The sequence below is a fragment of the Phytophthora sojae genome (genome assembly GCF_000149755.1).
Source record: "Phytophthora sojae unplaced genomic scaffold PHYSOscaffold_4, whole genome shotgun sequence".
Lineage (NCBI taxonomy): Eukaryota > Oomycota > Peronosporomycetes > Peronosporales > Peronosporaceae > Phytophthora > Phytophthora sojae.
In genome coordinates this window covers 6,986,155-7,047,102 of record NW_009258118.1, presented here as the reverse complement: position 1 = coordinate 7,047,102, position 60,948 = coordinate 6,986,155, and the positions used below count along the sequence as shown (strand labels likewise).

Here is a 60,948-nt window from a genome sequence, read left to right as displayed (position 1 = left end):
GAGTTTCAGGTGAAAATGCACCGCGACTTTCAGTGTTAACGGATGAGATGACTGTTTTTCAGCGTAACACCCCGGCTCCCTCTCAGATGGGCCCTGTCCTGGGTCGAAGCTCGTATATCGACGACATCGCCCACGGTGCGCCTACTTGGGAGCAGCTGTGCCAGGATCTGAACGCGCTGCTCTTCCGACTACGTTACTGGAATATCTCTGTGAGTCTTCCCAAGAGCGAATTCGGGAAGTTGTCCATTCCGTACCTCTCTCACGAGATTAGTGCTGAGGGCATCCGAGCGACCCCTAAAATCGCGAAGGGGGTCCAAGACTTGCCGTTCCCGACGACACTGAAAGGCGTCCAGAGTTTCATGGGGAGTCTGAATTACTACAACAAGTTCATTGAAGATCTACCCGTGATCGCGGCCGTCCTGTACGAGCTGACTGAGGAACAAGTGAAATCCAGGAGAGACCTGTCGAGAGCCCAGGAAGCCTTTGAAATTCTGAAGCACAAGATTATTTCGACTCCGTTACTCAGACATTTTGATCGTTCAAGGCCCTTCGTGATTATTCCCCACGCGAACCCGTGGGCAGCATCCGCTGTGTTGGGTCAGGGGTACGACGGGATTGTGCACCCGGTTCGATTCACAGGTCGCGTCCTGAATGACGCTGAGCTGCGGTATCACATTGCGGAAAAGGAGGTGATTGCTATCCTGAGAGTCCTGGAGGTGTTTCGCACTTTGGTTGAAGGCAGCCCTAAGATTGTCGTCTATACGCGATATTCTGTGTTGAAGTGGTTGCTGACCTCGCAGTCGGCAGACGGTCGAACGGTGAAGTGGGGTCTGAAGTTGTCCCACTGGAACCTGGAGATACGCAGAGTTCAACGGGATGAAGACGGCTTGGCTGCAATTCTAGGTGCGGGTATTACCCCCAGAGTACACTTGGATGAGATCGCTGAAAACCTGATCCCAGCCAAGGGGCGCGTTAAACCTCCAGTGCCTATCAGTACGGAAATGCTGGAAGCGGACTATGAGGGGTGTATTCTGAGTTTCGATGGCACCGCTAAGACCTCCACGCGACAAGGGAGCTGTGGCTGCATTCTGTGGCATGTCCCTGGTTGGGAAATCCTGGATGCCCAGGGATTCATCCTGGAGGACGTGACTGTGAATGACGCTGAGTATCATGGACTTCTGAAGGGCCTCACTCTGGCGATTGAGCGTGGAATTCAGGACATCGTTGTGGTTGGGGACTCCAGGATTGCCATCCAGCAAGCCCAGGGTCTCATCAACTGCAATCAGCCAAATCTCCAGAGGAAGCTGGCCGAGTATGAAGTGCTGAAGACGAAGTTCAAGTCTGTGCGGCTGGTGCATGTCAAGCGAGAGTTTAACCAGGCCGCAGACTACCTGACGTCTAAGACCCTCGCGCTTGGTGAATCCTGGAAGGTGGAGGATGCTGACGAACGAACACATCTGCAGTTGGTGTCCAAGATTCACGAGAAGTTGGTAAGACCGAAGGTGTTATTGAACGTCGGAATTCAGGGGAGTGATTCTCAGGGTGTCGAAACTCTGGGTATCCCTGGACCTGAGTGCGCTCCGTTGCCTGTGGCGGCCAAAGTGTTTGCAGTAATGACTCGGGCGCGAACTCAGGAGATCGAAGCCCAAAGCGAACCCATGGGACCTCTGGAGTACCAGGCGGAACGCTGGCGACGCATCAAAGTGCACCAGGACAAAGATGATCACCTGCTGCAACTCAAGGATTTCCTGAAAGGAGACACGACGAAGCTGTCGCACGCTCAAGCCAGGAAACTCGCGAAGGTCGCAGATGATTTCGTGTTGGATTCCAGAGAAGTCCTGTACCGCTTGAGTCGGTCTACCAGAGATCGACCCCGAGACATGGTTGACGAACTCAGACTCGTGGTGCCGAAAGCTCTGCGACCGGCTATCCTGCACTACGCTCACGAAGATTTTCAGGGTGGGCACCAGGGGATCACGAGGACGTACGAGAAGCTGCGCTCTGAGTTCTACTGGCACGGCATGTACGCTGATGTGGAAGTTTTCGTCAAAGAGTGTGTGGATTGCGCCAGCGGCAAGGGGCGCCCTCAGAATCCAGGGCCTTCCCTTGGAAACATCGAACCGAGGCGCCCTTTTGAAGTTGTGTCTATGAATTTCGCGACACACTTGCCTAAGTCGGACCGTGGGAACACGTTCCTGCTGCTTTTTCAGGATGCGTTCTCAGGATTCGTCATGTGTAAACCCATGAGTCCCACCACGGCGCAAGATGTCGCTGAAGTGTACGAAGAGCAGGCCTTCAGGAGATTCGGCGCGAGCTCGATGCTGAGGCACGACCAAGACCCAAGGTTCATGAGTGAGGTGTTCACGCGCTTCCGTGAACTTTTGGGTAGCAAGCAGCGAGCCATTCTAGCGTATCGCCCCCAGGCGAACGGACAACAGGAGCGGTCGGTGAGTCTGTCGTGCGCAGCATTCGAGCGTACATTGCTGAGGCGGACCAGAGTGACTGGGACGACCATGCTGAGCGCCTGATGTTTGCCCTGAATACATCGTGCGATGCCACTCGCCTGGACACTCCGTTTTTTCTGGTGCACGGCTGGTACGCACACGGCACGGTGTCTGCAATGTTAGGACCCAGGCCCTCGAGGATCCAGGAGCGCACTGCGTACGAGTGGCGCAGGAAGCTACAGCGTGACTATTGTTATGCACAAGCTTGCGCTGAGGATCTTCAGAAGAAGGCCAAGCGCGCGCGCTCTGCCGAACAAACCAGGAAGTGGAGAGAGCTGTCCGAACGACTGAAGGCAGGATTCGCAGTCGGTGATGCTGTGTGGCTGTATATACCCAAAGTGCAGCCCGGGCTGAGCCGCAAACTGGCTCACATGTGGCATGGCCCCTTCAGAATTCAGGAAATCCATGACAACTTCCGCGTGAAACTCAGGGTCGAGAACACAGGATATCGCGTGAATCCCTGGGTACACGTGAGCCGTTTGAAACCCAGAGCACTATTCCCGAAGCGGTCCACTGTGGAGATCGACGTGGACGAGAATGATGACTTTGATGCGGCGCTGTTGCCTGAAGACAGTTGGGAGCCCAACGCTGCGAACGATGAGTACGAAGTTGAGCGAATCCTGGATTTGTGATGGACTAAACGGACTCGGACAGCGAGACGAATTCGTGAGTACCTTGTGAAGTGGAAGGGGTATGATGAGACCGAGTGGCTGCCTGTGTCGAAGCTCAACTGTGGTGCCCTGCTCTACGAATTCAATCAAGGCGCAAGAGCACGGGCCCGTTTCCAGGCCATGCAGACTGGAGATGATCACCCAGGAGTCTAGCACTCTGGGGTGACAATGACCCAGAGTTACACGTGATATTCAGGGGAAACTCTGGGTGACACTGTGAAACTCTGGGAAAATCGACGGAATGTGTGAATATTGGAGACGGAAAACGTGAATGTGATTTGACTTGATTTGATTATGGAGAAGGTGATACTGCTGAGGCTTTGGCAGTGTGTGAGAAGGAATATGAAGGCGGCGAGCTTTACAAGGACATGGAGACAGTAAACGAAGTTGGATGACCCAGAGAACAAGTCAGAAAATGATGAATTTCTGGGGAAGACATTGAAATCGAGATGAAATCCTGGGTATTATGGAGAGTTACGCTACGACATTTGAAATTCAGGTGGTTCTCGGGATTTGGAGGTGACCTTGACTCTCACGAGTGCTTGAGAGACAGCGGGTTGAGCTTGCGGATGGCCAGGGGCTTGATGTGGTGCTTGATGTTGTTCGGCACGTATTGTAGCCACTGATCGTCGTCAGCCGCCGTGTTCCATTGGACTCGAGCAGGCTCGCGAATGTCCAACGCCGCTAGCTGGACGTCTAAGTCCTTGCACTTAGCTCCCCCGAGTTTCTTGGCCCTGGGATCCTCCCAAATCCAGTAGCAGCACTTGTCCGGGAACTTCCAGAGACCCGGTTCGTGCCACAACGACGGGATGAACCCAGGGGTGTTGCGCGAGCGCTCGACGAGCGTCTTGTTCGCTCTGCGTAGCGCGTTTCGACGCGACTTCCGCTGAGATTCCATGGTGGCGTCTGCTTGTTCTTCAGTCGGAATAGGCACCCAGTGCCCGCGCTCCCAGATTGCCTGTGCGTGCTTGTGCATGATGTCCACGACGTCCTCCATCAGCTTGAGCGCTTTCGCGGAGAGTAGTTCTCGCTCATGGAAGTAGAACACTCGGAAGCGACCCTGAAGCATAGTCTCCCAGGGTTCAGAATCCAGGACTTATTGGTATGCCTCACGGTCCCAACGCTCGTGAGCACCGTCGTACGAATACTTGTGGATCTCGTACTATGGGAACCCGGGAGTCTGGCAAGACGCACTCTTGGTCGAACTTGGATATTGAACAAGAACCCCATAGATGCGCCAGGAGGTCTCGTTGTCCTCACGGTCTTCGGCCGTCATCAACTCACTTCAAGTGAGCTCCGAGTACGATTTCCGCGCGAGCGTCGACGGATGCTTGGAGCGTGATGTAGCCTTGGACCCCTGAGTACCACTAGAACCCTGAGTGGCAGAAGTGTCTGTCTTGTTTCCCGTGCGACGTTTCTTCTTCGACTTCGAGTTGGAACCCTGAGCTTTCTTGCTTGACTCAGAACGGGAGCGCTTAGCAGGAGGCTTGACTTCCAGGGGTTCTCCTACTCCATTGTCGTCCTCAGCGTCGTCGTCGTCCTCTGCATCCTCGATGTCCTCCAGAGTTTCAGGGGCGACCTCCTCCTCTTCAGAGCTATTACTAGAGGCGCTCTCCTCAGGTTCCTGGGCGGGAGGCTGGTAGTCCGGGTCGTTCTCGATGTCGTCCACCGTGGAATCGGCGTCCTCATCAGGGTACACCATGTGGTCATCGAGGTTCCCCCAGGGTGGTGGCACATCACTGCGTCGAAGGCACCTGTCCAGACGCTCGTCTGCCGTTTCGTAGTAGGCTTCAGGGACGTACTTGCTCCAGGGAGTCAGGTCAAGACGACGCCAGTACATCATGCTCACGAGCATCTTGATCAGCTGCGGCTGCCTGAAGTGCCCGTGAGCCGCCCGGTCGCTGCCAATCCACTCCATGGCTGTGTCGTACTTGAGCCCAGCAAGAATGGCCTGACGTGCGTCGGGCCGAACTTCCTTCCAGACGACACCACCCGGGAGCATCGTGTGTGCGGCCTCCTTGGACACCACAGTCTTCTCGCTGGCGCGACGCACAGAGTCGCGGCCTGGTTGGTGATCCTTGGGGCGACGCTGAACTTTGTGAGGCTTAGGGTGCGCCGACTGCCGTGGCGACTCGCCCGGCGCCTTGGAATCCCGTGATTTTCTGGGGTCTTGACTTTCTTGGAACCCTGACATTTCTTGGAATCCTGAGTTTTGCCCCCGGTCTTCGAACCGCTGCGAGGCTTGCTGCCAGGATCCGTGAGAACCAGAATTTCAGGACGACCGGACGATCCAGACCCCGAAGACAGAGGCATACGTGTGCTTTTCTCTGGGTACGGGGCCACCGCAGCCTTGCGCTTGTCCATGGCCGTGACGTTGATGACAGTGTCCCAGGATGCTTCGAGCCCTTGATGCAGAGCTTGAAGAGGTCGTGGAGGCGCTCCCAATTACCCGTGAAGTCTGTGTGCTCTTGAAGGAAATCGGAGAACTTCCAGGGGTCCACGGTGGCTGACTCAAGACGCGATTTCAGGATTCGCGCTTGTGCCTCAGAGTCGGCAAGGCGCGCCTTGAGTTGCGCCTTTTCGGACTCCAGAGAATCAATCTCGTCTTGATACCGCGTCTTCTGCTCGCCCAGCGCGACTTTGTACTTGGACTCAGCGTCATCCACCTTGCCCAGGGCCTCTTGGACCTCCAGGAACCAGTAGTCGCACGTGAATTTCCAGGCGCGCTTCAGTTCCTTGTACTTGCGTCGCGTGTCGAATACTTCCTGAGTGGCGGTGAAACCCTGCTGAGAGTCAGCCACAGAACGCATGTTTCGGTAGGCCCCGAGGACTCGACGCAGGTAACCGGTCATCTTGAACACGCGCTCAGCGAGCCTTGTGCTGTTGAAGTGACGCAGGAGTGAGGCGATCTCGCGTCGAATACCGATGGAATTCAGGGTATTGTCCAGTTCGAACGCTGAAAGAGCCGAACGACGTGGACATAGGACATCGATCCCAGCGTCGGCGCCACAGACTTCCTTCAACCCCTGAAGATCCTCGTCGGAGAGCTCCTCGAAGCCGATCAACGTGGTCGCGCCGCCGTAGCCTTTCATGGCGAACGCGCCCGCGCGAATGTCGTTCACGATCCCTGGGACCCCACGAGATACGCGTTGGTCTTGAGATTCGGCGGAGCCGGCAGTTTCCAGTGCGGGGGGCGTTCAGGGACCAGGAAGTCAGGGGATCGACCACCTCCTGCCGAAGCATGCCTGCGAAGATGAGTCCCCTGACGTCCTCTAGCGTCGCGTGTCGTGGTAACTTGAACTCAGGGGCGCCCTCCATGCCCACGTCCGGAGCCACGCCGCCTGCGTCTGGAGCCTTGGACTCTGAGTTCGCGTCACCAGTTTCCTGGGTTGCAGCGTCAGTCGAGGCGTTGCCATCGGCCTCGCGCATGTCCGCGTCGGAGGTCTTGCCGGTGGCGCTGGAGAAGGAGATGCGCTTGGTCACGTCCGTCTTGGTGCTGCCCGTTGAAGTGTCTCGGGACGCTGAGTTACCCGCCTGGCCGCTGCCGGCGCCTGTTGGTGCGGTGCTCGCAGGGGCGCCGCCGGTGCGCTGCTGTGTCTGAGGTGGCGCGCTCCCGGGGGGCGCCGTGCCTTGAGCTGGCGCCGTCGCTTGCTTGCCGTCCGAAGTCGCGCTCTCCACCATGTTGACGATCTGCGAAATGGCGATGTGACCGCGCATTGCCCGTTGGTGTTTTTGCGTTTGAGAGGAGAACCTTGAAGATAGGTCCTGACCAACCGTTGGGGAGACAGGGTGCCGCCAAAGTGAGTGAAACCCTGGGAGGCGACAGAGTGCAACGGCCGTGTCGAAGTCGACGGTGGATGGACCTGTATGTTTTTGAGGCTTGGCCATGGTTCACCAGTTCGGAGCGATTTCCTCTTTGATGGACCCGGACCAGGAGGGGCGGTTGACACGAGGCGGTCCCCAGAAAATTGCCGACGATGTGCCGTCACCTCTGTGACCTGGAGTTTGTATCGGATGCTGATTGGTGGATGACTTGGATACGGCGCGGCTGTACCCGTGTGACATGGATGGCGACTGTGGGAGAGAAGTGATTTCTCGGGATGAATCCAGCGTCTGACCGCAGATGGGCCCAACTGACTGGAAGTGTGAATCCTGGGAGTGCACGCCCAGAATTTCAGAGAACACTCAGCCCAGCCGCGGACTTTCCCTTACGATGAGTGCCTAAAGTCTGGCGGAAAGTGTCTCTGGAGAATGTATCCCAGAGTACACCTCATCTTGCTGTGGCTCAGAGTGCCCCAGAGGATCAAATTACCCTGGGAATCAACCCACTACCACTGTGACCATGCGCAGGAGGCCACTAAACCCACTAAAAGTGTGGCTTTGAGGAGATACACACGAGTCTGCACTGCAGCAGACTTGTTACCCAGAGTGCCGCACGGAAAACCTAGAGTGCCGCACGATGACCCAGAGTTTACCTCCCTGAGTGCAGGTGACCCAGAGTTCCAAAGATGATTCCCTGGGTTTGGACCATAAATCCAGACTCTCTATACTGAACTTAAGTGTTTCCCGAGCCAACACCCAAGAATCCCCACAGTTCCCCAAGATTCCTCAGAATTCCCAGGATTTCAGAAGATGACCCTGAGTGTCACCTGGTTTTCAGGGATTCGAGTCAGTTCGAAGCCAGTCTGCAATCAAAGTGATGCGTGACCTTGAAGAACCGTCATGGATGCACAGACTGGATACTTTCGAGGAGTCGAGAGGGAGTCCTGTACCATACTAAACCAAGTCTAAGGACCCACAATTGGCAGAGTGCCGCACGATGACCCAGAGTTTACCTCCCTGAGTGCAGGTGACCCAGAGTTCCAAAGATGATTCCCTGGGTTTGGACCATAAATCCAGACTCTCTATACTGAACTTAAGTGTTTCCCGAGCCAACACCCAAGAATCCCCACAATTCCCCAAGATTCCTCAGAATTCCCAGGATTTCAGAAGATGACCCTGAGTGTCACCTGATTTTCAGGGATTCGAGTCAGTTCGAAGTCAGTCTGCAATCAAAGTGATGCGTGACCTTGAAGAACCGTCATGGATGCACAGACTGGATACTTTCGAGGAGTCGAGAGGGAGTCCTGTACCATACTAAACCAAGACATTTTGACCCCAAGCATAGTGAACAGAAGATATTTGCCCGAAGAAGAGAGAGAGAGAGAGAGAGAGAGAGAGAGAGAGAGAGAGAGAAGTAGCTGATAAAAACCAAACAGAGTTCCTTTTACCCTGTACTGCGCAAGTGACTTCGGCCAAGCCTGCCGACGGAAATCCGGAGGACCCGAGACTACGACCACGGGACGCTAAGGGCATATCAACGGCGAAGGACAGCCGTCTGTGTGGGCTCCATCAAACTCAAGTCCAGTTAGGTGGTGACCAGCGACGGCCGTGAGTTTCCTGGGGTGATCCATCTATTCCATATCCTAGTTGGGTCACTTGCTGTGCTCGTGGTAGCCCATTTCATATTATTCCAGAGGGTATTCTGGGGTGCTAGGTAGTCGCCTCCAGGATTTTGTATTGACTGCTTGTGTGAAGGGAAGGTAACTGATAGTGATTGTATTTTCCTCGTTTATTGGAGGTGGTGCGCGTTTGTGTGAGTATCAGGGGAGCTAGGCCCCTGAATTTCAGACTCGAGTGAGCCTAGTGTGTGTGTGTGACCCACCGTCCAAGGGTCCAAAAGAATAAGTGACGGCTAGTTGTAGTGTTTGTATACTCTGTATTTGTAGGTTTTATCGAGCTAGGAGACATTTGGGTAAGGTGTCTTCTGAGTTCCAAGTCCCAGAGTTGACTGAAAACCTGGACCCTGAATTCGTGATATTCTGGGTTTCAGGGGATCTGATTCTCTGGGTTTGCCTTTTGGTGTGGAGGTGCGTTCTGAAGTAGACGTGCGCCTCCCGCACTTCTTCGAGGCTACATTTTCAAACGGTGGAGTGCCGTTCCGTCGAAGACAAACGAGCCGACAGGGATTACACAAGGTACCCACATCAACCAAGGAGTGTGATTCTCAGGGTTTAAAGCTTTGCGGCTGCGAATCTCTGGGTCTATCTTCTTGCTGTTGACTCTCAAGTCGATTCTCTGGGTCTACCCCTGGGGAACAGTCTTGGGCTGCGCTATACGAACCCCCCCCCCCACTGGGCGACAAAGGTTTCATCGGCCTCGCCTCACTTCGAGCTTCGCTGCAACTCGTTGAAGAGCCTCCTGCGCACAGCGTGAGCTTTGCTCGGCTAGGTCATGCTCGTTGTTTGCATCTTGCAAGTCACGCTCTTGATCCGAACTCCGACGCTGAAGATCTTGGATCTTGGCACCAGCAACGGCTACTTCGGTTGCCAGGTGATCGGTATTCTCCTGCAAACGATCTCGTTCGCGCTTAATCCGCTCAACGTGACACCGGTGGAGAAGCGCAATTCCCGGAGAAGAGTTATAGCAGTGATGAGACGAGTGACGGATCTGGACCTCGGCACAAATCCGGAAGAGTGACAGTGAAAGGACGCAAATCCAACGTGTGGATCTGGATCTAGACTCGGGTGGATCCAGGATCCAAGATCCGACATGAATCTTGATCTGCACTGGATCCAGACTGAGATGGATCTGGATCTGCGCTGGATCCAGACTGAGATGGATCTGGATCTGGACTCAGGTGGATCCAGGATGCAAGATCCAAGGTCCAACGTGGTTCTGAATTCAGGCGTAATCAGGAAGCTGTGGACACGACTCGACGGGCAAGCAGCTGACACGCAATGAAGATAATGGGAGCCCATAGAGTCGGTAAGCACAGATGGGATGATAGGATCCACATGGTGATAGGACTTTGAGATAGAACGAACTTAAGCATAAATCAGAACCGAATTTGCCTTGTACATCGCAAGCGTTTCCTCCCTCGCCTGGAAACGGGAACGACATTGGCCTTACACGGCGTAGAGAGGTTAGCGGTAGTAGAGCTGGTGTTGGTTGTAAGACTGGAGTAATATATTGGCCAGATCCGAAACCTTCCTAGTGAACTACCTTCAAGTGCAGATCCAAGATCCACCGGAGTTGTCTGTTTGGCCAGTGTGTCCTTCGCTTCTCAACTGTCGACGACACCGTCATTGGAGGCGGCAAACACGACCAAGGAAGACCTGCGAAGGCATCGAAAAGGACAACAGCCCCGAAAGGGTCTCCGCCTATAACAGGCGTCGAGGTGAAGATGGCGTGTCGGCTCCGGGAGTCGACGCTGCAGGCGGTGCGGACGGTTGCAAACGTCCCGCACCGAAAAAAAAACTTGCATGCTGTCGTGCAGCCGGGCTGCACGACGAAGCGCCGTTCTACCAAGCCGGGCTTGAAGTCGCTCGCCCGCGGGATGTACCCGCCGGCGGTACTGAAGAAGAAAACCCGTCCACGGCTGGGCCTGGACGAGGTCAAGAACCAAGCGGAGCCGGGCTCCGCAAAACAAAAAGACGGCGCATGCGAAGACCGCTGCGCAAGTCTCGGCCTGGGCCGAGACGCTACAAGAAATGTCTGCTGGGCAGACCGAGGCTGAGAAGCCGGACGTCGAGACGCTGAACGTCTTGACGCGTACCTCCGGATTCGGTACAGGGAGCTGACTCTCGCTAATCCTACGACGCAAGCACTTCGCTTCCAGTCATGAGCTGGAAGCGCTTCGCGCGTGACTTGCATGATGGACGCATCGAGCAAATATGCATTCTCTCGGACGCCGAGAGAACGAAGAGCGAGAATGAAGAACTGAGGCAGTTCTTCATGGAGACCACCACTGAGAGCGAGGACACTCTCAGTGCGAAGACGAAGAAGGAGCGCTTTGAAGAGCAGAGCTGGGACGAGTCCCTACTACGAGATCTTACGGGAGTACGCGGACGTGCTTCCCGAAGAGATCCCTGCGGAACTTCCGCAGGACAAGGGAATCCAGCACGAGATTGATCTCGTACCGGGCACGAAGTACTGTGTCACGCGGCAGTGGCCACTGCCGCGAGAGCAGGTCAAGGCGATCGACGACTTCTTTGAGAGTCGTCGCAAAGCTGGACAAGTGCGGGAATCAGAATCCCCGCACACTGCTCCGACGTTCTGTGTCAAGAAGCCACAGGGCGGTTGGCGCATCGTTCATGCGTACAACAAGCTGAACGATGCGACGATACCGGCGCAGACACCGATACCGCGAAAAGATGTCATCATCGATTCGATGGCCAGGAGCACTATCTACAGTGCTCTTGACCTGCGCGATGGATTCTATCAGATCCTCATGCGTGAGAGCGATATCCCTCTCACGGCCGTGAGCACGACGAGCGGCATGCCCTGGGAGTGGCTAGTGATGCCGCAGGGTCTGAAGAACGCTCCTGTGACCTTCAACAGGTGCGTGACGCACTTGTTGCGCTCGGTGCGCGACTTTGCACCGAGCTACTTCGACGATGTGTTCGTCCACAGCCGGGCTGCCGACGGGATGAGCGATGTTGAGATGCACAAGGTGCATCTCCGGAAGCTGTTTGCGCTCATGCGCAAACACAAGCTCTATGCGAACATGAAGAAGTGCATCTTCGGGGCGAGCGAGATACCCGTGCTCGGGTGTCACGTTGGGAAGAACGGTGTCTGCCCTGACCCTGAGAAGGTCAGAGTGATCAATGAGTGACCGACGCCGCCGAACGTCAAGGAACTGCGGCAGTTGGCTTGACCACGTACTTGTGCAAATACGTGAAGGACTACGCGGGCATGATACGCCCACTGTCACAGCTCCTGAAGGAGGACGCCGAGTGGATTTGGACTGCTGAGTGTCAGCAGGCCTTCGATGTAGTCAAGCAGGGCTTGACTGAGGCGCCGATCCTGGCGGTGGCCGACCAAGATCACCCGTTCCACGTTGTGTGCGACGCATCCGACTTCGCAATCGGATATGCGTTGATGCATCACGATCACGAGGGTCGTGATCGTGTGGTCTACTACCAATCGCGTCAGCTGAAGCCAGCTGAGCGCAACTACCCGGTGCATGACAAGGAACGCCTTGCCATGAAGTACGCACTCGCGAAGTTCCGATTGTATCTACTCGTAAGCAAACCGTTCGTGGTCTATACGGACCACGCGTCACTGCGGACGGCTGTGAAGTCGCCGCACATCTCGCAACGGATGGCGAGATGGCTCTCATTATTTGCAGAATATAACTTCCGGGTTGAGTACAAACCCGGAAGACTCAATGTGGTGGCCGACGCGCTCTCGCGTCGACCTGACTACGCCACGACTGATGCCGACGTCAATGCCATTGACGCCATGCGATCGAGCACCCCAACGTCGTCACTGTTGGACGACGTGAAGGTCGCGTACGCGCACGACGCGGACGCGAAGCTCTTGCTGGCCTACGGCTCAGCGCCTTCTGACCAAGCTCGTCAGAAGCTGCCGAAGCATCTTCGTGCTCGTGCACACCGTTATCGGGTGCACGACGGGTTACTACTCTACAGTGCAGTCGACGACAACGCGGACCGCGTTGTCGTGCCCAATGACCATGACCTGCGACTCAGGATCATGTATGAGTATCACGATGCACCGACTGCGGGGCATCCGGGCCGTGAGAAGACATACCTTCTTCTCACGCGAGACTTCTACTGGGCCCACCAGTATAAATGGGTGCGCAAGTACGTCCGTGCTTGCGAGGTTTGTCAACGTGTGAAGCCTGCGCCTTTCGTGAGGCTCCCTTGCAGTCACTACCGACTCCACGGGAGTGTTGGCAGTCCATGTCTTTGGACTTCGTGTTCGGTCTTCCCCCGGACAGCCAGGGGAACACGGGCGTTGTGGTCTTTGTTGACCGCTTCAGCAAGATGGTACATCTTGCTGCGGTACCCGCTGAAGTGACTGCGAAGCAGACGGCGCGTCTGTTCGTTGACATGGTGTTCAAACACCATGGCATGCCGATCGACATTGTGTCGGATCGGGACCCGCGCTTCACTGCACACCTTTGGCAAGAAGTGTTTACACTTCTAGGGAGTCAACTTTCGATGTCGACTGCGGACCATCCGCAGCCGGACGTGCAGACCGAGCGCGTGAACCGCGTGCTCGTAGACGTGCTTAAGAGCTACGCTCACTCGTTCCAACACTGGAGCGAGTGTCTGCCGATGGCGGAGTTCGCCATCAATAACTCGGTACATGCCTCGGCCGGGCATACACCGTTCTACGTGAATGCCATCAGGCACCCACGCCTCCCGAGTCTACTCGGGATGGTGGCTCCTTCCTTAAGTGGGGGGATCTACTGCAACGCAGCAGCCGCAGAATGCCGCTGACACTTGCACAGTGTCAGCCGCGACTACGCGCAAGAAGAAGAAGAAGAAGCACGCGTCTGTGCAGGGCACAGACGCCGACAAGAGCAAGAAGAAGAAGAAGAACGGGTCTGTGCAGGGCACAGACACCGCGAAGACGAACGCAGAGGCCGGGCCTACTGCTAGAAACGAGCTGAACGAGTTCAGCTCGGACGCAATCAACTTCGTGCAGCGCAGACAAGCCGTCATTCGGTTTGTCCAAGACGCTATTGCAGCTTCTGTCGACCGACTGAAGCTGAACGCAGACAACGTTGGCAGGGGCAACACAAATGAATTCAAGAAGGGTTCATTTGTTCTGTTAGCTACTCAAAACCTACCTAAACATGCAGTTTCCGACTTCGGGGCGAGCAAGCTCGCTCCGCGCTTCATCGGGCCGTTCACGGTGTTGGCACGGCATGGCAACGCCTACACGCTAGATATTCCATCTAGCATGAGCCTCTATCCGAGTTTTTACGTCGGGCGGCTGAAACCATACCGACAGCACGAGCCACCTAGCTCGGCTGACCCGAAGCGGAAGCCCCGGCGGGGGCGAACCTCTGCTCCAGCGCGTGAACGCGCTGGGCCAAGCGCACGACGCGACCTCCCACGTCGACCGAGACGTTCGACGCGGTCTGCGAGGCCTGAGCAACTTGAGCTCTCAGGGTTGCCATCTCCTGCTTCAGAGCGTCGAACTCCCGGCTCTGAAGCTGCTCCACAGCAGCGACCCGCTCCTCGAGCGTCGGGCCAGTTTCAACCCCAGGTTGACCATACCCGGGGCGTGTTCCCACCACCACCGCCTCCGATCCGCGACGCCCGCGGCTCAACACGCTGGATTGTTGAGCGTATTGTGAACCATAGTATCCCGAAAACGAACCGGCAGCCGGTTCGTTATCGTATTCGTTGGAGAGGGTTTCCGCCCCACCAAGATACATGGGAACCGCGGGACGTCCTGCTGCACGATGTTCCGGAAAAGGTGAGGGCGTATGAAGCTCACCACGCACTACCGGCGCGAAGGTAGTGTGAGCGCTGTAGTTACCTGCAGCGCCCGAAGTTTCGCGATCGCCGCGGTTCTCGCGTGCCAAGAACTTGGCACGGAGATCCCTGAGACTCGCAGGTACACGAATCGTCGTGTACCCGTTTAGGTCGCGGTCACTCAAGAGTACCGCGCCCGGAAGACACAACGTGCACTGTTGGCCTTCGGGCACAGCGCATGGAATACCAGCGCCCACAGAGGATCTGTGGAGCTGCTCCAGCCGCCCGCGCGTGGAGAATGTCTCGAAGCGTTCACGGGCATGCTCAACCCGCTCGCGGTAAGCAGTCGTTTTCTTGTTGAAGTTCTCAACAAAAGCATTCCAACTTTGACAAAGTGCCTGTCACTCAGGCACTTTGCTGCGAGAAGAGGTCTTCTTGCTGGAGAAGTACCGGAGTTCGTGGAAGAGCCCGATGTAATAATCGCGCCTTTGATTCGTTAACGGATCAAAGTGCTGCTCCTCCGCCACAGCATCGTCGTGGATGCCACTGCATACGTACAGCGGGATTTCATTTGGAGGCACGGTGTTACCCACACGGTCTGCGATCTCTGACGCAGACGGCATCCACGGATCGCGCGCAGCCTGAGCAGCGCGCGGAGAGCTTGAAGCCGCCACATCACGCGGGGAGTTTAAAGCCCCAGCAGCAGAGAGTGGAGTTTCGCTCTCGCCGCGCGAACGCTTCGAGCTCGAAGTGTCCGAGTCGTCTCCTTCACGAGGGCGTCTCGACCCGCATGCGGGTCGAGACTATCGCTATCGATAGACTCCTTGCGCTCGCTTGAAGAGGCCTCGCCCTCTTCCATCTCCACGTCGCCGTCCCCGTAGTCAACGGCGTCGTTGACTACGGAGGAACCTTCGAGGACAATTTCCGGCTGGGTTGTCCCCGCCGCAGCCTTGCCCGCTAGAGCGTCACGCTTTGCTTTGTGACGCTCGCGGTTGAGAGAGTCTCTATCCCAGCAGTCTTCCCCTCTGCAGTAGCGGCGGTCTTCTTCGGCGAGCTTATTGCGGAATGAGCTCGAGTTTTCTTTCTCCCAACGTGAAGAATTGACGAATGGTCAATTTCCTGATTGACGTGCCGTGACTCGGCGCGTCTAACCTTCAGGGGGGGATGGTGTAACAGGGTTACACGCACAAGTGGCTACAGTCACTTGTAACTCTAACAGACACGATGTCTGTTAGAGGTTCGAAAGACTTTCTCGACCTTGGTGTAGACACATCAAAGGCTACATACATTTACGATCGCCATGACGGGTGGTCCATAGAGACTTAGGATTCCTATTGGCTGCAAGCAGCATCTTTTAGCCCATGAGCGACATGCAAAGCATTGGAATTCTGCCAACCAGCCGTTGGCAGATTCTAATCTTAGAATATTACATTTAGAGGAAGTCAGAAAGCATAAAACAAAACTAGCAGTTCTCATTTTAACCCAAAAACATTATTTGGATCGTTTATTTAGATTAATCTAAACTCGGAGGCCCGAGTATAATTAACTCTAGTTTAAACTTAGCTACGCTTCCTCACACACGTGCGCACACGTGTAAGCTAAAGTAGTGAGCCAAAGTAGGCCCATTACAACGTCGATCCACTTATCGTCGACCTCCGTGAACGTAGCGAAGCACTCGCCTTCAAGAGTGAGAGAGAGTGCAACGGACACGACGCGAGAACTGGGTGTGGGCGATGAAGGATGTTCCCGCTTCGTTACGAGTCACAGGCGCGTAATCGACCGTCCACCCAAATAGACCCCCACAGTTGCAACGCAGGGATACCGCTCGATCGCCGCGAGCCCATTCCTCTTCACTGCGTCTTTATTCTCATCCTTTGACAATGGATGGAAGTGGAACGACGGCTCCTTGCTCAGAAAATATACGCGCCAACCCGACATATCGTCCTGGTCGGTCAATCTGGGCGAAGGAACCTGCTCTTAGGAGTCGATTCCGCGGAGAAACTCGCGCTGGATGACTCGGCCGAGACTGCGTTACCGCTCGAGCTCTTGATGCTGAGCCATGTTCTCTCTCGCCAGTTGCACTCGCTGCGTGCTAAGCCGTTGAAGTGCAGCGTCTACTGGTCCTTGGCAGGTCACCTCCAATGGTTCAGCAACCGCGTTGTTCGCTGCTGCGATTCGAGTCTGCAGCTCTTCCTTCTGACGTTGCCGCTTCTGGGCCATGCCCGCGACACTTGCTTTCTTCTTGCGCCGGTAATGCACCATCCGTAGGCGCTGGCGCTCTCGTCGCGCCTGCTCCAGCCGAACTGCCCCCCCCCCCCCCCCTCAGAGCCTCCTCCGTGTCTTCGAAGTCATAGTCGACGTTGTCCACAGCGAGTTTAGTGTAGATGCTGCTGACGATTAGCGAGCATGAAGTCAGCGAGGCCATGGCGAGCAGTGACGTGGCTGAGCTAAGGCCAAATGAATTGTGCGGCATATTTCAGGCATAATTTATGCCCAGAGCGCCAAGTCGTACCATTGGGAGACTCAGTGGCAGTCTGCCACTCACCTAAGTGGATTCTTATCGAGTGTGAGTAGCAATGACGTGGTACGTTGAGGAATAGACGTATAGTTCTGTCACCAAACATGTACTAATAATACATGTATTGTGAAAACCGAACACTATGTCCTAGTTTTTGCAAATCGATAGATTTGGGTGCTCAATAAGCTGCTGAGACTTTGTTTTGTTATATATAAATAGGATGCTACTCCGATTTGGCGTTCCCCAGCCCTGTTCATATACCGCGGACTGCCGTCGATTTATAATCAAATCACGTCGAATGCCCATGTGACCCTGGGCATTATGAGGGTAGCTCGTTTATATGAACGGTGCCCCATGTCAACATGGACGGCAAACTCGACGCTGCCGTATACATGAAACACCCGATGGGTACATGCAATATGTGTCTGCGTCTGAACTATTCACGGGGCTGAAATTTGGCACGAGTGGCTGCTTATACGCTTGCGCTAGCCCGCTGCACGATACAGTGGACCTCTGCGGCCATTTATATAGCTCAGGAAGCTAGGCTCTCATTAGCATTTGATAGGGATTTGCACATGGACGGTTTACGACCAACGCTACGATTTAGGATTTGGCGTACCCCTTTTTATATATTTTTTATCCCTCCTAATCAAGCTAATCTGGTCTGGACATCTTTGCCGGTTTTCACAATAGTGCTCGACGTAGTTCTGTACGCCACGTACACTACTGTAAGTCACGTTACCTAGTTTGAACGCTTTTGCAAGAAACCCAGGACAATGTAAGGGTACAGGGCACCAATATGCCACCCAAATCCACAAATTTTGTTGTTGTGCTACGAACAATGGGAATTATGAAGTCATGCTCAAACCATCGGAAAGCCACGTGTAGGCGCTTTGGCTATCTGTTGCACTTGAGTCGAGCGAGAACGGTCTTATGGCTACTAAAAAAATCCACATATTTTCACGCGGAGCTCCCGACAACCGAACCCATTTGCCGCCCTAACGGGTTTCAGCTACAGTACGCGTTTGCGGAACACACCCATACTATGCCGTTAACACCATGGCGGGGGAGTGTTTGGACTACAAACTTTGTAGTCTGTACCCGTCGAAGCAAGTCACGAGCCTGACGTCACCGGACGATACGAAATTGGTGCCAATGTATACGCCCAACGGCCTGCGCACAGGATGACTGTTGCACCCTGAACGCAGGTTGGGGTGCCGAAGGTGAACGCAGCTTGCGATCGGTGCGAGCATCTCCTTCATGTTGAGCGTGCCATTAGCAGTGTTCTTGTCGATGTCGACGCTAGGCCTAGACACGCAAGCGCAGACGTGTGAGTTAGAGTGGTAGGCCTGTTTCATTTGTAGTGGAGAAGCATCGTGCATCCGCCGCCTGCCCTAAAGATCTCGCGGGAGATGCCGGTATGGACCCCAAATGAAGATGCCGGAAGGTCTTGCGGCCCCCAAGGTCGGATAAGAACTGAAGGACTACTTAGCGAGCTCAGCGAACCAGATAACGAGTGGGTAGATGATGACTGCGGAAAGAGCGCTGATAGGACGTGAGGACGTGAGGACGCGAAGATCTAGCATGCTGAAGAGTTCGTTGAAGCGTTGATATTTAATCCAGCTGATACACGTGGCGAATTGGTTCCCTCAGCAAATTGGTACCCTGTATCTTTAGTAGACGCGCTGTGAATTCTTCAGGCAATTTAACAGTTGCAGTACCGATATTTATTAGCAGGTAGTTTTTTTTTAGGCGCGGGCTGATCCTTACACGATCTATAAAATAAAGTATGAGATGGCCTAAGATGTGAATAGTTTGGATGAGGTTATAGCTTGTGCCCATTGGCACGCAAACTGGGCCCAATGGATGGAGAGCTTGCCCGCATGCAGCTCACTCTCGCACTTGGCCCATCGGTTGAACGAAACATCAACGGTAGCCTCGTCGATCTCAGTCAGCGTGATGCAGACTCCCCCTTCGCGGACCCACTCGACGTTGTTGAGAGATTTCACAACTTCGTGGTACCGAGCATTAGCGTCCGAGCCAGCTGCAATAGCTCCGAAGCGGACAACATGCCTCCCTTCTTCATCAATGTAAGACTGGTGCTGGTCGAGATGCAGATAACGGGGGTGCACTGGGCCTGGGATGTTCGTAACCACCACGAAGGCGCCCGTATCAAATTCCTGCAGCACTTTCGTTGACACATTTCGACACTGGTCACTGGTCCAACCTCTTGGTATGACTAGCAGCGTCCGACCCCGAACACACGACGTGGCCAAACTCTCACCTGCTTCAGCTGAGGAGCAGCTGAGGCGACTTGAGTATTTTCTGTGGACAATGAGCGCATCGTCGAGCCCACTTCGAACAATCGGAGTCCGATAAACTGTCCACCCAAACAGAGTCCCCGTACGCCAAATTGACTGCCAAAATGGTCTCCCAGTCCTTGATGATCGCATCCACTTCGTCTCTCGTGAGCGGCTGGAAGTGGAAAGACGCCTCTCCGTTAGGAAAGCATATGCGTCTGTCGCGAAACCCGGGATGTACTCGAAGAGGTAAGTTGATTAGTGATAAAAGTTAAACGACATGCAAACTACTCCTGGAGCCCTCGGCTGCTCTTGCTCCTATTGTAGTGTCTTTCATGCGATTGTAGGCGCGTGCTGGCGTCCACTGCTAGCCCGAGCTGCGTGCCTCGGGGTAAGCGATCCTCGTGGCGCGTGCTCTCGGACTATTAATTGGTCCGAGCCAAGCCGCTGCTGTCGCCATTGGTCCGAGCTGTCAACCAAAGCCCGAGTGACGCTCGTCGACACCCAGAGCTTGAGCGTGATCGGCCGACACTGCCCCCAAAGCTCGCAGGTGGCCTAGGCGTTATTCGACTTGCTGGAGCAGGTCATCGTCCGCGCTGGCGATGGCGTAGTCACGGACCTTTTTGGGGACGTCCTGGAGGAGAGTGGTGAGAGGCTCCCACGAGTTCTCGATAGCTTGTAGCCCCATCCATGAGCCCTGAAGCTCCCAGCGTTGCAGAGCCTGGTTGAAGCGGTGGTCACAGATCGCATCCATGCCTAGCAGCATTCCTTGGCTCGAGACCAACTCCATCAATTCAGCCGTCTGGTTCAGCTCTGCGTCAGCGTAGAATTTAAGGCGAGACGTGTGGTGGAGTGGATCCGCTGGAATTAGCAGGGATCCCACACTCACACACTGCGCCCAGACACCGACTAACGGAGGGGGGGTACTCGAATAACCGTAGGTTGGTGAGTGGCTCACCTTGTGTACCCGTCGGCGGGCTGGATCTGTCTGTCGTTGACACGAGATCGCAGCGGGTGAACTTGAATGCCCTTGGCGGGGACTTAGGGAGATGTTGGGGTAGATCCGCTGTGGGGGTTTCTTCACGCGGGTCTGGGTAGGTTGATCCTTGGTCTTGGCCGTAGATCTTGTGGATCCGATAAGTATTATACTAGATCCGGAGTTGTTGCCTTGGTGGGGGTGTTGTATCATTTTCCTTTACGTCGCTTGCCGCCTACTGTTAGCGAGGAAGTTGGGGGGCGAGGGCCGAAGGGCGCGAGCTGCTGGCCAAGCTACCCATCAGTCTGCCACGTGTGCGGGGGGCAAATCACTTGATTAAAGTATGGACCAATACTAATCCCGATACTAAGGACCAAGTATGTGGTTCCCAAGCAAATTCGACTCTGATTTATGTTAGCCTATGCCCTGCCTTCCCATCCGACTTGGATCCTATCCATGACTGGCTCTCCTTCCTGCCTAATTATCCCAACATAGCCACTGTACCCATAAACTGGTACGGATCCGCACCGAATCTAGGGGGTCCTAATGTAGATGACCGGATCCGTGTGCACCACACCACTCGCACCTGATCCAACATCAACCGTCCTGATCCAGCAACCGTACCCCCCCATCCAGCAACCATGGCGTCATCTGAGGGACTGGACACCGTCACCAACTGTCGGATCCCATTACCTGGTCAAATGGCGGATCCAGTTCCATCAAGACCATTCTTGAGCGGATCTTCTTACCACATCCGCCCCTGGGACGAGGTCGCTGCTGCACAACGGCATCACCTCGTGCCACCTTTGATCCGCATCATTTGAAGATTTCCCGCAGAACCGGCGCAACCTCTTTTCGCCGCCACTCTTCTTGATCATGGCTCGGACCCGCCACCGCCGTCCTGCGCCTGGACGTCCTGACGCGCCGGAGGCCCCGTATGAGGCCGATGCTACTGCGCCGAGGACGCGCGTGGCCGACACCGTCGGATACGGTCGCTCTTCGGACCCCCCACTCACCCCCCCACCCCCCTCCCCCCGCCCCCGTGTGTTATCTGCGACTCCGCGCCTTCCGACCCCATTGTGGCGAAGCAACTTGACATTTTCCTGCTTACCGCTGCCCGGTGGCTCTGACAAGAGCACTCGAATGGTTCGTGTGGGAAAGAAGGGTTGATTCACGATGGTGTATCTGTGGAACGCCCGAGCATGATGGAGGAGATGTGGAGTATGGATACCTGGTCGAGTTTGACCTCAACTGGCCGGAGGTGCGCAGCACCCAGTCCGGCCCCGACCTAGTCTGACGAAGGGAGACCATGAAGTGCCCCGGTGAACGTATCCCGGAGAGCTACCCTTCTTGGCGAGGCCAAGGCATCCCAAGGTACTTCGAATCCCCAGCAGCTCGAGTGTGAAGCTACTCAAGTGTACCAAGCCATCGACACCCTGAATTGTGCCACCACCATGTTGAAGATGAACATCCAGGATACTGCGACTACGAAGACCCCGAGTGTGGCCCGACAATGAGTTGAGGACCTCAAGCAGCGAGACCAAGTGGACACTGAAGCTCGTGGAGACGACGGCACAACCGACAGCTCGAATGGAATGCAACTACCCCGAATGACGGATGATCATCCTGAATGGACAACGCCCGGAGTGCCCAAGTGCCGATCATCCTGAATGGACCATGACTGCCCTGAATAGAGAAGCCCAAGACACTGCAGATATCTGCCAATGGACCAACGCCCAGGAACGTGCCAAGTCAGCGAAGTCAGCAACCAAGGTGCCAGTTCCGAGCGTGACTTGGTTTCACTATGGAGAGTGAGCCAGTCTGAGTTCGATGTGTCAGCAGTGCAGCAGATCCCCAGGTCAGGCACCCGAGTCCCTCCGACATCAAGTGATGAGTGTGTGCCCGACGCGACGCCCGGGTATACTGAAGCCAAGAGAACCCAAACAAGTGTATGAAGATATGAGCAGAGGAGACCGCGTGAAGAATCCAGCGGCCCTCAAGGTAACAAGATCATACGAAGAAGAAGAGAAGTATACAACGAAGAAGAGAGAGATACAAAAGAGAAGAGAGATAGCCAAAGAGAGAGAGAGAAGAGGATAAAGATCAACAGAGTTTGTTTTGCGTTCAAGTGCACAAGTGCCTGGTTCGTGATTCGCCTAAGGAAAGCCGCCGCCCACGGGAGAGTGTACCGCCTAGGAGACCACGAGAGGGTGCACCATTCGGAGCCCCGCTGCGAGCGTTGAGTAACGCCTGGTCCAAGGCCCTCGAAAACTTCTCACTGCATCATCAAGCCAAGTCAGGTACCCAAAAGTATTGCCCTCTCAGGTCGATACACCTGTTTCATTTCCCAGTTGTGGCGTGCACTCTCAGTGTGCGCTTGCATTTCATATTCCCTGTGTTTTAGAGGTTGTGGCAATCGCCCCCTAGGACCCGATTGTAGATTGCGTGTGGTAGGAAGGTACCTGTATTGTTCTCCTGACATTCAGGAGTGGTGCGCGTGGGGCATCCCGAATTTACCTGTATTCGGGGTGCAACCTAAAATTGACAGGCTGCATATTGTGTGTACAGACTCTGTATTGATATTGGTTATTTTGGAGAAGGTCTTTGCTCGTGATCTCACTCCCATTCAGGACTCCCGGAACGAGTAGCGTCCGGAAGTTCTCTGCATTCCTGTATCTTTGATCAATTGCGATTCCCAAGGTTGAAACTCGGTCCACCGAAGATAAACGACACCTATAGGGATTGCACAAGGTCACACGTCAACCGGAGCTTATATTCATTGTGAGTTTCGGGTTTCCGTAAGCTAAAACCTCCCGGGTCTAAGCCTACCGGACGTACGCTATACACCCTGGACGATAAAGGCGTTCACCCGCCTCGCCTCAGTTGGTGCGCGTGCCCGGATTTGGTTGCCTAGGGTTTTGACCGAGTATTGTATATTGCTTGAGGATCTTTAAGGGGTGCTGAGGGTAATAACCTACTAACTCTTGAGGTTCTGGCTGGAAGTGGAAGCATACGCGAATGGGGACGCGGTGGACGCACGGATGGCGTGCGACGCTCGCGTCGGACTCAAGGGATGCCGCCGGAAGAGCAGCTCTCGCTCGAGGAAGTCGAGCGGAATGCTCGCCGGACAAACGCCGCGAGGCGCAAGGCTGGTCGCGAGGAGAAGGAGTCGACGGAGGCCCAAGATCAGCCGGATTCGGAGCCGGCGGCCCAGGATGCGCACCACGTGTCCCTGGGTGCTGCCACCCCGGATGACGAAGAGAAGGTCCCCCCGAGTGGCTCGGAAGTGAACTCCACCCCGGACTCGGAGGTGGAAGTTGTGGGCGTGTCCATTCCGGATGTGCCCGCCCAGGCGTCTGTGGGAGGCACCGTGAAGGTTGAGTCGTCGGCCGTGGATAAACCTTCGGGAACGTCCCGGCCGGCCCAAGATGTGATCGTGCCGGACGACGACTCGGATGAGTCCCTCACTCAGGCGCGCATGATCAAGGAGGAGAGTCCGCTGCTGGCCGTCCAGGAAGGTCCGGTACCCAGCTTGCTGAACGCGACTTCGCGGTTGAGATCATCCGTATCGATCGTGCCTCCAGAAGGGCTGCCCAGGGTGGCGCTGACGAGCGGCTCCCGGATGGTTTTTGACTTTACTGATCCGGGTGACGAATCCAGAATCCCGATGACCGCCCAAGCTGATGCTTCTCGGATTCCCGAAGTGCGGAGCGTTCCAGCCGTCGATACATTATTCCCTGCATCACCAGTGCCAGTAGCCCCGGACGATGTCGTTATGTCGGAGTCTGGCCGCACCGGGGCGCAGGTCGAAGATGTCCCGGAGGCAAGCCCGCTCCAGAAGGTCAAGCCCAAGCAGCTCCTCTAGCGCATCCGGTTCTGAAGATGCAGACCGTCGAAGCCGCCGAAGTTCCAGATACACCGGGAAGCCAATTCGCTCGCCGAAATCGGTAAAGCCGTCACGTCGGTCAGCGAAGCCCAAATGGGATGAGCAAACCCCAATTCTGGACGACCAAGTTGTACTGGACTTTGCCAGAACGGTTCAGGACACTGTGGTCCGAATGGAGGCGAGTGTGCGGGAGTTGAAGCAACAACTTCAGGATACGGACAGCGTCACGGACCGGAAGATTGAGGCTGCCAACGAGAAGATGATGCGAACCTTCCAGGCTTACCAAGCCACGCAGTTGCTGGCCGGTCGGGAAGAAGCCTCGGAGACCCAGTGTGTTTTGGACACCCGGACTCCAATCCAGGTAGCCGTGGAATAGACGTCTGCAGCGAAGACCCGCGAAGGCGTGGAAGCCACCCAGGAGGACGCACTACAGCACGCGCGAGAGGCCGTGAATGCGGAGCACGCGCAGGAAGAACACCTCCGGGTTGACAGAGGCGGCAAGACGAGTCCAGGATGATGCGAGGCTACAGGCTCAGGAAGACATGGCGCAGAGGGTCCTGGAAGAACAGCGGAGACTCTTGAAAGAACAGCAGAAGCTTTTCGAGCGGAGGTTGGCACTGCTGGAAACAGCCCAGTCGCGAGGCAAGGTGGCTGATTCTGATCCTGGGAACGTTCGGAGAACGCACTCTCGCGACACTCGGACAACATCATCCCAGGTTCAAGGTGCTGAAGCAACACCCATGCCTGATCCGATTGTTCAAGTCAAACAAGAGACGAGGTGCCTGACTATGCACCAAGAATCCAGTGGCGTAATCAAGGACACGCAACAGAGAGACGGGTCAAACCAGATGGCCGATCTGCCGCAGCCGAGCTTCATGCAACCTGGACCTCTATGACTGGAGATGACTATGCGAAGGAAGAAGTGACATGCAGGACTACCCCGCCAAGCGCATCCCGAGGAACAACAGCCGTGCCTGATCCGGAGTCCCATCGTGATTGGAGGTCCGAACCTACGGCACAGCCCTCCAGGAAGAGCTCGCATTCGGAGACTTCAGACGACTCGGAAAGCTCCTAGGACGACAGCTCGTGCTCGGAATGTAGTTCTGAGGATTCAAGCGACTATGGTTCTGACAGCCCGCGTGAGGACTCCGTGGCAAGCGTTGTTGCGCTGGATGGCACTACCGTCGTTACTTACTGGCCGCACGTGGATGCAAGTGTGTTGCATGACTTCGGCCAAGGTGAACCGCTGTCTATTCGGCGTCATTGGTGGGAGCGCTTCCTGAATCTCGCTTCTCAAGGTGGCTGGTCCAACCGGACGAAGCTGCGGGAACTCAAGCTGAAGATGCCACCCGAGGTGCGCGACTGGCGCGGTCAGCTACCCAAGCATGTTCGTCACGACTGGGCGCGACTATCCAGGACGTTTAAGCGTGAGTACTGCCAATCGACGTCGCCGAAACCCGAACGGTACTATACCATGAGTTAACGCAGCGACGAGAGCACCTTGGCATTCTTGTACCGCCTGAATATTGCCGCCGATCGAGCCGGTGTACACTTTCGGAAGTCCGGCAAGCAGTGTGAGCTGCACATTCGGCAGTACATCCGGAAGCTTCGTTATGGCCAACTCAAGACTAGCCTGGAAGGTCATCGGTTTGAAACGACAACAGACCTGGAATACATCCTGAAACGATGCGAGGACCTGCGCCTAGATGTTGAGCATGACGACGTTGGACTGCCGCATTCGCAATTCTTCAAGGCGGGCGAAGCCGCTCGAGATCATTTGGTGGCGAAGCGCCGAGGCGGAGAGTATGCCGCTAGGGACGGAGAAAACGGAGTCCAGAATGCCGCTAAGCTGGTGAACGCCGCCACGGATGGTCGAACAGACCAAGTCCAGGATGTCCGAGCTGAGAACTCCCTGAATGTGCGACTGCTTCCGAAGGCACGGCTTGTTCAGGAAATCCCCTTCGAGGTGGAATATTCGGGATGGCCATATTGCCCTTCAAACGTTCCTATCCAGCAACACCATCGACTTCAACCGCGTCCGGCCTACCCGCCATGGAACCAAGAGGACTACGACTCGTTCTACGATGGATGTGGTAGACAGCCTGAAATGCTCCGGGAGAACCCGAATTACCGCTGTCGCCATCCGTTTGGACATCCAGATCGAAGTAATGTGGCGTCCCGTACCGAGGTGTGCTACCCGCTTTGTGGTGGAGGACACGTGTCCTACAACGGCGAAAATGGTCAGGGGCGGATCTCGAAACGTGAACTCGACTGCAGTGCGTCGCGGTATGCGTCCACCCCAGGGGCGAGTGCTAAGGGGTGAATTCAGGCTATACAGCCTGGGAGCGCGACTCGTAGGCTATAGCCACCCCGAATGGACAACACGAGCGGAACGGAAGTGTGATTTCGACGGAAACATTTTTGATTGCGATTGGATTATTGAGAGCGAGGCTGCGGCGAGTACGCCCGGGAGAGGACGAGCACGTACGCCCCGGATGTAGTGCCTGTTTGAAGCTGCGGCCCGCAATGGCTAGAAATGGGAGAAGATGCTTCGGATGCCAAGCGTCTGCGGGGGGCCGAATGAAGACTGGTGCAGTTGTCAGCCGATCGCCTCCAGGGGCGTCGGTTCCGATTCGCTGTCACCGTTGGGATTTCAGCCCGCGTAGCATGTCTTGGACGTGAACAGTGGACTTGAAGCGACATGCGCGCATGTTTGTGCGGTGGACTACGATCCGCAGCAACGGTGAAAAAAGGAGCGGAGACGGGTCGATGCTCAGTGATTCGGGAGGACATTGAAGTTCCGGAAGCAACGTCCCCAGGCTCGCCTGGTGGTCTGCTCATGGCCTTCCACCTCGGGGATCGCATTCTCTGTGGAAGCCCATAACCAGAGGGGCGGTTGTGGCGAAGCAACTTGACATTTTCCTGCTTACCGCTGCCCGGTGGCTCTGACAAGAGCACTCGAATGGTTCGTGTGGGAAAGAAGGGTTGATTCACGATGGTGTATCTGTGGAACGCCCGAGCATGATGGAGGAGATGTGGAGTATGGATACCTGGTCGAGTTTGACCTCAACTGGCCGGAGGTGCGCAGCACCCAGTCCGGCCCCGACCTAGTCTGACGAAGGGAGACCATGAAGTGCCCCGGTGAACGTATCCCGGAGAGCTACCCTTCTTGGCGAGGCCAAGGCATCCCAAGGTACTTCGAATCCCCAGCAGCTCGAGTGTGAAGCTACTCAAGTGTACCAAGCCATCGACACCCTGAATTGTGCCACCACCATGTTGAAGATGAACATCCAGGATACTGCGACTACGAAGACCCCGAGTGTGGCCCGACAATGAGTTGAGGACCTCAAGCAGCGAGACCAAGTGGACACTGAAGCTCGTGGAGACGACGGCACAACCGACAGCTCGAATGGAATGCAACTACCCCGAATGACGGATGATCATCCTGAATGGACAACGCCCGGAGTGCCCAAGTGCCGATCATCCTGAATGGACCATGACTGCCCTGAATAGAGAAGCCCAAGACACTGCAGATATCTGCCAATGGACCAACGCCCAGGAACGTGCCAAGTCAGCGAAGTCAGCAACCAAGGTGCCAGTTCCGAGCGTGACTTGGTTTCACTATGGAGAGTGAGCCAGTCTGAGTTCGATGTGTCAGCAGTGCAGCAGATCCCCAGGTCAGGCACCCGAGTCCCTCCGACATCAAGTGATGAGTGTGTGCCCGACGCGACGCCCGGGTATACTGAAGCCAAGAGAACCCGAACAAGTGTATGAAGATATGAGCAGAGGAGACCGCGTGAAGAATCCAGCGGCCCTCAAGGTAACAAGATCATACGAAGAAGAAGAGAAGTATACAACGAAGAAGAGAGAGATACAAAAGAGAAGAGAGATAGCCAAAGAGAGAGAGAGAAGAGGATAAAGATCAACAGAGTTTGTTTTGCGTTCAAGTGCACAAGTGCCTGGTTCGTGATTCGCCTAAGGAAAGCCGCCGCCCACGGGAGAGTGTACCGCCTAGGAGACCACGAGAGGGTGCACCATTCGGAGCCCCGCTGCGAGCGTTGAGTAACGCCTGGTCCAAGGCCCTCGAAAACTTCTCACTGCATCATCAAGCCAAGTCAGGTACCCAAAAGTATTGCCCTCTCAGGTCGATACACCTGTTTCATTTCCCAGTTGTGGCGTGCACTCTCAGTGTGCGCTTGCATTTCATATTCCCTGTGTTTTAGAGGTTGTGGCAATCGCCCCCTAGGACCCGATTGTAGATTGCGTGTGGTAGGAAGGTACCTGTATTGTTCTCCTGACATTCAGGAGTGGTGCGCGTGGGGCATCCCGAATTTACCTGTATTCGGGGTGCAACCTAAAATTGACAGGCTGCATATTGTGTGTACAGACTCTGTATTGATATTGGTTATTTTGGAGAAGGTCTTTGCTCGTGATCTCACTCCCATTCAGGACTCCCGGAACGAGTAGCGTCCGGAAGTTCTCTGCATTCCTGTATCTTTGATCAATTGCGATTCCCAAGGTTGAAACTCGGTCCACCGAAGATAAACGACACCTATAGGGATTGCACAAGGTCACACGTCAACCGGAGCTTATATTCATTGTGAGTTTCGGGTTTCCGTAAGCTAAACCCTCCCGGGTCTAAGCCTACCGGACGTACGCTATACACCCTGGACGATAAAGGCGTTCACCCGCCTCGCCTCACCACGTTGTCCGTCATGCCTCTCGCGCTGTCGCTCGACCCGGCTGAGGTCACGTCGGCTGCGTTGTTAGCCGTAACCAACCACTATTACACGGTGCTGGGTGCTTTTGACGAGCTGCGCCATGCGTACACCCTTACCCGCCAGCACAACAAACAGCTTCACGCCGCACCCGCCGCCACGCGAGAGATCGCAGATCGCTTCGTGACCTTCGTCCAGCGCAAGTACAACGCCAGTTAAGACAAGCTAGAAGATGCGAACTTCCGGATGCCGACGCCATGGCATCAATGGATCGCATGAAGGACCAGCTGCGCCAGTTTGAGGTTCTCAGGATCGAGCATGAGCTGCTCCGAGAGACGTCGACCGAAGCTTACGACCGCCTTCAAGATTACGCCGCTCGGCTGGAGCGACGGATCGAGGGCCGCGTGATTGATGGCGAGCTGGACGGATCCGTCCTCCGGATCGCTCAAGACTTGAGTGAAGTGCGTCGTGAGAACGCAGATCTCGCACGCCATGCTGCCGATCACCACAACCAAATTCGCTCCGCCCAGGCCTCCCGCGCTGCAACCGCCGCTGAACTCGATTAGTCCCGCTGACAGTGTGACCAGCTTCAAGCGCGGCTCAAGGACCGGTTGACGCACGCGCAGAAAGTGGAGGCGTCCAACCAGCAGCTTCGGGAGGATCTGCGTGCCATGACTGGTGGGGACTCCGTCGACCACTCGCTCCGGTTGGAGATCCATGTGCGGGGTGAGCGGATCCACGAGTTGGACGGGCTTCTCGATCGCGTCGCCGCGCACCTGGACCGACTCCAGGAGGATCTTCAAGCTGCCAACCGCCGGGCCGACCTGACCGCCGCGGCGGTGGAGCGAGCTAACGAGGCTGCGAGTAGACACCATGATGTTGTCCGCGACACGCAGCGCCACGCCCGGGATCTTGAGGATCAGTTGGGCCAACTTCGCCAAGCCCGGGCCCAGCACGCGCGAGAGTATCAGGTGCTCTCATCTGATTCCCGCCGGTCGCAGAAACGATTGACGCAAGCTCATGCGCGGGTGGCTACGCTTGGGCCGTTGCAAAGCGAGAACAGCGCGCTTCGCGAGGAGCTACTTAGAAGGGTCCTACCAGGCGACCTACACCTCGGTCGCGAACCCCTTGTTAATATATAGAGATCTCTTAGCTGCAAGTTTTTAATCGAGGAATTTTAGGTGGGGGTATTTAATCGGGATTTACATGAGACACTGCTCGCTTTGCTAGTACCCCACCCTCTAATAGTGCCCCACCCCCGTTGCGTGGGTGGGTGTACTAACTTACATGTTAGTACCCCAGGGGCACAATTAGAGGTTTTACAGTCTTTAAAAAACTAGTATTGCCGCATCCTCACGGCGATTGGTCGCTTGGGTTGCTAAGGGGGCAATGCTACAAAATATTATATGGAATATTTGCAGCACCACCCCCATTCAGTTTTTTTACCAATAATAAGTATACATTTAACCCAAGTATACTGCTGAACCTCGCAGAAAGAATGGTTAATCATTTCAAGGGGCACTTCTTTTGAAATTGAAACGTAGTTTTAGCCAATCAAGACGCATATAATTGCAAAATATTACCAAGAAGTAAGCATTTTTGAAGAAATTGATAGCTTTTTTAACGGTAATTTGAGCGTCAAATGAGAAAGACCGAAAGTATTTTTTGTGTGTTGAGGTACGGTACTTGGAAAATAGAAACATACATTTTTAGCGTTGTTTTTTAAATTGTGATGATGGGGGGAAAATTAAGTATTATGTAGATGAGTTAGTTATGCTTCGATCCCAACATATCTGTCGTTTGGACAGCACTTATAACATGCTAGGTACCTGAGTGAGCAGTCGGTCGTGACACTACGTATTCTGGGTGTGAAATTTAGGATACGTAGTGATATATGGTGCTTACCAGGGAACTCTATACGCCGGACGATCAGGCTCCATATAAATGTTATTGTGGTTTCATTTCGATGCATATGATTTTGGGGGGGTTAACCCTTTAGTTAAGATGTCCTCATCTAGAAACCTCATCTAGAATCTATAGCTGTGGTACGATATATCGCAACGAAGGAAAGGCAAATGCACAGTCAGCAAGATTTCCATGACTTAAATAATTGTTAGAAGCGTTATAGTACTAGTTGGACTGTCTAAGATAGCATAGTATCTCACTGGTGGAGAGTGGATTTGGCGTCGGAGAGCGCAAGTGGGCCACTCTCGGGGGTCGGGCAGGCGACTCTCTAGGGAGGCTGGAAAGATATTTTATCTTGATTAAAGCCACTCTCGGGGGTCGGGCAGGCGACTCTCTAGGGAGGCTGGAAAGATATTTTATCTTGATTAAAGTATACCGGGGAGGAAACGGACCCAGGATCATGGCAAATGAAGATCAGCGTGCGCGCGACTGGAGCGGCAGCACGAGTGCAAGTAGGAACACGGCCAAGTACTACAAACACAATCGACGTGAGGAGGTGGGCGAAGAGGCTGAAGAACCGCAACACTACGACGCTCGTAGTCCCGCAAGAATCGTAAACCATGCATCGGAGCATGCATGGTGGTTCCAGGGTGGGTGCTGGTTCCCAAGCGAAGCGTATGATGGAGATGTGATAGCTGGTAGGAGTAGCTGCCAGGGACAAGAACGAAGCCACGAGCAAACAACGAGGCGCAGGTGGAAACATGAGGAGGAGGAGCCGCAGAAACTGGACAAGCCTGTGAAGGCGATCGTGGAGGAGGCTGCAACACGAGCCGTAGCACAGATAATAGTTGAGCTGCGCACGAATGCATTGCTGGGGATGCGACTGACAGCTATGGCGGAGGAAGCTGCGAAACGAGCTGTAGCACGACATTTTGTTGATTTGCGCGCGAAAGCACTGTTGGACTCGCAAGGAAATACGGCAGAGCTCTGCTCGGATGAACCACGAGAGAAGCAAGCTGATGCAGACGGGCTCAAGAAGAAACAAGGACTCCTCGCGTGGCGTGAAATTCTGAAGCACAAGAACATCAAGGTGCGCAACGTTCAGTGCGTGAATGGCAAGGTGCGAGTACAATTCTATCGCAGCTACTGGGCAGCAGGGGATCGTGGTCCTACGACTACAAGACCTCCGCTGAGAAGCAAGGTGCTCGAAACCGAACTGCAGCAGGAACACTACTCCGGCGACTACGATGGTGAACCCGTGTGTCCGACTAAGTGGGTTGGACTACAATCATGACAAGGAACGCGCTGGCAAGGCCAAGAATGGCGACAATAACCCCCCGTGAGCTTTGGCGATGATGAAACTCTTCGGCTAGGTCATTGACTTACTGGTAGGATAGTTGTGTTGCATAGGTTGCATATTTTCTTTTCTTTTCGGCGCCTGCCGCGGTTTGGTATCCTAGGGGTACGAACATTGTAGGTGGAGATGCAGCTGTGCGCGTCTCCGGGAGTAGGTTGCCGATTAAACCGCAACAAATTCAAATTCAAGAGTATCTCACTGGTGAATTGAGGTTACACTGTATAGTTGGAAACGCAACTTCTAGATACTAAAAGTTCAGACCATCTACAGCCAGGTTTAGCACTACTATTCACAATTACCAGCCGCGCTGCGCTTGGCTGGGCGCCCCTTCAGCGCCCCCGCTGTTCGCTTCGCTCACGACATGGAGATAGAACATTCTGGTTAGTACAGTCCTCGGTTCGCAGGAATGCTCGGCGCTGGGCCCGCCTCCGCAAATACCGCGCGGCCCTGCTTCGCTGGCACCCCGCGCGGGTTTGCTGTGGCTACGCGACCTCGCAACCGCTCGCCTCCGTTGGTAGGCCGCTACCGCGGCAGTAACACTTTTACCCTGTTCATCTGCGGTGTAGTCGCCGATAGGCACCCGCCGCTCCGCATACGCCTACCCTGATTTGCTGGGACAGCAAGTCTGATTTAATGAACTACGCCGTCAAATCAGACCAACCAGGATGGGTGCATGCCGTAAGAAGTCTGTAAAAACTCTTTGACAACACTATTCAGACGTACTGATGCAGCCATTTGAGTTTAGTTATTACTACCTCGTCAAGGACCTATTTCAATGCATTCGATCATCGACCACAAAGCCTACCTAAAAGCCCACTAATGCATGCAATCACATGGTGCGTCATACGAAGGGTCGCCACCTGGGTTACATAAAACTTTATTCCAGAATTTGACGGGTCGCGAGCAAGTGTCTGCCAAGGGTCCCCTCCAAGGATCTCCGGGCCCTTGGCCTTCCTGAGGGGAATCCTCCCTAGGGAGCCCAGGAAGGAGCATGGTGGCTGCAGCGACGGCTTGCGCGTGACTATGGCCGACGACGGGAGTCGGCACAGGAGCAGCTCGCGCGCGACGACGGCGATTGCGCTTCAAGAGGGCGGCGACTCTATGGGTCGTTGCCACGGTGGTGGGAGGCCCACTCTTTCAAGCTTGCGGCAGGCGACCGCGGTTCAGGCACTCAAGCCACGCCTCCACGGAGGCATTTGGGCGATGTCCTTCGGGATGCTGCCGTCATCCGATGTTGTTAGAGCCTAGGCTCACGCACCCTTCAGCACGCGCCGGACGAACGCGATCAACGCTCAAGTCAAGTCTCCATGGGACAGCGGCCGACGGCCGCACAACAGGAGGTGCAGGGCCCCTGTCCTGTATCTGCCGACCTCGTGGGTGGCGAGTACGAACCACCTGACCTCGCTTGAGGTCGCGCTTTGCACTAATTTTCAGACTCTCCCACCAGACTCTGGTCAAGAGAGCCCCCTCCCTAGTGACGCTTTGCACAGGTGGGGCCCCCGGTCTTTAGTAGTCGTTAGCGATCGTATTAGCTAAGTGACATTAACGATCCTTAATTCAAAAAACGAAAACATAAAACTTTGCCCTACTGTTAGATCGCTGATAAAAGGTAGCTTTCACGGTTTACTGTTGTAAAGAGCCGTCAGTTGAACATTTGTGTTCGTAAAACGAGGTAATTTTCGCTCGAAATCGCCTCCGACGGGGAATGAAAATGGTATCCCTTAACCTGTTTTCTGTATGTGTCTATTTATGGCTGTAACAAGAGGATTGGGCTGGTAGTGCGCCTGAATATGCAATTTCGTCGAAGCAAACCAAAATTGTTCGGTTAAATGAACAGAAACTTGCCAACATTTGATACGCATCTGCTGCGCCTGCTTCGCAGCCGCAGCATCTGCGGCGCCAGTGCTATTCACGGCGCGCCCCGGAAGTGATGCAGATGTGCACAGCGATGTAGTGCAGCGGGTTGTTCTTAAACAGCGCGTGGAGCTGATCCTCCGTGATCTCCTCGCCGAACTCGAGCGCCACGTGCAGGTGCGCCATACGGCCCTACGAGACTGGAAGCCGACACCTGGCGGTTGGCCGCATCCATGAGCGTTGAGCTGCGCACGTACGATCAATAGTAAAAATGCATGACGGTTTACAGATTCATGCTATTTCTTCGCGTATTTTCAATATATTTTTGCATTGAATGATGTATACTAGATATTGATTGGCCATCGGCACCCAACGTTGCCACAAAATTAATTTCTCCGAGTAATCCTAAGAAAAGTTGTATGAAAACGCGGTGAAATGATGAGTGATCTGGACTACAGAGCGCTCCTACGACCACCACCTACGAGCGGTGTCCCGGTCCTCAGTTCAGCTTTTTCGGTCGCTGCAGCAGCCAACCCCCCCCCCCCCCCGTGCTCACGGTAAAAAATTCCGCTGCTGTGGTGCCGAACTAGCTGGACTCACCTCGCCGCAGAACCACCGAACGGACCGACACTCAGACACCCCCCCCCCTCCCCTCCTGCGACCACCGGTATGTCGCCGCGCTACCTACCGTGCCTCGCTTCATCATCATCTCGCCTTTGCGCATGCTATCTTAGCCGCATACTGCTGAATGTGTATTAGACTTTAGCATTATTCTATCTTGGTCGCAGCGCGCCAAACAGCCTCCGCGCTTTTGTAGATAGATCAAATATTGCTGCACAAACTACTTGCATAGCAACTAGAAAACCGGGTTGCCCGCTATCGGCAAATACCCTCTCCTCCTTCATTCAAACATTTCAGAGCTGGCACCTTCGTACTTAACGTTTACTCTTAAGCTCTAGAAACGAATATCCTACTGAACTAGTTTGCCACTCCACCGAAAAAGCCTCTGCTTTTACGTGAATTTCAAGAAACCATGCGATTTCTGAGATTATTAAATGACTTTACTTGATTTCAGTATACTTTTACTTCATGTGCGCCACATATCAGGTGCATCGAATTAATCCTGGTTGGGCTGTCCATACTTCGTAACCGAAGCACTACCAGGAAAAGGGTGTAAGGTGTATTGTGCTTTGCACGAACTTTGGCATGCGATTAAGGGCTCTAAACCAACGAGCAAATCCTTCCTGGTGATCATATCTCGCAGCCTAACTCTAAGTTAACAGACCGCGACAGCATCGAGAGGTGTTTTTGCTATAACTTTTCCGGATTACATGCAATTTGACCCAAATTTTCAGAGCTGCTTTGGATTGTGCTGTGTATAATATACTGGAAGAGCTATGGATAGACCGCGTCTTGCGACAGAGAAGCAAGGGCACATTTATCGTCACCTACCCACACCTGTATATTATCCAATGATATCCGGCTATTTTGACTGGATAAACTTGTACCCCGCCAAATTAGATATTGCCTACAGTATCAGTTTGTCAGATAAATCGGGGTTACCGTAACCAAAAAATGGGTTGTGTAGTTCGGTGACAACTGAGCCACTTTACCGCTCCGAAGCAAGCACGCTGGTATCGAGATGCCTCCTTCCAAAAGAGCGCGAACTGAGACTCCTGACGCCGAGGCGGAAATCATCGCAGAAGCTCAAACTTACACAACAGATAACCGCGGTAGAGCTCTCACGCTCCTGGACCGTATTGACGCCCTCATCGTCACAGCCAACTTGAAGTCTGGCGCTGTCATTACGTCAGAAAGAGCCACTCGCAGTCAAAGTTGGCCGTCTGTTATCGCGCTCAGCCAACACAGTCCGTCCGATTTGGAATGACTTTGCCAAGTATCGGTCTCTACCCGTGGCATCGGCGTCATCTAACCGTGAGCAGAAGCCGTCCCGTATATTGGCGACTGTTGATATGGAGAGGTCTGTGCGCGAGTTTATTCGTGAGCGCAGCGCGATTCGTGAGCGCGCGGTAGCCAAGGACGTCATGCACCACCTCATACAGCAAGAGTTGTTAGTCGTCGACGTCACCGACAGTGCCGCTACGGCCTCAGCGCTCCGCACCGTCCAACGCTTCGTAAAACGATGTGGTTGCAAGCGGGGAAAGCGGAAAGGGTCGACATATCGGTTGTCAGCTGAAAACGAAGCTAAGCGCGATAGCTACGTGCAGATGATGGCATGTGAAAGTGCCGATCGCGTTCGAACGGTTTATCTCGACGAAAGTTACATACATCACAACTACTCCAGTCATAATGACTCCCTTTATGACCCGACGGACCCCAACGTGATAAAGGAGAAACAAAAGGGTCGCCGATTTTGCTTCATCGCTGCCATTATCGACAAAGACCGTAACCTCCCGGATGCCGATCATACTGAGGCTAACAAAGCACAGTTTTTGCCGGAGACGCTTGACATTTTTGAGGGAGGCAAGCAAACTAAGGATTATCACGGGATGTTCAATCATGACTACTTCAAAAATTGGATTGAAACGCTGCTCGTTTGTCTGGAAGACCGCCAACTGCACCACTGCCGCATCGTGATGGATAACGCAAAATATCACAAGAAGATGCCGCCCAACACCCCCCGAAAAGGGAGTCGGAGATCCGACATGCAGGCTGCTTGTAAGTTGTATGGCTTGCCTTACGCTGAATCTGATACAAGGGCGATCATGTGGGAAAAGTTGTCACGGCACATTGCTGAGCACGTGGAGCCAGAGATTGTGACTATGGCGAAGAAGAAGGGCCACGAAGTAGTGTTCACGCCTCCACACTACTCTGATTTACAGCCGATCAAGTATGTGTGGGCAAATGTAAAGGGAGAAGTTGGGCGCCAATACACCAAGGATACTACATTCCAACAGGTCAGAAGTCGGCTTGATACAGCTTTCAAAACTTTGTCGTCGAAAACTGTTCAAGGCTGCATTGACAAAGCAAGAGCCCACTTGTTGGATCTGAATGCTCAGATCAAAAGTTATGATAGCCGCAGTGAAAACGAGGATTCGGACAGCTCCGAGAGCGACGAAAGCAGTACTACACTAGCTAATATTTTAGATAGCCATAAGTAAGTCTAGACACTGATTCTAAGAAATATGATCCGATACATTTGTAGCCCTGTACGTCACCTTTCGATCTATCGGTGGAAGAATGAGGATAGCGAGCATCCGTCCAGAGTATCATTTCTCTACGATCATGACTCTGCGACTAATCCGCTGCCTTATCATTGGCCGAGAAAAATCATAGGGGTGGTAATGATTGGCCCAAATGCAAGGCAGATTTATAATCAGCGCACATATTAAGGGGTGGTTATTATATAAATCAGGGAAAATTGGACTGCTGTTTCTGTGGAAACGACGCCGTGCTAAACAGTGAGACGCACATTTTCGCAATCAGGGAAGCGAGGCGGTTTTTGTGATACCAAAACATGTAGGGGTTAGAAAAAACATCTCGATCGTGTCGTGGACTGTAAAGTTAACCCTTTCGCGAGCATCCTCAATAAATTATAGTATACAACTCATTGATACTTCCTTCTAAAAGGGCGCTCTAGGCGTCCTTTTACAAAGTTACGGAGCCTTTTCGGTGTGTCTCATGGGACATGCCATCTACGGTGATTTGCAGGATACATAAGAGTGTATGCGTATGACTTAGCATTTGTATAGACAATGATTACATGATGATTACTCTGCATACCGATTATGATTTGTTTTAAAAGAAGGTTGATTACTAGCTTGAACTTGTGCAAAAGGGCACAGGATGCGCCCTTTAAGAGGGGGTACACTCTACCGTGTTTTGGAAAATCATCTAAAGGGCGCTTTCTGTATCGCCTATCTTCGCCTTGCCTTAACTTCGGCCCCTGCACAACATCAAAACTCGGCCGAAGATAGTGGTTACATTTGGCGGCTTGTGTACACTTGGATAAACTATAGTTGGATATTCGTACCCCCAGTAACTTCGTCCCGAAGCTGGGATTGACTGAAAAAGAAAATAGGAAGGGACTGACCACAACAAGGAAGAGGAGGCGGCTCACACAGTGGGGACACTCGCGGGCTCGGTGGTGTTCGCAGACTCGGTGGCGCTTGAGGAGATGGTGGGTGGCTTTATAGTTGGTGTGCTCGTGGACTCGTGGCGCTCATGTTGTTGTTGATGCTCGCAGACTCGCTGGTGGTGCTCATATAGCTGGTGATGCGTTCGGAGCTGGAGGTTTTGCGGGGCTCGCGGACGTGGTGGTGCTCGTGCAGTTAGTGACGCTCTTGGACTCGGTGGCGCTCGCGGACGTTACTCAGTGGTGCTCGTGGTGATCTCGAAGCTCGCTCGTGGACTCTGTGGTGCTCGCGAACTCGTCGGTGCTCTCGGACTCTCGGAGATCGAGGTACACTCGGAGCTGGTGGGCTCATGTAGCTGGTGGTGGCCGTGGGCTCGGTCGTGCTCGCGGACTTGTTGGCGCTCACGGGGCGTGCGATGTTCTTGGAGCTTGTGGTGCTCGTGGCCTCAGTGGTGCTCGTGTAGCTCATGTCGCACTCGGAGCTCGTGCTGCTCTCCCAGCTCATGGCGCACTTGGAGCTCGTACTGCTCCTGGAGATCTTGCTGATGTCAGACCTCGTGGGGCACTCCGAGCTCGTGCTGCTCTCGGAATTAGTCTGTGGTGCTCGCGGATGCAGCGTTGTTTTCGGAGCTCGTGGTGCACTCCGATCTGGCGGTGCTCATGTCGTTGAAGCTGGTGGTGTTCTGGTGTATCGAAGGTGGCATGACGTGTATTCAAGTTACATATGCATTGTGTAATCCCAACTTGACCAAGAGGCCTCCAACTATCTCACTCATGCTGCTAAGAACCTGATACGCGGTAGTGAGCGAAACGCCGCCCGCTGCTGATCAGTTAGCTCACCCCAGGCTTTGACTATACCGGTAAGTTTTCCAGAGCGACGGCGCTTGCGCTGTGTCCTTCTTTTGCATCAGCAGCTTTGGTAAAGCCATTGACTAACACTGTTTTGCACTGACTTGCCATGTTTTTCATTGCAGATACCCATTGAACCCTGTCCACCTCTCGCGATAATGCAGGAACTGGTGGGATGCTGGCTAAGTCGGCAACGTAGGCAACGATTTTAACAGCTCGAAGGCAATCCTTCTGCCCGCGATTTCCTCGTTCCTTTGGAATAGAACCCAGGCCTTCTGTGTAGAACTGGACGAGAACATCGGAGAGATGCCTACCCTTCAGCTTCGTCAAGCTAGTGGGCCACGCCTTACCAAGCTGAGGGGATCGCAACGAGAATCCGCCAGAAACTTCAGCATCTGGACTACCTTCCGTCGCATTGGTGGAGGAAGCGTTGCCTTCTGGTTGACGATCAAGCCGTCGAAGCACAAGATGTAGCATGCTCCTGAGCTCCTCATTGGAGGTCACCAGCTGCTGGTGTCCTATGAGTAGCCGTTCCAGCGTTTCGGCAAAGGTATGGAATCCAACAAACTGCTCTGCTTGCTCCTGGATTGTAAGGCTGTCTCTAACATGTTGTATCGGAAGTGAAAGGATGTTGTCGGTGACAAAGCGTTTGCGAATCTTGCTTCCCCAGTCAAGCAGCTCATCCTGACATTCAAGCTGCGAGTGTAGAGTGGAATGTACCCGCTCCAGTTCTTGGTGGACGATGTGTTGCGGTGCGACAGCAAGCGTGTCGCGGTAGTACATCAGCAGAGTCGCGGTAAGACAGTCCGCGAAACCTTTCGGTGCGATCTTGGAGAAGTGAAGCAACCGTAGTGCTTGAGCAAATGTACTGACCCTTGTGAATGTCTGATGTGATTCTTTTTCGAAACAGGCAAGCGTAGGCGGGTGACCAGCCTGCTTTGTGTCCACCCACCCTCCGAGCACCTTTGCAACGTTCTGGTCGCTAGCCGCCGTCGGCGATATGTATTCGAGTAAGGTAGCAAATCCATCCATGGACCAGAGCCCCCGGTGGGCCAAATCAGCCAGGTTGACGCTAGCGTTGGAGCTTGCATGCGCTGCGCCACCTCGACGCGCTGAGTGTGACTGTAGGCTTTGCGTCAGCTCTCGCTTTGTGTCGTACTGATACACCGATTCTAACACTCGATTAATGTATGCAGCCACACGCTCGTCTGTTGTAGCTTCAGTCACTTGCGAGAGAACACACGCGGCGAGGCATTGTATGGGTCAGCAACCAGCTGAGAAGCCAACGTGTGAAAGGTATCGAGCTCCAGCAAATCGGAGAGCAAAAAATTGAGATAGTCTGTTGCTACTGCACCTTGATGCTATTGAAGCAGCACACAGGTCAATTACTTATTACAATGCTAAAGCCAAAGTATATGCACGTACCGTGTCAGATCAATGAGATGAAAACTACCATGCCAGTGCAAGTCCGTAAAGTGTAGCATTCCTACGTCGGGGCTACGACCAACTGCAAGCCACTGGTTGTTAAGAAGAGTGCGGTCAAGTAGCGCCTTCTTATCGTCTTTGAGAAATAGTATGGTTGATATTGAGCGAAGATCATCAATTGTCATGGGTGGAGCTTGGTTCTTCAGCTTTTTGCCTTCCGAGATGGCAAGCATGAGATATTGCTTTTGCAAATGGCGTCGGCAACGCCGATACCACTCGGGGTCACTGCGGAACAGGTCCGTTCCCATTTTCTCCTCCAGTTGTCTCTTGATAGTTCATCGATGTTTGCCAGTGGATGTCAGGATCATTGAACAGAAAGGTAAGGAGCTCACCAAGCATTTCCTTAGTGACCTGTGCTGCCCTCAGCGTCTCCATAGTTAGGTTGGTGTCTATGCATTTTTTCAAGAAGGTGTTGAATTTCGCACGGGCTGAAGAATCTTGTTTTCTAGAAGAAGGCCCCAACTCACTCTCCATCAAGTCCACGATGGCTTCGACATCTCCATTGTCGGCGTGGTGCTGCGAGCAGTTTTATCAAACGCCCTTTCATATGTTACTAGAATGGTGCTCTAATGTTGCTCGAACTTTACACTTATCTTCGGCGACGACGTTAACCAAATACACTACTGTATCCTTTTACAGCGAAAGGGTTAAGCAAGTCAACTCGCAGCCTAACTCTAAGTTAAAGTTAAGCAAATCAACCGAGCGGTTGCCAAGAAAACAAACTGATAAGGTCCCCGATAGAATGGCGCCATAATAGTAAGCACCGATTTCGGCGGGGACGTTTTCTTTCGCTCTCTTCGTCGTGGCGTTAAACCAAGCTCGAATTTCAGAGCACGGCATATAGTAGCAGTAGAAAATTTCTACTAGAAATGTTTGGTGGTGCAGGAAACGCTGGCTTTAAAGCTGCTTGCAGCTCCTCGATATAAAAACAGGGATGTTCTTCAATATTGTAGACGTAGTTTAGTACGATAGATCGCCAACGCATGTCAATCATCGACTAGAAAGCAATCAGACAAAGCGAGCGAGTTAGAATTAGAATGTCAGGGCCGTAGTATTGTCGGATTTACTCCAGCCATTCAACGAAAGTGAGCATAACTCAACGTTAACTCGTTGTCTTAGCAGCTATTCTATCTTAAATCGACGAGTTAGCCTCCTAACTCAATGATGGGCTATTATAATCACCGTGATTTGCGAAAACAACGAATTACGTCGTTGTTTAGACAGAAAGCATGCAAGGCACAATAGTAAATAAGCGTAAGAAGTCTAGTGTGTATTTCATTATAGGGGGGGTTCTACGGATAAATTTGCGAGTGTGATAGCGGCTTTGCCCCAATAAGAATTTGCAGACTCTCGCCCCAACCATGCCGAATAGTCAGCTTTTTTTTTTCGTTTCAAGGTTGAGGTGAGATTGACTTTGTTGTGGTTTGGTCGGCTGCCTGCTCCCGGAGACGCGCACTGCTGTCTTGAGATAAGATTGAGTACATTTAACCTACTATTATCTAAGGTAACGACCAGCGAATCAAGCCTAAAAGTCAGCACTAAATGCGGTAGTGAGCGATTGCAAGGAGCGTAGCCGCAGCAAACCCGCGCGGGGTGCCCGCGAAGCAGGGCCGCGCGGTATTTGCGTAGGCGGGCCCAGCGACGAGCATTCCGGCGAACGGACCCGCTGTCGCAACTGGGGGTTCAACCCCGTATGATGTAAAACTCGCAAGGCATAGTTTAAGATAACGTATTCGCTGTCCATGCTAGAAGCTAATCCTAAGAATCAATCAGAAAGACGCGCTGTCCGTCCGTCACAAAATCGTCACGCTTATTCACTAAGTACGATTCCTACTAATTCCGATTAGCTGCCGAGCGAAGCGAAGGTGGCTCCGTCGCCGAAGGCGACCCCCTCATACGATATTGCGGGGCCGCAGGACCCGCCCCGGCCTCTGTAGTACTAACCTAACATTGAGAGTAGTGCAGCGAGCCGACGAGGCGAGCGGAACGGGTCCGCCCTGCCGTAGCGAAGCGTAGGCAGTCTGCTCCAATAGCGGAGCGAGCATAGCGAGTGAAGCGCCAACTAACTAAAAATCCCCGCCGCGTAGCGGCGGCGCTCGGCTAGTTGTAAAAGTGCTCAGCGCAGATCACACCGTACTTACACTTCTGAAGTAAAAGTTTTTGGGGCAAGGTCTGCCGCTCTGCTAAACCGTCTGCTTCTTGACATGTGAATCATGTGGTTGTGCTGAAGGTTGGATAGACGAAACGTTTGCGCGACAATAAAGAGTATGCGGGACCACAGTGAATGCATTGTTACAGTTCCTCCGTGACAAACGTACAACCTAAAATGGACATTGCATCCCATAGTTTTTCTCAGGTTATCCGTTTTACCGCTTCGAGTGAATCGCTCTATACCGTATCCCAACGCTTAGAAAAGGTAAAGGAACTGTTATGGCGTGCTCCTGTAAAAGCGGAGGGTACCGCCACCATCCCAGGCAGCAGCCGACTTGTTGCATCTGAAACGTAATATGTAACTTACGTGAACAGTAGCATTTATTAAATAGTCTACAATGCTATCAGCAAGCTGCATGTTCTACATGTACATGTATGTGGAGGTGCTTCTCGTCCTGCTGAGAGGGGATTCCTCGCGACGGATTCGTAACCCCATCCAGGTGAACATCGTTCGGGCATTGCAAAGTGCCGCATTGTCGAAATGGGGGTAGAGATCCTGCGTTGGATGGCGGGCAACGACGCACAAAGCTCTTTTTGAGCCAAATCACAGACAGTTGTGCGTCCTTGTTATGGATCCCCAGCCCGAGCACTAACAAACTGGCGCCAACCGGTGCGGGCAACCGCGTGCCGTGGAGGGACACAATCGCTTTAGCGCTCAAGCCGGAAGTCCGTGACACAGGGAGGAAGAAGGAAGGCCATGAAGTTCACATTGCCTAGGGACGCGCTTCCGGCTGTGACTCTGACCAAGGAGCAGCAGGCCGCGTTCATCGAAGAATCGGATACCGTCGTGCGCGAGACGCTGGCAGCCAACGAGGAGTTCCTGGCAGGTGGCGCGACTTTCCGAGACCCGAAATGGAAGATGGTGCGCGTGAAGGAGGGGCTGAGCGTCTACTGCGAGCGTCGATCTCGGTCCAAGGAGTCGAAAGCCCAGAGAACAGCACAGAACCACAGCAGCAACTCCTCTTGGTCGTTCAAGCGTCGAGGTAGCGACACCCCGTGGTCCAGCAGCGACGGCGAGACGTCGCTGTCCAGCGCCACTGGAGACACGATTCAGGAGAAGATGAAGCGTCCCGGAGTGTCCATGCTGGTCCTCTTCGGCACCGTCGACGGCAGTCTGGGCGACTGTATGCTGGGCACTTTCGTGCCCACGAACCAGGCCTGGATCTGGCGCAGCTCGCACATTAAGGACCATTTCAACGACGCGCGCATTTTGGCCAGCATCCGGCGGCCGACCAAGAAGGACCCTTTCCGGGCTCTCAACATCAAGTGGTTCGCCAAGGAGATCCCGGCCGTGCTCTCCGGCATCGTCCAGCAGCGCGACTACATCCTTATGGAGTCCAGTGGACTCACAAAGGACTCGAGGGGCGAAACAGTCGGCTACTACATGCTACACTCGGTCCCGCTGCCGGGCTTCCCGGAGTTCAAGGACCACGGCATCATCCGTGGCCAGCTGAGCTTGTGCTTCATCGACCGACAAGGCGGGCCTGGCAAGGTCGAGCTGTACTGCCGGTCCTTCAGCGACCCTGCGGGCGATATGATTGACCGCGTGAACACCTCCATCTTCGCAGACTCCATCCTCTCGGCTGCCAATGTGATCGACTACGGGTACGTCAGGAAGCTCACGTGGCTCATGAAGGAGAAGGGCGTCTTGCAGCAAGGAACGGCTGGGCGCGGCGACAACTCCGCGCGTTCTCCATGCTGTGAGGCCTGCACCAAGAACTTCACCAAGTTTGCGTTGGGTGGTGGCGCGGGCCCCGGTAACCCGTGCCACCTCTGCAGCCGCATGATGTGCGGCAAGTGCAGCGTGGTTAAGAAGATGACCGTGGACGTGTCCGAGACTGGCTCGGTGAAGCGCTGCGCTCTCCGCTTCTGCCTCAACTGTCTGCTCAAGGCCAAGGAGCAGTCCGTGTGGGAAGTGATCACAAGTGGAGTGGACTCCGCGTCCGAGTGCTCGTCAGTCTCCGACTCGGGGCGAGCGACACTCGGGTAGGCCAACCAGTGGCAACCGTTATCGCGGTCGCTTGGTATTAATCGTGGCACTGCTGTGCCTCGATTACGACGTACCTACATACACCCCAATAGGGGTTTACTAGGATAGGAAGCAACTTTAGAGCCGCCATCGCGCCCGACGACGATAGATTGCTAGAGGCGTGAGCTACTTAGATGCAATAAAGAGACCTTGCTTCTCTTGTAGAAGCTGCATTTTACATGAACCGTTCAGAGTTGGAGCTCTGATCGTCATCTCTCTTCCGTCGACTGCCAACCTTCTATTTAATGCAGTCGGCGATGCAGTTTTTGAACTGTTCGAGGCAATGTGTGCAATGGCAACTAGAAGTATCAAATAACGGCCAGGAATTACCACACATACTCCAGTTCTGGCTGACACAAAGTACTGCAAGCAGCAACTACCAATTGGATTGGTACTGTGAATTCCTGTAATAAAAGAACGCGCTGTATCCAAGTCCCGAGCGTGTTCAAGGGTTTTCACGTTGAAGTGCACCAAATCACTTTTGGAGTAAAACCCGTTAAACCGGCAGCAGTGGAGTCATGGAGGTCTGCAACTCGATTGCAGTCGGCTTACTGCAAGTGCATTCCGCCCTCACCGTCAGTTTGACGGCGTCAAGTCGCGAAGGGTTACTGTAAAGCGCGCTTTTGTCACGCGCATCAAAGCCTGGAGATCTCGCTTTAGCGGCAATCCACAAGTGTCACGTGAGAAATTGCGCCCCAACTGTCAGTTTACCCTAACGCTGCAAGTCGGGACTTCTGCCAAACCACTTGCTTCTTAACCCTTGATCCCTTTAAAACCCTTAGCAAGTGGTTTCCCCGAAGGCTCGAGTGGCTCTCTGGAGAATGCCACGTGCATTTCTGGGGACTGTACGACCCCTCTCCTGTATTACGGTTCGAATGGTTCTGGAAAACGCACAAGTGAGATAAATGCAAGCTTTGAAGCGCTCTGGATAGATGGCAGCTAGCCCCATGGGTGGCTCTCAACTAGATGGCCAGCCACTCTCCTTTTGACGCTCGAGCTGTAACTTCGAGGGCCGAACCAGAAGGAGGCGATGAAGTTCACGCTGCCTGAAGATACCTTCCCGGCAGTGAATTTGTCCAGAGAGAAGCAGGCTGCGCTGATCGAGGAAGCGGAGACCGTCGTACGCCAGACAATCGCTGCGAATGAAGAGTTTCTAGCGGGTGGAGCTACTTTTCGAGATAAGCGCTGAAAGCTCGTGCGCTCGAAGGAAGGACTAAGTGTGTACCGTCAACGACGATCGGCGACTCGGACCACCAGAGTGTCGTCGAAACTTCAACGTCCGTCAACGCCTCAGAGCCAGAGTTTGTCTTTGTCCTTCAAGCGTCGTGGCCGTGGTCGTGCAGCAAGTGACATGCACTGGGGGATGGCTACTACCGATGAGTATTCAGGACCAGATGAAGACTCCAAACGTGTCGTTAATGGTCCTGCACGGCTCGGTAGAGGGAAACCTGGCCGACTGCATGTACGGCACCTTCGCACCTACCAACCAAGCCTGGATGTGGCGCAGCTCCCATCTGAACGACCGTCTCGACGACGCCCGAGTACTATCAACTATCCGAGGACCCACACGAAAGGACCCCTTCCGGTTTCTCGGCATCAAGTGGTTCGCTAAGGAGATCCCGGCCGTGCTGTCAGGTATCGTCCAGCAGCGAGACTACCTCATGCTGGAGGCCACCGGACTCACGCGCGACTCGAGGGGCGACACAGTCGGCTACTATATATTGCACTCGGTCTCACTGCCGGAAGTCCCGGAGCTCTCAGAGTTGGGTATCGTCCGCGGACAGATGAGTCTGTGTTTCATCGACCGACAGAATGACCCAGGCAAAGTCGAGATTTACTGCCGCGGCTTCAGTGACCCCGCCGGCGAGATGATCGACCAAGTGAATGTTGCCATCACTGCAGACTCGCTCATCTCCGCCGCGGGGGTCATCGACTACGCGTACATCAAGAAGCTCACGTGGCTCATCAAGCACAAGGGCGCCTCGACACAGTCCGAGTCTGGGGGATTTCCTCGGCCCAGTCGCTGTGAGACCTGTGACAAGAGCTTCTCTAAGTTTGCGCTCGCTGGGGTGGGGTCCGGTATCCCATGCCACATTTGCCGTCGCGTGGTTTGTGGCAAGTGCAGTGTGGTCAAGAAGATGACTGTGGACGTGTCCAGCACTGGATCTGTGAAGCAGTGCGCTCTTCGGTTTTGCTTGGAGTGTATAATTGAGGCGAAGGAGAAGTCGGTCTGGGAATTGGCGCTGAGCGCGGTGGAAAATTCCTCCGAGTGCTCCTCAACTTCCAGCTCGGAATGAATAAGCAGCTTGTTTAGAGAGAAAACGTTCAATAGATCATCTGGTGTGGTGAATTTTAAGTTTTCTACGACATGTTTTTCTTGTATGCGTGGCGGATAATTTAAGCCATTTAGTTGTGAGGGTCTTTGGCATGACTTCAGTCGTTGATGCAGCCATGAGGACTGCCACCAAGCGTCTGCAATTGGGCGGTAATGAGTCGTTTCTATTGATAAAACTTCGCCTCGGCTTTAAAAACTGTCGTCAGAGATTCATTAACCCCTTGGTTCCCGACGCCGTAAGTTACGACTTTGCCGAATCTCAATGTCGTATAATACGACATAGCTCGATTAACAATAGCATTTGGCTCGAAACGAGATTGCAATACTTTAGTCAAGTCTATTTTCGTCGGCAAAAGTATAAGCCAGAGAGGTAAAAATCAGAATTGCACAAAAACACGGATACAGAGCTGCATAAGCCGGGGCTGGCTAATGGGGCATTTTGTATAGAGAAAGACGAGCATCCCCTTTTAAGGTTTGCGCGTGTACCCACTTTCAAGCAAACACAACAGCGACCTTGAAGGGGAGAGTACGGCGTATGCGGCTGTCAAGAGCTCCCACGAGCTCGTAGAATAGCTTCTAAACGCCCGTACACACAATAAACAAGTAAATGATAAAAACCATAAATGGAATGGCGTCTAAATAACTCTCCAAGGGCTGTTGCTGCTATTTCCTCGAGTTTAGGTGCCGAATATACAAAGTAAGTATAACCGGAAGTAGACTATGTCTGCCGAGACTTCTAACACGAAGAAATATTTATTTGCAGCCTTATAACAACTGTACGGTGTAGCTGGTTTTGGCAGCGACAATGTTGCAGCGTATTTCGCGCCACGTAAATGCCGGATTGAAACAAGGGCATGGAGTAGTGCGTAAATAACCTTGATCGTGCGTATATCCCACAAGGACCTCTCCCAATAACTAAACTAAGATGACGAGAGTATCCTACTACTAACCAACTTAAGCACGACGTATACTTCGGTATCGCCGAGAACGACGGAGGTCTGGCTCGTACGCGTGTCATCAACTGGTCAATCCGACCATAACGCCTTATTTGTGCGTATAGAGATCCTCTTCGGCTGCTTTGACAGTCTCCGTGTACGAGGCGATTTCTATAGTACGCGAAGCCCGAGTGCCGCTACCGGTGCGGTCACCCTCGAGAGCAGCATCAATATACCTGCTGCGAACTAGAATAACCGTGGTAGGCTTAAGCTTTTTCTAGGAACGGTAAAACGAAGCAATTTCGGTATTGCTTCAGTGTTCCGGATTGAGAAAAGCCGGCGGTGTAGGCCGTTGCCTCGGCAACAACACTCTATAGAAATGGGCGAGCTGTTGGGCAGATATCGTAAAGCTGACAAACAAAGCGAAAAAGTGAAGCTGCTGCTACGGTTATAGAGCTGCTTTAGCACTGACATACAAAGTAAGTCAGCACTCCAAGTACCCCTTTGTTGGTTGTAGCGATTACCCATTTTTCTTGAATGGGATATGGTTCCCCATTACCTGACCTGTGCATAAGTGAGAGGGAAAATGTTTTGATTGGCTATATATTGATGATTTGGTGATTACAACCTCGCAGTCATCTATCAACACCGCGAAAGATGGATGTTTTGTGTAGTTCACCAATCCGATTGATCCACCATCTGGGATTAGTATGCACTCGGTCTACGTTCAATGTCGTAAGTTCCGGCGTACTTCACGTCGTTTTCGACTCTTATGTCGTAAGTTCCCCGGGGGATCTATGGGGGGAACTTCCCCCCATAGATCTCTACAATCTTATATGTCTGATGGGGCTTCTCTTGTTACGGACAGGGCGCGCCAATACAAACTCTTAGTTACTTTTTTCGTCGTAAGTTACGACATACAGTACCGTAGATTACGTGTTTCGGTGCCTAAATCCCGGGAACCAAGGGGTTAAAATCGCCATCCGATGGCTATAACTCACCGCGCACGTTTTGCCTTCAAACTCAATGAGTCTATCGGATAGCGCCTAAGCCCAGCTGGAGTACTCTCAAATGTGCGTGATACGTATTCGCCTGGGTACTATCGAAACCGAGAACGAACCTAAACTGGCTTTGAAAATTCTACCGCAACTGCACCAGCGTGTTGTAATGTGAGAGCACTTGATGCTCGTTGCAAGGCGTTTTTTACCGTAAACCAAATATCTCGTCGGCGTCTCCAGCTTCTAGCGCCACGTTTCGGTAGCACGGTATACTACGAAGTACATCGTGATCTTCCACTCGAGATGAGGCGATCTGGGCTTACCTGATGACGGGGCCAAGGTAAAATACATATAGCAACCTACAGCAGGACGAATCCGCTCGTATCTTCTCATGATACTCATCCACTGAACCAGGTGGGCTAGTGACCGAAGATTGGACCTCACCGTCGCTCTACCCGCTAACCAGTACTAAGGTACGGTGCCAGTCGCGTGCAATCTGCCAGTTCCGTGCCACTTTAGCTTCAACCAATTAGAATGCCGTAAGTATTTTTAAAGAACCCTATTGGTAAAAAGTCTGTAAGCGCTATCAGCCAGTAAAACCCGCCAAACTGTATACGAACAAGACACATTTCCCGCCAGTTTGAGCTCAGTCTCCTATTTCATGAAGCCTACAAACCACCCACCAACCCCGCAGCGACCACCTCGACAATGCCCGCGTACGAGATCGAAGACCTCAATTCTGAAGTGAAGCGCGTCCTCGCCGGCGACAGCGCCCACAGTGTCAGCGACAGCACCCCAATTCCGTATCGGACCCTTACGAAATGGGTCGCGAAGGGGAAAATGGGCGTCTTCCGCGCACCAGTTCGTCATGGCCCGGCTCCGCTGCTCTCGCAACCAGCGGAGGCATGGTTGGTCGAGTGGATTGTCGGGCGCCAACTGGTCGGTCACCCCGCAAGTCGCAAGGAGATCATCTTCAAAGCCGGCACCATGAGCTCCATGGCCACTGGTCAAACGGTTGGTGGCGGGTGGTACCGCCGCTTCATGGGGCGACACCCGATGCTGGCAACCCGAACGTCTCAGGCGGTATGCAAGGCCCGCAACGCTGTGACCAAGAGCGATCTCGAGCGGTTTTTTCGTTGATCAAGGCTGTGGTCGAGAATCGTTTGGGCGCGTCTCGCGTGTTCAACATGGACGAAACAGCGTTTCAGACCAACAAGGGCTCTAAGCGTATCGTGGCGGTTCGAGGCTCCAAGAACGTTTGGCACCAAGACGTTGCGCTCAATTTTCACCTCACGCTGGTCGCGTGTGGCAGCGCGTCGGGGTGCATGGTGTCGCCGCTTTTCGTGCTGCCGGGGTTGACAGTCAAGCTCGAAGTTCTAGATGGCTGCCCCATACCCGGAGCTGCCGTCACCACCTCGAGCTCCGGGTTCATGAATGGATTTCTCTTTCTTGAGTGGCTGCACTTTTTTTCGGCTAGCGTGCCCAAGGACGTGCAGCGACCTCTTCTCCTGATTCTGGATGGGGTTCGTCTCATTACTCCGTGGAGATCATCTTAGAGGCAGCTCGGCTTGGCGTGCTTCTGTTGTTGCTGCCTTCGAACGCGACCCACCTGCTTCAACCACTGGATGTCGCTGTGTTTTCGTCGTTCAAGGCGAAGCTACGCCGCCTAACCGAGATCTACGTTGGCGAGACTGGACGCAATTCGGTCGACAAAGAGGAAGCCATCCGGATGGCAAGCGCAGCATGGGTAGGATGCAAGATGGGTGAGAACGTTAAAGCGGGGTTTGCTGGGTGAGGCCTTTTCCCTCCATCCAAGCCTCGTATGGACATGTGCATCGACAATTTCCGGCGCAACGGGACCCCCGCATCTACGAAGCTGGCAGCGTGGCTCCGGATCAAGGAGGTCGTGCAGAAGGAGGTGCTCGTGCTACCGCTGTCCAAGAAGCGGGTGCGCAAGACAGCAACGGTCACCGGTCGTCTTTTGACCAAGGAAACACTGGAAGCGATGGCACAACCGATGAAGAAGCCCAAGAAGGCAGCCAAGACGAAGTAGCATCCGATGGCAACGAAGGCGACGAAGATGAAGAGGGTACCGTCTCCGGTGCCGGAGCCTGTGCAGCTGCAGTTCCAGTCTGCGTCGAAGCACGGTGAGGCAAACCAGCAGGAGAAAGTTGTTTGGGAGGCGATAGTTTAGTATAACCAAAGAAAAAAGTTTTTGCTGGGGCATTTTCCACCACATTGTCTTCATTGTTTTTGTTGTTTATTTCCTACTTTCTATAGTGATACGATATCCCTCTGTACGCCTGGGCCCGCTGTGATGTCCGGTTTTTGAGATTTGACGATCTCAAACTGTTATCAGAAGGGGAACCCGACTCATGGTTCTTAGCATACTGGCGGTCAATCCGTTCACTCGGTGGCAGCCGTCGGTCGCTTTCGCAGTTCTGTGGCAGCCCCCTAATGCTCTAATTGACAGTTAGCCCACTAGTGTTTTGGTTGAGTTAATGCTGCCAGGTGGAATCGAACCACCGTCCTCTCGGTTATGATCCGAGGACTTTACCACTAAGCTATGGCAGCGCTGCCTCTGAGCACAAATCATACTATATTTATACACAAATCACATAATATTGTGTACCATATTGTGATATCGTATATCCTGTCTTATACGATTTCAAATGGGTGCAAATCATTTTGTACAGGTTGTTTCGGTGCTGTCATGAGAGCAAAAAGAGATTTGTCCCCCTTACAAAACCACAGATAAAATGCGGCAGATAACTGGTCCTGCCGTGAATGGGTTTGCAAATAGTCAGCAACTCCTAATTGAGCTCTCGTTTACTGTAGAGCTCAGTAAAACAGTCTGCTAACAGAAGAGATTGCGCTCTCTTCAAATATGCGTTTACATCTCAAAACTAATTGCCCAATAAAAAGTTATGAGCAAAACAGTGAGCGGGATTACATTAAGGCACACAAGTAGCACCGTACCTTAGTATACATTTTTCCAAACTTCCAACATCACAGCGGTGTGTCATGCCTACGCTAAGTTGTTCAGCCACCAACGTGATAGCGGCGGGCTCGCTCCAGAACTGGGCCGCAGAGACGACAGAGGCTTGGAAATCCCAAGTGCAGGACGAGTGGAGACGCCAGAAGCGCCTCAACAACTCGCTGCGGTTCCGTGCGCGTAAGAAGAACGAGCTCATGCAGCTGCGCATCGAGCGCGAACACCTGGAGATGGAAGTCAAGCGACGTCTGACCGCTCCAGAGAGCTCGGCGTTGGAGCACAACCGCGCAATGTGCCAGCTCGCTCTCGAAAGTGAAGCGCTTCGAGCTGACAACCTATACCTGCAGCTTAAAGTTCGTCAGTTTGAGTGCTTCGTGTCTCGTACGTGTGGGGCGGCGATGGAGAGCGCCACCCCTCCCTCGACAGCCAAAATCTGGGCGCAGAGCGTCCGAGTTTCAGGAAAGTCGTTGCGCTTGACACACACTGCACAGCGGAACGAGCTCTGGCTGGCGCATCTACTTCCCCAACCACGTTCGGCTGGACGGCTCACCGTGCATCAAGTTTGACGGAGAATAAGCAGGAAATGCTGCAAGCTCGACTCACAACTCGCATTCAGTGCTCACTGTTCGTAGCCGACACGACGGTCACAAATGCAGATATCAACACCTGGCCACTCCTTGTCACGCCTCCGAACTGGAGCCACTCCCAGCGAGGAGAAGTCACCACCCAAGTGCTGCAAGAACTCGACGAGGGGTGGGGCTTTTCATCAAGGAAAACGAGGCGGTTCGTCAAGGCGATTTGAAAACGGTGGTTCATCAAGGGCGTTTCTATAATCGGCCATAAATCGAGTCAAAAAGATCATCTGCACAAATTGCTAGACTTGTTCATTGCCCGATGGGCTACATGCATACCAGGTGAGACTTTGAGATGTAGCTCTTGGTGTCGTGCAGTCTCTGCGTGGACATCAGGTAAAATCTCAGTGACGACTGCGCAGCGATCAGAGACCAAGTGTAAACCGCAAATATTCGCTGTAGTCGCACACCAGCGCAGAATGTGCTCCATCTCGTCGACGTCAACGCAGTCGCGCGAATGTACATTGGCCTAGGCCTGATAAGCGGAGTCCGCTTATCAGGCCAACTCCGCTTAGAGCGGAGCTGCGCGTTGGATCTACTTGTATCACAGGGTTGCCAAGGAAGAGATTTGCTGGCCTGCCATTGCCATCGCCTACAAGTGCATGGAAAGCAGGCCCTAACAGGTACAGCCCAAAGCGCAAGCAACGCGTACATGTACAGTGGGGCTGGTAGCAACCATCAGCGGTGTAAACCGCTCCCAGCGGGGGTCCCACTTCCTAACTGATGAACCTTCGAAGTGCTCGTTTAAATCTGCTGTGCCGACAATAACGGTGCCTTTGTAATCGATTGTATGCAGGCTAGGAGGCATTCCAAGCTACTACAATAAAAATAACATTGAGGTTACTCTAACAAGTAGCCACCGAGCAATACATATTGAAACTTTTCCTGTTTTACGCTGGACCTTTCGGTCGCGACTCGTGACAAGGAATGCCACTCATCATCTCCTCGGCATCGAATGAAGGCGGGGGATCGCGGTGGGAGCAACTTTTAGACTGTGCGTGCTAGAACAAAACCGCCCTGGACATACAGCTAGGCTCAGTACGAAATATTGCCCCTCAGCCCCGTTATATAATACCATTTCCGTTGTTGCTGCGGGTACCAGGCTGGCCTAAACGACTCCACCGTCGAATGTACCCTTCTCGCGATGCGTGACGGCGAATTAAGCTGCAGGATGCAGCGTTGGTTGCCTTCCACGCATGTACTTGACGTTCAGGTGTCATAGTTCTCTGTTGTACACTGCAATTCGGTAGACTGCCGCTCACAGCAAAACTTATCTACATGTATCACAATACCATTCCATGAATCTTGCCGGTAGTTATCAAGCATATCGGACTACTGTTCGACATACACCGTACGTTGCGCTTTTATTCTTTGCTGGGAGACGATAATTAATGCTGCTGCGATGCCCAGCGGTATAATTGGCGACAAGCCCAATGCGTGCCAGTTTTCTCGCCAAGTATAACTGACTACTGACGTGGTATCCAAATGTGATGGCTCGTTGGAGAAGTGTGTTGTTATGTTGTCGATATCCATGATAGGCAGGTCGTATCCTAAGCGGCTAAGCCAATACCGCTCGATAGTTGGGTAGCTCGAAGGCCGCGACAACGGCTACGGACGCAGTGCTGATGTGAACAACGAGAATAAGGTGGGCGGCTGACCGCGACAAGCGCCTCGGGGCTTGGCTCGGTCAGCAGGTGCTTGGTCTTGCAGTACAGTCCGCATGGGAAGACCAGCCAGACTGCCTTCACGGTGCTGCGCTGTTGGACCTCGCTGCTAATGCAAAGTCGCACGGTCTCAGAGCTACTCATGCAAATCGCGTCTCGGTGACGCGCTCGAGTTCAACTAACTATCAGGACGACAATATGGGCAACTCCTTTTACGGTTGCAACATCGATTCGTAGCAGTAAGCTTACAGATACAAGTTGTTGAATGTTGCGTCATTATTAAATACAATCTGTCTGGCGCGGCCGTAGTGTATGCGGGTCGGACGAAAAGCAGGTTGGGCTTACAAGCTCTTGAAGAGGTACTGCATCAACGCACTTGGCAGCTTCAGGTTCGGGCTCCTCCGTTTGACGGGTGGCGTAGACCTCCCGCACATCCGCGAAACACTCGTACAAGCAAATTTGGCCAAAGATCATGCAGGCTGAACGTCAACAGCAGTACGGCGATGTTCGCCTAGCAATGTGGTAAAGCAACTTGATGGACGACCGAAATCCTCATTGGCGAACTTCCGTCATAATGCCTTGATGAACCTACTCTGCTATACAAATCCTCGACGAGCCACCCTTTTTTTTGCGGTCCTTGACGAGCCGCCACGATTACTCGATGAAAAGCCGGTCCCCTCGACGAGGATACACACGTGATGGTGTGCGACATTCCAGGCCAAATGCACACGGGGTGTGCGTTTGGCTGCGATACGTCCAGCTTGCCCAACGCGTCCAGGCGATTGAAGCCGACGGAAAGCGCTCCATCCGATTCCGCATTGTCGTTGCGTGAACGATCGCTATCGCTCTATTGAGCAAAACCGTGACGTCAAGTGGGTCAGACATGGTGGGTACTGTGTGAAGCTTACGGAGATCGATGAGAAATGGATTGATGCCGCGTACGATCGATGGGCACCATGCGAGAGCGAGCTTCACAGCAATTATTTATCCCGTGGGCTCAGTTGCTTCTCGGTGGTCGCAAAAGGTTTCGTCGAAGTTACTCGTAGCTTAAAGTTTTAAAAAACTTCTAGAAATCCGTGAGGCGGGGGGGGGGTACTTGAATTGCACTATATTCCCTGTGTCTCGCTGTGGTGCAACGCTTGGACATCTATCCAGTTAATTTAATGGCGTGCATATTTTTCCTAGCTACTTGATAACAATTTAAGTTTACAGCAAAAATCGACTGTACAGTACATGCAGTGTTTCTGAAAAGTGAAATGGAGAAGGCTACAAGTACTGTTAGAAAGAAGCACACACAGAGTCTCGCAGTCAAAGGTTTCATACAATATATTATGATGCATCCATGATCCAGTACTGTAAGTTACGGTATACTGTAAATGCATGCAGCCAAAAAGCAAGACGCTTCTGACGATCGACAACATGAATCAGAACAGCACACTCCGTGTTACACACTGTGCATTCGCAAACCTTCAAGTGATCGTAGGGTTATTGATACAAAATGCTCGTGACCTGAGCTTGGCCATTTCCGAGAGCTCGTTTCTTTACGAGGGGGCCAACACAGAAACCCGTGTCAACCTAAGAGCGTGTTCGCTAGGTAGCTGGAGATGGAGATGACCTCTCATCAACTCTATTTCTTGTCTTTTGATTGGTCAAAAAAGTTTAGTTCACAACGTGACAACTGGAGAATTACCCCGTCTCCTTCTCCAACTCTGGGAGCTGGAGAAGGAGAAAGTAGCTGGAGATTGAGGCAGTTCAGCCGCAGCTGCCCATGCTACAGTCAGCCGCGTATGCAAGTTGGTTTGAAGACAATCTTCGCTGCACCAAGCCAACTTTTCTACGTATTGCTGGTTTACTACGAGATCAAGGTGTTCTGTTTGCTGCTGCCAAAGTACGGCAGCATAGCTTTGAGAAGAAAGTTGCAGCCGTGTCAAAACAACCCGCAGCAGGGCATCAGCTGCTGCAGTCGTCCACGCAAAGGAGGGTTGCTTCGTAGCGATAGACGTTTCACCAGTATTGGCCTTGTTCTTCTGATTCCCAACGCGGCGATGTGAGTGTTGGTTGCGGGCTGACGCAGCTACAACTCCGAGCGCAAAAAGCTGGCTGGGTGTCTCTGAATGCGGCAGCGCCAGCGAGGAAGTGCGGGCATCCAGCTCCGTTTGAGTAGTGGCCGGTGTCGCATACACAGTCTGGGCAAGAGCAACATCAGAGACAGGTATGTCCAAACTGGCAGCAGCCAGCACGAGGTCGCCACTGGCTGACGGGAACGGAGGCGCAGCTCTCGGAGCGTCATCGGCAGCTTGGTCCATCTTGCCACGCGTCCGGTGTCTCGGGCACAGTGTTCTCGGCCGACGAAGAACAGCAAAGTAAGGAGAAGGAGAGCGAGTCGCACTGTGATTGGGTAATTTTACCTAGATGCGTGGAGATGGAGATGCACCAACTCCCTGCAGATATCCATCTCCAGCTGCGTAGCGAACACGCTCTAAGTATTATGAGTCAGGATTCCGTTAAACCACTTGCTAGTGGCATCAAGTGGTTTTGCCGAACGAAATCTCGAGTGCCGCTTGGGTCCCTTGGATAGACGTGGGAATGGCAAGCATGGCTTCAAGTATTTTGGCTAAGAAACAGCACAGAAATGCAGGCTATGCAGAGAGACACAAAGCGCAAGCAGCGTGAAGCTCTTCACCTAGGATAAACGGGATGCTTTGACGAAACGGGGCACGGATGGTTGTCAGATACTCGACGTGGAACAAGCACAACAAATTTGACGCTCAAGTCAATCCAGCGTCGCGCCAGCCCCGAGGAAGGTTATGAAGTTCACGCTGCCTGAAGACACGTTCCCGCCTGTGAATTTGTCCAAGGAGGCGCAAGCTGCCTTGATCGAGGAAGCGGAGACCGTCGTGCGGGAGACTATTGCTGCGAATGAAGAATTCCTGGCCGGAGGAGCAACTTTTCAAGATCCGAGGTGGAAACTCGTGCGCGCGAAGGAGGGACTGAGTGTGTATCGCCAGCGACCACCGAAGTCTGGGTCTGGCGGGCTCAAGGCGTTGGGTAAACTTCCGGGGTCGTCGTCCTCCCAAAGCCAGAGTTCGTCTTGGTCCTTCAAAAGTCGAGGTCATTCGGGTAGCGACACCCGGTGGAAGGACACTGACGGGGAGGCCTCGCCACCTGGGAGCAGTGTTCAGGACAAGTTGAGGCGTCCGGGGGTGTCTTTGATGGTTTTGCATGGGACGGTGGACGGAAGTCTGGCCGACTGCATGTTCGGAACCTTCGCGGCCTCGAACCAAGCCTGGATGTGGCGCAGCTCGCACCTCAATGACCGCCTCGACGACGCCCGCATCCTTGCGACTGTCAGAGGACCGACTCAGAGCGATCCGTTCCGGTTCCTCGGGATCAAGTGGTTCGCTAAGGAGCACCCGTCGGTGCTGTCGGGGATCGTCCAGCAGAGGGATTTCCTCACCATGGAGGCCACGGGGCTCACGCGCGACTCGAAGGTCGAAGTAGTTGGCTACTACCTCATGCACTCGGTCTCGCTGTCGGAAGTTCCTGAACTCTCGAACATGGGCATCGTGCGTGGTAACGTGAGCTTATGCTTCATTGATCGCCAAAGCGGCCCGGGCAAAGTCGAGCTGTACTGTCGGGGTTTTAGCGACCCATGTGGTGCGATGTTGGACCGAGTGTCTGTAGCTATTGCGTCCGACGCGCTGATCTGCGCGGCCGGAGTCGTCGACTACGCGTACGTCAAGAAGCTCACGTGGCTCATGAAGGAGAAGGGGGTCACGCAGCAACACGGGACTCGAGCCTCTCGGCCTTCTCACTGCAGCAACTGCTGCAAGAGTTTCACCAGATTTGCACTGACTGGTGTCGGATCGGGGGCCCCGTGCCACATTTGCCGCCGCGTGGTGTGTGGGAAGTGCAGCCTGGTCAAGAAGATGACCGTGGACGTGTCTGACACTGGGTCGGTGAAGCAGTGTGCTCTCCGGTTTTGTGTCGGCTGCCTCATCGAAGCGAAGGAAAAGTCGGTCTGGGAATTGGCGCTGAGTGGTGTCGAAACCTCGTCAAGATGTTCATCGAGTCCCAGATTAGACTGATCAGACTTGCAAAGGAAGCTATGGGGGTGCCGGTACTGTGGACCAACGCTAGCAACGAAGTGATAGTTGCTCGGCACGTTAGTCAGTGTTTGTGAATGAACAAAAGCAAAAAAATGGGTGGATAGAAATATATATATTATTGTGTTGACTGATCCTTTTAAGTAGGCTTTAGCTTAGTTGATCCGAGCAACTACATGCATTTCAAACGATAGTGTGCTTTCATAAATTTTCCATTAGATGCTACTCCTTTACTTGCCACTGTAGCTCTGTCTTACTTATCGGTAGCGTCCCGACCGCGATGAGCCAGACGCAGATGCAGACGACGTTTCTGATGCAGTCTCGACGCCAGTCAGGGCCATCTCCCAGACCGACTTCTCCTTGGCCTCCCGAATGCATTCCAGACAGAAGCGCAGCGCACACTGCTTCACAGCGCCCGTCTCCGATATGTCCACCGTCATCTTCTTGATCATGTTGCAGCGTCCGCATACCACTCGTCGACAGATCTGGCAGTCGACACCCGATCGAGCCCCAGGCAGGGAGAACTTGGTGAAGCTTTTGCTGCAGTTTTCACAGCATTTGGGTCGCGCCTCGCCACTTGGTCGACGATGACGCGCCGCAATCTCCTCCCCTTTCTCCTTCATGAGCCACGTGAGCTTCTTGATGTACGCGTAGTCGATGATACTCGCAGCGCAGATGAGCGCGTCCGCGGTGATCGCAACAGCCACTCGATCAGGGATTTTCCCCCGGGGATCGCTGAAGTTCCGGCAGTATTTCTCGACTTTGTGGTGCCCAAGCTGGCGGTCAATGAAGCAGAGGCTCAGATCTCCTCGAAGAAGACCCAAATCCGTGAGTTCCGGGAAGATCCGAGGCAGAGAGATGGAGTGCATCAAGTAATAGCCGACCTTTTCTCCTTTCGAGTCCCGCATGAGCCCCGTGGCCTCCACGATAAGGTAGTCACGCTGTTGCACCAGACCTGTCAGTACAGCAGGGCGCTCTTTGACGAACCACTTGATACCCAGGAACCGGAACGGGTCCTCCTTTGTGGGGCCTCTAATAGTCGCCAGCACTCGCGCGTCGTCGAGGCGGTCGTTGATATGCGAGCTCCGCCACATCCAGGCCTGGTCCGTGGCGGCGAAAGTCCCATACATTGCGTCGTCCAGAATTCCGTCCACTGTTCCGTGAAGGATCATTTCGAAACCTGCTGGACGCCTCACCATATCTTTAGTAGATGAAGAAGATGCTGATGCTTCGTCGTCAGTGCTGGCCTCGTCGTGGTCATGCTGGCTGACCCCCCACGGGTCTGTAGCTTGAGATTGGCTTAGCAGGACCGGTGAGAACGCCTTCTTCCGAGGCATTCGTAGACTCCGAGAGCTTCTTTGCCGCGATCGTGGGCGGTGGTACACGTTCAACCCATCTTTTGCTCGCACTAGTCGCCATCTTGGATCCCGAAATTTGGCTCCGTCAGCCAGGAATGCCTCGTTGGCTGCGAGCGTCTCGCGCACGAGATTCTCGGCTTCTTCTATAAGCGCGTCTTGGTGCTCCTTGGACAGATGCACGTCCGGGAAGGCGTTTTCCGGTAGAGTGAACTTCATTGTGCCCCTCCTTCCTTTCGTGAAGGCGAAAACAGTTGTGCGCTTCTGAAGGCTGCAAGTGTCGCCAACTGGTCCCGTCCATCCAGACCCCGTCAAAGCTTCCGTCTCTATCGTAGGGAGCGGTACATGTACTGTACACACGTGTAGGGTGCACGATGAAATCAGTCGCGTTCCCTTTTCCACGCCCGTGTCTTCTGCAAAACCGTTTGATCGTCAATCAAATGTTTTTCGGCAGATGTAAGTTACAGATTTAGGGTTGTCTATATCCATGATTGCCCAGAGGTAAAGTCGGCACAAAAGGAAAGTTAGTTTCAAGTGCAGTGGACCTTTACAGTACATGTGCGTCCTTCAATCAACTACAGAACTCCCCGCCTCAGCCAAAAAGGTGGGACCAATAAATCTTGCAAGGCTAAGAGAATTGCAAAGGAGGCTAAACATACTGATTTATTACAACATTGCGGCGCATAGCTATTGTGTAAGCTTCCCGCACTCGACACTTTCCCTCCCGTTTTCAGTTAAATCAGTATATGGTGAATTTATGCTGACAACAGTGATTTGTACTATCTGTGCGAGGTACCAAACTTTATGCAGGCGAGGGTAAGCAGGGGAGTTCTGTATAAAGCGAAGAGTGCAATAACTGTACAGTAGGCAGCTCGACAAAGTAACGAAGTGCTTGATGTGTACAGTACGTGTATCAATAAATGTGCCATTGGAACTCTTCCAAAAACAACCCAAAAATAGGGCAGTTTACCCAGTACAATATGCGAAGACGCAAATATCGTCTCCACAAATTGTGTCATGAACAATTGTGTCAATTTTGTAGCAGTTCCAATGGTATTTGCAGAAGTGTGTACAGGAATCTGCCTCAATACCGAACGGGTATACAATACATAACCTCATATAAATAATACTTCAAGGTCCAACAACAGGACGAACGGAGATGGGCCAAGGTACTGATGTAAAAATCCAGGATACCTTTGTTTGGCTAAAGTACTAAGCTGTGCAGTTTGAAAATTGGCGCCCTTTTGATTGTCTGTGCGATCTTCTCTGTATTTACGATTCCACTTTCACATT

General features: G+C 53.4%; 14 protein-coding genes and 1 non-coding gene across 15 annotated transcripts; 9 read left to right on the top strand and 6 right to left on the bottom strand.

The window, feature by feature from the left end:
* Positions 1-4,460: 4,460 nt before the first annotated feature.
* On the bottom strand, positions 4,461-6,267 carry PHYSODRAFT_332589 (hypothetical protein; the record flags this gene model as incomplete). The annotated part of the gene is made up of 3 exons (XM_009529625.1): positions 4,461-5,318; positions 5,351-5,592; positions 5,625-6,267. The coding sequence occupies 3 exons, from the start codon at positions 6,265-6,267 to the stop codon at positions 4,461-4,463; spliced, it is 1,743 nt and encodes a 580-aa protein (XP_009527920.1).
* Positions 6,268-6,293: 26 nt separating this feature from the next.
* On the bottom strand, positions 6,294-6,892 carry PHYSODRAFT_332588 (hypothetical protein; the record flags this gene model as incomplete). The annotated part of the gene is made up of 2 exons (XM_009529624.1): positions 6,294-6,329; positions 6,401-6,892. 2 exons carry the CDS (start codon positions 6,890-6,892, stop codon positions 6,294-6,296), a joined length of 528 nt encoding a protein of 175 aa, XP_009527919.1.
* An 11,876-nt stretch (positions 6,893-18,768) lies between these two features.
* PHYSODRAFT_301341 (hypothetical protein) lies at positions 18,769-19,313 on the bottom strand (the record flags this gene model as incomplete). Its single annotated transcript, XM_009529623.1, has 2 exons — positions 18,769-19,149; positions 19,254-19,313. The coding sequence occupies 2 exons, from the start codon at positions 19,311-19,313 to the stop codon at positions 18,769-18,771; spliced, it is 441 nt and encodes a 146-aa protein (XP_009527918.1).
* A 1,573-nt stretch (positions 19,314-20,886) lies between these two features.
* PHYSODRAFT_332585 (hypothetical protein) lies at positions 20,887-21,762 on the top strand (the record flags this gene model as incomplete). Its single annotated transcript, XM_009529622.1, has 4 exons — positions 20,887-21,015; positions 21,083-21,226; positions 21,447-21,506; positions 21,604-21,762. The coding sequence occupies 4 exons, from the start codon at positions 20,887-20,889 to the stop codon at positions 21,760-21,762; spliced, it is 492 nt and encodes a 163-aa protein (XP_009527917.1).
* A 1,556-nt stretch (positions 21,763-23,318) lies between these two features.
* On the top strand, positions 23,319-24,110 carry PHYSODRAFT_253977 (hypothetical protein; the record flags this gene model as incomplete). The annotated part of the gene is made up of 1 exon (XM_009529621.1): positions 23,319-24,110. One exon carries the CDS (start codon positions 23,319-23,321, stop codon positions 24,108-24,110), a length of 792 nt encoding a protein of 263 aa, XP_009527916.1.
* A 4,996-nt stretch (positions 24,111-29,106) lies between these two features.
* PHYSODRAFT_301340 (hypothetical protein) lies at positions 29,107-29,991 on the top strand (the record flags this gene model as incomplete). The annotated part of the gene is made up of 2 exons (XM_009529620.1): positions 29,107-29,310; positions 29,437-29,991. 2 exons carry the CDS (start codon positions 29,107-29,109, stop codon positions 29,989-29,991), a joined length of 759 nt encoding a protein of 252 aa, XP_009527915.1.
* Positions 29,992-31,214: 1,223 nt separating this feature from the next.
* Positions 31,215-32,048, top strand: PHYSODRAFT_301339 (hypothetical protein; the record flags this gene model as incomplete). Its single annotated transcript, XM_009529619.1, has 1 exon — positions 31,215-32,048. One exon carries the CDS (start codon positions 31,215-31,217, stop codon positions 32,046-32,048), a length of 834 nt encoding a protein of 277 aa, XP_009527914.1.
* A 4,583-nt stretch (positions 32,049-36,631) lies between these two features.
* On the top strand, positions 36,632-37,087 carry PHYSODRAFT_501590 (hypothetical protein; the record flags this gene model as incomplete). Its single annotated transcript, XM_009529618.1, has 1 exon — positions 36,632-37,087. The coding sequence occupies one exon, from the start codon at positions 36,632-36,634 to the stop codon at positions 37,085-37,087; it is 456 nt and encodes a 151-aa protein (XP_009527913.1).
* Positions 37,088-38,034: 947 nt separating this feature from the next.
* Positions 38,035-38,730, bottom strand: PHYSODRAFT_286127 (hypothetical protein). The gene is made up of 2 exons (XM_009529617.1): positions 38,173-38,730; positions 38,035-38,106 (listed from the first exon to the last, which is right to left on the bottom strand). Exon 1 carries the CDS (start codon positions 38,564-38,566, stop codon positions 38,258-38,260), a length of 309 nt encoding a protein of 102 aa, XP_009527912.1. The 5' UTR covers positions 38,567-38,730; the 3' UTR covers positions 38,035-38,106; positions 38,173-38,257.
* Positions 38,731-43,303: 4,573 nt separating this feature from the next.
* On the top strand, positions 43,304-46,932 carry PHYSODRAFT_498431 (hypothetical protein; the record flags this gene model as incomplete). The annotated part of the gene is made up of 2 exons (XM_009529616.1): positions 43,304-43,572; positions 46,017-46,932. 2 exons carry the CDS (start codon positions 43,304-43,306, stop codon positions 46,930-46,932), a joined length of 1,185 nt encoding a protein of 394 aa, XP_009527911.1.
* Positions 46,933-49,611: 2,679 nt separating this feature from the next.
* On the top strand, positions 49,612-50,956 carry PHYSODRAFT_255467 (hypothetical protein; the record flags this gene model as incomplete). The annotated part of the gene is made up of 3 exons (XM_009529615.1): positions 49,612-49,986; positions 50,049-50,426; positions 50,720-50,956. The coding sequence occupies 3 exons, from the start codon at positions 49,612-49,614 to the stop codon at positions 50,954-50,956; spliced, it is 990 nt and encodes a 329-aa protein (XP_009527910.1).
* A 449-nt stretch (positions 50,957-51,405) lies between these two features.
* On the bottom strand, positions 51,406-51,477 carry PHYSODRAFT_t802. The gene has a single exon. It is a non-coding gene; the product is annotated as a tRNA-Met (tRNA).
* A 450-nt stretch (positions 51,478-51,927) lies between these two features.
* On the top strand, positions 51,928-52,700 carry PHYSODRAFT_255522 (hypothetical protein; the record flags this gene model as incomplete). Its single annotated transcript, XM_009529614.1, has 2 exons — positions 51,928-52,279; positions 52,390-52,700. The coding sequence occupies 2 exons, from the start codon at positions 51,928-51,930 to the stop codon at positions 52,698-52,700; spliced, it is 663 nt and encodes a 220-aa protein (XP_009527909.1).
* Positions 52,701-57,001: 4,301 nt separating this feature from the next.
* On the top strand, positions 57,002-58,282 carry PHYSODRAFT_501131 (hypothetical protein; the record flags this gene model as incomplete). Its single annotated transcript, XM_009529613.1, has 2 exons — positions 57,002-57,219; positions 57,319-58,282. The coding sequence occupies 2 exons, from the start codon at positions 57,002-57,004 to the stop codon at positions 58,280-58,282; spliced, it is 1,182 nt and encodes a 393-aa protein (XP_009527908.1).
* A 275-nt stretch (positions 58,283-58,557) lies between these two features.
* On the bottom strand, positions 58,558-59,874 carry PHYSODRAFT_504198 (hypothetical protein; the record flags this gene model as incomplete). Its single annotated transcript, XM_009529612.1, has 2 exons — positions 58,558-59,491; positions 59,684-59,874. The coding sequence occupies 2 exons, from the start codon at positions 59,872-59,874 to the stop codon at positions 58,558-58,560; spliced, it is 1,125 nt and encodes a 374-aa protein (XP_009527907.1).
* Between the last annotated feature and the right edge of the window lie 1,074 nt (positions 59,875-60,948).

What these genes read in the sequence shown, in the direction of transcription:
- PHYSODRAFT_286127 (XM_009529617.1), bottom strand. Translation starts at nt 38,566, where the DNA reads ATGAGCTGGGAGAGCAGCACGAGCTCCGAGTGCGACATGAGCTACACG.